At 38.0% G+C, this 72,089-nt stretch overlaps 2 protein-coding genes and 1 long non-coding RNA gene across 5 annotated transcripts; 1 reads left to right on the top strand and 2 right to left on the bottom strand.

The window, feature by feature from the left end:
- Positions 1 to 36,573: 36,573 nt before the first annotated feature.
- On the bottom strand, positions 36,574 to 43,090 carry LOC311094916. Of its 2 annotated transcripts, none has more exons than XR_014608738.1 (3): positions 42,935 to 43,090; positions 37,503 to 39,918; positions 36,574 to 36,746 (listed from the first exon to the last, which is right to left on the bottom strand). It is a non-coding gene; the product is annotated as an uncharacterized lncRNA (long non-coding RNA). The 2 variants fall into 2 exon arrangements; XR_014608739.1 differs by lacking the exon at positions 42,935 to 43,090 and adding an exon at positions 42,256 to 42,387.
- On the top strand, positions 42,194 to 46,986 carry pcgf1 (polycomb group ring finger 1; the record flags this gene model as incomplete). 2 transcript variants are annotated; one of them, XM_084133129.1, is made up of 9 exons in its annotated part: positions 42,194 to 42,382; positions 43,986 to 44,091; positions 44,224 to 44,376; positions 44,468 to 44,539; positions 44,627 to 44,732; positions 45,345 to 45,387; positions 45,517 to 45,600; positions 46,245 to 46,325; positions 46,805 to 46,986. In XM_084133129.1, 9 exons carry the CDS (start codon positions 42,194 to 42,196, stop codon positions 46,853 to 46,855), a joined length of 885 nt encoding a protein of 294 aa, XP_083989255.1. In that variant the 3' UTR covers positions 46,856 to 46,986. The 2 variants fall into 2 exon arrangements, with proteins under 2 accessions (XP_083989255.1, XP_083989256.1); XM_084133130.1 differs by having other exon boundaries at positions 42,271 to 42,382; positions 45,514 to 45,600.
- A 2,800-nt stretch (positions 46,987 to 49,786) lies between these two features.
- Positions 49,787 to 53,003, bottom strand: lbx2 (ladybird homeobox 2). The gene is made up of 2 exons (XM_084133752.1): positions 52,346 to 53,003; positions 49,787 to 50,904 (listed from the first exon to the last, which is right to left on the bottom strand). The coding sequence occupies exons 1-2, from the start codon at positions 52,671 to 52,673 to the stop codon at positions 50,459 to 50,461; spliced, it is 774 nt and encodes a 257-aa protein (XP_083989878.1). The 5' UTR covers positions 52,674 to 53,003; the 3' UTR covers positions 49,787 to 50,458.
- Positions 53,004 to 72,089: the final 19,086 nt, after the last annotated feature.

Below are 72,089 nucleotides of genomic sequence, written 5' to 3'. Positions count from 1 at the left end.
GAATTCGGTGAGTTAATATTATTTACCCAAAAAGTAACGCAATTAAATTAAGGAAAACTTCTCCACACAATTATTTTAGGTTCATACAACAAGACTAGAACAATTTCGTTCAACAACAAATGGTCACCTTGTATCCGATGACTGTTAGCTAGCAATAGTGGGGGTTAGCATGCTAAATAAAACCTAACTTATTCGCTGAGTCTGAAATTGCGTACTTAGTAGGTACTACATTTGAATTTACTTTGCGAACGTTAAAAAAGTATGCTCTATATTATGAATGTGGGTATGAATGTAATCCGTCTGTACTCCGCCATTTTGTTACTGTCATGTGACCTACCGGCATCAGTTGTGTTGCTTTACTTCACCTCCATTCATAAATCCTCTCCCGTAGCCTAATGGGATAGTAAATTGTCCATCGAATGTGTACTTCGAAAGTATCGAAAGTAGTAGGTCATCTGGGGACTTTTCACCTACTGTTTTTCAAATAATATGTATTGGGACATATACTGTTTTTTTTGCATACTATATAAAAGGGAAGTATCTGATTTTGGATGCAGCGGTTGTATTATGTAATATATGACATGAGAAAGAAAAAAAAAAAAAACAGACTGATAGTCAACTTTAGACATTCTACTAACTTACTAACTATAAGTAATTCACAACTACTTATCAACTAACTTTTATTATAGTATAGTAGACTGCTGGGTTTGGGTTAGTAGAATATGTTGACGTAGTTGCAAACTTACATATAGTCAGATGAATGTCTAAAGTGGACTATATCGAAATAAAGTGCTACTTAAAAACTGGTCTCAGATCTGTTATTTAGTGGTGGAGGAAAAATCAATAAAAGAATTTCAACTTTTAAAACACATGTCTTGAGATACATGCTGTAGGTTTTCGGTTTTGCTGGATTTTTTTCCCCAAATGCTTAAATGATGCAAAGCTCATGTAAACACAGTCCATTTCTGTTGTAGAAGATTGTAAACAGATGGGACAAAACATCTAATATGTTAAAATAAAAGTTTTGCAGCATTAATTCGACATGAAGAGATCTGCTTTATTTGCTCTCTATTATTGTATTGATTGAATTGAATTATTGATAGATTTTTGAAAAGCTGAATGCATTAAAAAAAAAAAAATCACAAAACATATTGAGTCGACAGCTAAATATTGAATCAGGAAGTTTATGTCAATTCTCAACCCAAGTAATTTCTCACTGAGTGAAGCAACACAACCACAAAATAGTAACCATAAAAACTCCAAGAAGTCTGAACACTCTTAGAAAAAAAAGGTTCAGTGGGGTTCTATATAGAACTTGACTCAGTTTTAAAGAACACTTTATTCCAAAAAGTTTCTATAAGGAGAATTGTCTTTCATGTTTAATGGGTTATTTCAGTTCCTTTATAATGAAAAAGAATATGTTTATGAACTGCTTGAAACAAAATTAATTCATTAAAAATAAATCCATAAAATGATCCCATGAAAGCTTCTATATGGCCCTGTTTGGTATTAAGATGCGCTTTGGTCAGTCGGATCCCAAGTATAGACAAGGGAGACACATTTCTGTTTACACCTGGTGTTTTATTCCATCTCTTTTGTCCACGTTCAACCACTTCTGTCCTGATTTCTTTAAGGGGAGGGTCTATGGTAGGGTAAATGTATGGGCTTTTTCAGATCTTTCAATCTAATGGATGAAATAAGCTTGCGCGATTTACATATGAATGTGAAAGGAGACGATGGGAAAACATTTGGAGTAGTGGCAGATTTCGTTTCTGCTCTGACAGCCACAAGACCAGCCGAACGCTGTGAGTGTGTGTTAAAAGTCAGGAATGGCGAGAGAATATTGTGCTTGGTACTGTGCATTGTGCATAGTATATATATTCATTCATGTAGTCTCTGTACAAAATGATTAAGTTAACATTCATTTTACAACTTTAAGTGGATTGGACATAAATTGCTGGGTTTTGTACAAGCCCAATTTAAATGAGTGAAATCATGTCTTTATGATGATTTCTGACTTTGAACATGAAGCTCAAATGGAGGTCCAGCAGGTCCTGTGAAGACAGATACTATTCAGGCACTTTGTGCCGCTGAGGGTTTAATCTGTCCATCAGGGAATCACAAGGAAGCTTCACTTGAGCGCTGGTAAAGCTGCCTTAAGCAGATACACACTAATCTCTGTCCTGTAAAAAACTCACATCGTGTGCCATCACTCAAATGCTAGACGTGAAGGTAGAGTATAGCATTCTTGTGTTTTATAGTCTGGGGAAGTACCTACAGGTGTTGCTGTGCAAATATCGTCCTACCACATGTTCTGAAATTATTAGAGCAGAGGTTTGCATGACAGCGCTTGGCCCTGGACCGGGAACAGTCACTTTCAGGATAAATCAGCTAAAAGAATAACAAACAATGGAATTCCGATCTTTATCATTCATACTGCAACATTTCACAATGCCTGTCAGGATCATCAAGGTATCTTGCGTCTTAGTAGTGAAATCTGTGATGGTATTTACAAATAAAGTCCTTCATCAGGAGGTCAGATAATCTTATTCTGAAACATGTCTATTAAAATATGTTGACAATGCCTTTTCTTCAAAAAGTCAGAAAAAAAACCCATATGTATATACATATATATCATTCCACAGAATAAAAAAAAAAAAAAAAGTAAAACAAAATGTAAATTAAATATTGACCAGTTGTAAGACAGATTTACACTCTCCCTGCAAATCTTCTTGTTGATATATAAAAAATTAAATAAAATAAATAATTCCATAGACAAACTACCCAAATGTGAGATTTGTGTTAAGAATGAGAGTAAGCGTGTGTGGGGCATGCTGACAACTTCTGAATGTCAAGAAAAAAAAAAAAAAAAAAAGAAAAAAAAAATATATATATATATATATATATATATATATATATATCATGTAGGCTGTTTTCAGAAAGACTTCTGATTTCTGATGAGTGCTGCATTCGAAACGCCTGCCTACTTCCCGATGCTTGATAGGGACTTTCCACTCTCAGACTCTCATTAATCAAAGCGAACTCATCAAAAAGATGAATGTCACATTTTAGTGATTCATTCCTGGTGGAAAAAAAAATTACGCCCTGCCCTGAAACACTGATTTCACTATTTAGCAATTCAAAGCCAATTTGTAGGTGTTGCTTTGTCGTGTAGCCGCACTGAAAATCGCTGCCAATGATTGATGACAAACCTGTGTTTTCTTTAGTCTATTAAAGGCTGCAGGTTTTCCTGCTCATAAGTTAAACAATAGCAAAGATGTTCAAGACAGGAGTGGTAGAACTGACAAGAAAAACATCTGGGAATATATTTAATTTCAATGGGAGATCAGAGGTATAACATAATTATTAATGAGTTGAATAACAATAGAAGCAGAAGGAGTTGTCTGTGTTTGATGGCTCTTTTCTTGGCACGGAAAAAGACGTTAAATCGCAACAACGAACTCGGGATATTGATGAGTTTTCATTATGATGCACATTCCAAAGCATTCATGTGCACACCGTTCGTTGCAGACTCACTGAAGCTCGGAGCGTGACTCAGGAATGATCTTCTCATTGTTGAGAAATCCGCTGGATAAAGCTGGAAAAGCTGTAGGGTGGAAATCCATTTTCTGCCGTTCTTTGGCTAGGGGTGTCAGTCTAACCATAACAATATAAAAGAGTATCACTTCACAGTGTCAGAGAAGTGTTGCAGATATGTCCTTCCTTCACTTAAGGAGTCTGTGGTTTGGGGCCAGATTCAATTTATGCCTTTGTCTACTATCCCGGGTTAAGCTGTGTCATTTGTAACCAAGACATAACATGAAACTTGAGGCCTTTTGTTCCAAAGTGCTATTCGGTCCTCTCTCCTTCCCACTGAGTTCACAATTTAATAAAGTCTGGAATATATTCACGCACACTCCATAAACAAAACCGCGCCATTTCTCAGCTGCAGTCTGAGAGCCGTATCGCTCTGAACAATCTGTCTCTCTGTTTTGGCCTTACTCTTGCCTTTTGTGAAAAAAAGACACTTTCATCCACTTTTATTGTTAAGGAGACACAATAAGTTCAATTCTGATGGGTTCGGATATCCTAGCGAGTCAAAATAAGGAAATGTTACGTGACAAAGAAACATGGAGAGTGAATCACCTTTCAGTGAGCTCCAATCGGATTAGGTTTGACCCCGTTGCTGTGGGTTTGAGTTAAAAAGTAGTAATTAACAAATGAGAGGCAATAAAATGTACAGTAACATTTCAAAAATCAAGGAATTTAAAAATGCCGTTGAGGCGCAACCAAATACAGAAACGTGCTGCAAATACTCACAACGCATCCAAATACTCACAATGCATCCAAATACAGAAACACACTGCAAATACTCACAACCCAACCTAATGCTGAAACGTGCTGCAAATACTCATAACACAGCCAAATACAGAAACACACTGCAAATACTCAAAACCCAACCAAATACAGAAACGCACTGCAAATACTAACAACCCAACCTAATACAGAAACGTGCTGCAAATACTCACAACGCAACCAAATACAGAAACGCACTGCAAATACTCACAATGCAACCTAATACAGAAATGCGCTGCAAATACTCACAATGCAACCAAATACAGAAACGCACTGCAAATACTCACAACGCAACCAAATACAGAAACGTATACACACAACACAACCAAATATAGAAACACAATGCAAATACTCACAACCAAACCAAATACAGAAAAGTGTTGCAAATACTCACAACCCAACCAAATACAGAAACGCACTGCAAATACTCACAACCCAACCAAATACAGAAACGTGCTGCAAATACTCACAACCCAACCAAATACAGAAACACACTGCAAATACTCACAACCCAACCTAATACAGAAACGTGCTGCAAATACTCACAACGCCACCAAATACAGAAACGCACTGCAAATACTCACAATGAAATCTAATACAGAAATGCGCTGCAGATACTCACAACGCAACCAAATACAGAAACGTATACACACAACACAACCAAATATAGAAACACAATGCAAATACTCACAACCAAACCAAATACAGAAAAGTGTTGCAAATACTCACAACACAGCCCACAACCAAAGCAAATACAGAAACGTGCTGCAAATACTCACAACACAACCAAATACAGAAACACAGTGCAAATACTCACAACCCAACCAAATACAGAAATGCGCTGCAAATACTCACAACACAACCAAATACAGAAACACAGTGCAAATACTCACAACCAAACCAAATACAGAAACGTGCTGCAAATACTCACAATGCAGCCAAATACAGAAACGTGCTGCAAATACTCACAACACAGCCCACAACCAAAGCAAATACAGAAACGTGCTGCAAATACTCACAACACAACCAAATACAGAAACACAGTGCAAATACTCACAACACAGCCAAATACAGAAACACACTGCAAATACTCACAACCCAACCAAATACAGAAATGCGCTGCAAATACTCACAACCCAACCAAATACAGAAATGCGCTGCAAATACTCACAACGCAACCAAATACAGAAACGTATACACACAACGCAACCAAATATAGAAACACAATGCAAATACTCACAACCAAACCAAATACAGAAACATAATGCAAATACTCACAAAACAGCCCACAACCAAAGCAAATACAGAAATGTGCTGCAAATACTCACAACGCATCCAAATACTCACAATGCATCCAAATACAGAAACACACTGCAAATACTCACAACCCAACCTAATGCAGAAACGTGCTGCAAATACTCACAACACAGCCAAATACAGAAACACACTGCAAATACTCACAACCCAACCAAATACAGAAACGCACTGCAAATACTCACAACCCAACCTAATACAGAAACGTGCTGCAAATACTCACAACGCAACCAAATACAGAAACGCACTGCAAATACTCACAATGCAACCTAATACAGAAATGCACTGCAAATACTCACAATGCAACCAAATACAGAAACGCACTGCAAATACTCACAATGCAACCTAATACAGAAATGCACTGCAAATACTCACAATGCAACCAAATACAGAAACGCACTGCAAATACTCACAACACAACCAAATACAGAAACGTATACACACAACACAACCAAATATAGAAACACAATGCAAATACTCACAACCAAACCAAATACAGAAAAGTGTTGCAAATACTCACAACACAGCCCACAACCAAAGCAAATACAGAAACGTGCTGCAAATACTCACAACACAACCAAATACAGAAACACAGTGCAAATACTCACAACCCAACCAAATACAGAAATGCGCTGCAAATACTCACAACACAACCAAATACAGAAACACAGTGCAAATACTCACAACCAAACCAAATACAGAAACGTGCTGCAAATACTCACAATGCAGCCAAATACAGAAACGTGCTGCAAATACTCACAACACAGCCCACAACCAAAGCAAATACAGAAACGTGCTGCAAATACTCACAACACAACCAAATACAGAAACACAGTGCAAATACTCACAACACAGCCAAATACAGAAACACACTGCAAATACTCACAACCCAACCAAATACAGAAATGCGCTGCAAATACTCACAACCCAACCAAATACAGAAATGCGCTGCAAATACTCACAACGCAACCAAATACAGAAACGTATACACACAACGCAACCAAATATAGAAACACAATGCAAATACTCACAACCAAACCAAATACAGAAACATAATGCAAATACTCACAAAACAGCCCACAACCAAAGCAAATACAGAAATGTGCTGCAAATACTCACAACGCATCCAAATACTCACAATGCATCCAAATACAGAAACACACTGCAAATACTCACAACCCAACCTAATGTAGAAACGTGCTGCAAATACTCACAACACAGCCAAATACAGAAACACACTGCAAATACTCACAACCCAACCAAATACAGAAACGCACTGCAAATACTCACAACCCAACCTAATACAGAAACGTGCTGCAAATACTCACAACGCAACCAAATACAGAAACGCACTGCAAATACTCACAATGCAACCTAATACAGAAATGCACTGCAAATACTCACAATGCAACCAAATACAGAAACGCACTGCAAATACTCACAATGCAACCTAATACAGAAATGCACTGCAAATACTCACAATGCAACCAAATACAGAAACGCACTGCAAATACTCACAACACAACCAAATACAGAAACGTATACACACAACACAACCAAATATAGAAACACAATGCAAATACTCACAACCAAACCAAATACAGAAAAGTGTTGCAAATACTCACAACCCAACCAAATACAGAAACGCACTGCAAATATTCACAACCCAACCAAATACAGAAACACAGTGCAAATACTCACAACACAACCAAATACAGAAACACAGTGCAAATACTCACAACACAACCAAATACAGAAACACACTGCAAATACTCACAACCCAACCAAATACAGAAACGCACTGCAAATACTCACAACCTAACCTAATACAGAAACGTGCTGCAAATACTCACAACGCAACCAAATACAGAAACGCACTGCAAATACTCACAATGCAACATAATACAGAAATGCGCTGCAAATACTCACAATGCAACCAAATACAGAAACGCACTGCAAATACTCACAACGCAACCAAATACAGAAACGTATACACACAACACAACCAAATATAGAAACACAATGCAAATACTCACAACCAAACCAAATACAGAAAAGTGTTGCAAATACTCACAACCCAACCAAATACAGAAACGCACTGCAAATACTCACAACCCAACCAAATACAGAAACACACTGCAAATACTCACAACCCAACCAAATACAGAAACACACTGCAAATACTCACAACCCAACCTAATACAGAAATGTGCTGCAAATACTCACAACGCAACCAAATACAGAAACGCACTGCAAATACTCACAATGCAACCTAATACAGAAATGCACTGCAAATACTCACAACGCAACCAAATACAGAAACGTATACACACAACACAAAAAAATATAGAAACACAATGCAAATACTCACAACCAAACCAAATACAGAAAAGTGTTGCAAATACTCACAACACAGCCCACAACCAAAGCAAATACAGAAACGTGCTGCAAATACTCACAACACAACCAAATACAGAAACACAGTGCAAATACTCACAACCCAACCAAATACAGAAATGCGCTGCAAATACTCACAACACAACCAAATACAGAAACACAGTGCAAATACTCACAACCAAACCAAATACAGAAACGTGCTGCAAATACTCACAACGTAGCCAAATACAGAAACGTGCTGCAAATACTCACAACACAGCCCACAACCAAAGCAAATACAGAAACGTGCTGCAAATACTCACAACACAACCAAATACAGAAACACAGTGCAAATACTCACAACACAGCCAAATACAGAAACACACTGCAAATACTCACAACCCAACCAAATACAGAAATGCGCTGCAAATACTCACAACCCAACCAAATACAGAAATGCGCTGCAAATACTCACAACGCAACCAAATACAGAAACGTATACACACAACGCAACTAAATATAGAAACACAATGCAAATACTCACAACCAAACCAAATACAGAAACATGCTGCAAATACTCACAACACAGCCCACAACCAAAGCAAATACAGAAATGTGCTGCAAATACTCACAATGCAACCAAATAGCACAGACCACAACGGAAATGTTTCAAGGGGACTCCAACAAGTGACAAACTTGCTGGGACATTATTGTTCAATATCTACTGATCAGTGGTGTTGTTGATTATCTAAAAGGTGAGATTTTTGTTTATTTTAACATCCTGATCGTAGGATTCCTTAGCCTTTTGAATATTATTAGCCTAAATAATTGAAAGAAATTAAAAATAACAATTAACTGTGAAACATTATATAAACTGGCTAACTTACTTTCACAACTGTAACTAAATAATGTTCACGAAAGTAAATTCTGTAATGTTTAACTAATGGTTAAAACCATAAACAGTAGTTTGGTTGCATTGTGAGTATTTGCAGCACATTTCTGTATTTGGTTGCGTTGTGAGTTCTGTTTGCAGAACATGTGTTGTCAAACGGATGAAGACGTTTTCTTAATGTGCTTGTGTTTTTTTCTATTTGCATATGTTTTCATCAGTTGCAGCACGTTGAGCCACCATACCGCGTAAAGTAACGTTTCACACTTGAAGTTATCACCGCTCTTTGACCTGGGCTTATGAAGCCCTGCTCCAGAGCAGGATTCGCAGCGCAATGCAGTGCCAAACGTGCACTGTGAAATGATGCGGTGTTAAAAGCAACAGACAGCCAATGGCATGCCTCATATTCACGTGCTTTGGACAGTCACGGAAACACAGTTACAGTATTTCAGTTTTTGAGAACAATGTCAAATGGTGACGGAAAACCAGTCAATTGGATTGAAGAAGAGACCATTTCATTCTTATTTTTGGTCTAAAAAAAACTGATAGTACAGTCAGCAAGGTATAATATGAGGCCGTGCAGTGCCCCATCCGATCAATGACACCACAAATATGCAAATTTGAATGTTAACCCATGGTTTAGGAATGTACAGTGTGAAACGTCAGCAGGATTGATATGAAACAAGATAACCCAGGATTCCGTTTACCCAGGCTTTACAATGATCCAGGGTTAACTAAGTGTGACAAGTCCTATTATGAGCAATAGTAATAGTGTGGCTTGTCTAAGCAGCCCTTACCTAAAGATTGCAAATTATGTTTATCTAGTGTTTGTTGTTTGTGGTGGGAAATGGACACCGAGGTATAAAAACGACTTCCCTTTTTCTCAAGCACACTACAGCTAATAAAATGTGGACCACTGCCAGCCCCAACTTATAGAAGCAGTGACGTAATGTTTATACAATATAGGGTTATTTCACTTTGCTGTCATGGTGCAACCTCACCTGTGATTATTCCATCCCTGAGGAATCTTCGCAGGTTGACTAGAAGGGCAGACAGTGACGGCTCTGTGACAGAAGAAGCCTTGCTGGGTATACGGCCCAAACAAACAGGTTTGCACAAAGCTAAACTATGGCTGCGCTGGCTTCCATTCAAGAACTGGGAAATCTCAGTGCACGGATGGGTGGTGGGACGAAAGCATTTGGTTTGTGCTAGATGTGTGGTCATCTTAAATGCCCCAGGAGAGAGACCCTGTGAGAAAATCTCTCTCCTTTAAGAGAGACCAGCTGCTCAAACATCCCAGATACATGCAGACCTACAGAACCTGTGTTTTATACAATTAAATACAGGGAAGCATATATCATCAAATTAGTTTCTGTTCATTCTTCTCATGAATTTTACCCTGGTCAGTAGCATATGAAAACATGAAAGTATAACTATATGAAATGGCACAACCTGTTTTACTGTAATATATATTTAGAGTAAAATAGGATAATTAATGAGAAACAATAAATGGTGTAATTTAACTCTATCCATCCGGGACTTGAGTGCATGATAAAAAGTGGGCTTTGAGAAAAGAGGTTTGTCGCATTATCTGAAAAAGAAAAGCTGTTCAAATGCGGAGCAAGTAACTCCAATTTGAAGGAAGATTAAAGCAGAACATTTTGGAATAAAATGCACAGATATGCACACTTATTTTTAATGTAAATATAAGTAATGTAAATTTAACTTAAATACAAAACTGAATAAAATAAAATACCATGCATGATGAAAACTTAGAATAGATTTACCAGGACAGTGCATGTAATTTTTTTCTATTACTATTGTTTTTTAAGAACAAAAAATATTACGATACAATTTACAGTAAAAATCTATATAGTGGTTATTAGTGTTAAGGCACACAGCAGATTTGATTTTATTGTAAAATATACAGGCACCAAAATTATCATCCAATAACACCATAATAGGGTCAGTTTAGTTGCACACTGACTTCAAAATTAAAATAAATCCTGCAATAGATAAAAAACATGGTGCTCAGACCAAATTACTAATAATATAAATGGTGATGGCAACACTGTAGTTATCTGTTTACATATCTATGGCGTGCTGATGCGTGTGTGAGAGAGACAGGGAGGGAAAGAGGCAGACAGATAGACAGGTCAGAGGTTAAACGTTGCTCAGTCATGTTCCCTCCCAGCCCATTTTGGCTTCGCTACACGCCAAGTCAAAGGCTCCTGCTTTCAGTAATGTCACGGTTCAAGGCGGAGTTCAGCCCGGCTCGACTCACTCAAATACACCTTTGTTTAAAGCACGCAGCCCTTTAATCTGTGAAGAGAATATTTCAGGCAGTGATTTCAGATGGAATCATTTGCCGTCAGGTAAACTCCAAAATACCCAAATGTTTTGACAGATTCCAAGGTTACTGGAGTATTTTGATGGAAGCTGGAACAAAATATTTTGATAAGGAGGCCTGAAAGATGAAATTAATGGCACATTGTAGAGGACCCGTCTTGATCTCAGGCATTATGTGAGCATGTGTAAAAAGATAAGGCTTAGAGCTGGTAATGTACCGCTGGCTTTTAACAGCCCAACGAACGGTTTTGGCCACGGCATGTTGAGTGCAGCCGAAAACGAAGAGCTTTGATTCAAAAATGTAGGGATGAGAGTGTCCGTAAGTGTCTCGGGGAGCTGTAAACAAAGCCACACATTCAACAGGACTAATCTCCTACTATACAACATCAGCTTACACGTGATCTCCTTCTGGCACTGCAAACTTACTCATCTGGGTGAGATTGAAGGGATTTCAATGAACATCTCTGCGTCATTCAGTATGTTTACATACATGTTTAGAAGACAAAGCTATTCCGATGACAGGCTGCTGAAAGTTTGGGTGTTCACAAATTCCACACTAACTTCCTGTAATTATATTCAAACCCAAGTAAATCGCAGCAACATCAGACGGTTTCTCCAGATTTAGATGCATTATAGGATGTTTAAGTACTTAGCTTGTATTGCTCTGTATTTCAGCCATGCCTGTCAGGCTCGTTTCGGTTGCTTCAGTGTAGATTCTTCCTCTTTGGTCATTGTTCTTACACAAGTTGTTGAGACAGAAAGCCAGTGATTACATGCTTACTGAGGAGGAAGATATCAACAATCCTTTAATTTTATTAATGCTGATAATTATTTGTAAATTATTCCAAATTAGTTTCATTTTTCAAATACAGAATTTGATATTTACTGTGCAAGTAAAACAAATAAAAAGCTCAGCTGCATACATTTATTTCTGAGAATCGCTGTTGAAAGTGGATCGGACCGAGCAGCACAACACATTTGTAGCCAATCAGCAGTAGTGGGCGTGTCACACATGATTGGGGGAGGAGAGAGAGTGATCCAATCAGCAGGAGACGGCGTGTCCACTCATGATGGGGTTGGGGAGAGGGTGATCCAATCAGCAGTAGGAGGCGTGTCCACTCATAATGGGGTAGGGGAGAGGGTGATCCAATCAGCAGTAGGATGCGTGTCCACTCATGATGGGGGAGGGGAGAGGGTGATCCAATCAGCAGTAGGAGGCGTGTCCACTCATAATGGGGTAGGGGAGAGGGTGATCCAATCAGCAGTAGGAGGCGTGTCCACTCATAATGGGGTAGGGGAGAGGGTGATCCAATCAGCAGTAGGAGGCGTGTCCACTCATGATGGGGTTGGGGAGAGGGTGATCCAATCAGCAGTAGGCGGCGTGTCCACTCATGATGGGGTAGGGGAGAGGGTGATCCAATCAGCAGTAGGAGGCGTGTCCACTCATGATGGGGGAGGGGAGAGGGTGATCCAATCAGCAGTAGGGGGCGTGTCTACTCATGATGGGGTTGGGGAGAGGTTTATCCAATCAGCAGTTGGGGGGCGTGTCCCCTCATTATGGGGGAGGAGCAAGAGGGAGATTTGAAGAAAGACTGTAGAAAGAGAGATGGCTGAGAGACATTAAAAGAGAAAAGGTCAGAGGAATATCACTGGAAAAAGAAGGGTCATCATCAGGCAAGAGCTTAAGGACCCACGGTAATATTAGAAAAGCTTTCTAGAGCTGGAGAGACCAAAGCGAGAAGATCTGAAAACTGATGCAGGAGTTGCGTTGTTTCTGCTCCATACGTGAATAACATTGGTTTTGCTTTTTCACAGAACCAAGATATGCTGTTGTCGTAATGTTAGCTTTAGTCACAAGACAGTTTTGAGTGTCATTGTTTGTCTGGAGCTGCTGTGCTGCTGGCGACTAACAACAAACTCTCACTTATATATACTCTTGTTTATTATGTTAATTTTTTGTTCTTCCTTTGTTGTTCATTCATCATTTTCGCATTATTTTGTTTAGCTTCAGCTATGATAAAGAGACATCCATTCTGTGTGTTTGTGCATTTTTGGGGCAGAGCAATAAAGGGAGGAGTGTGTTGGTTTGGGTTGATTTCAAATATCAACAGTGTTTCTCAGAAATCGCTTACTACACCTTTAATCTCAATTAAACATGTAACCAATTGACAGCCCTAATATTAATTTTTAATTGCCATAAGTCATTGAGTAAGAAAGCATTTTAAGGCATCATTTATTGTACCAAATCAACCATTTAATTTATGAGGTTCCTTAAAAGGCAGCTGCTGCTCACTAGGTTTTTGGAGCAGAGCAATAGAGTGTCACAGAGTTCATCTAGAGGGTAAACAGGTTTTTGTTTATTGGTGTGCATAGGTTACACATTGAGCTTACACGTTGGTTACGCTCGTCCTCAGAATGCATCTCTTAAATGGTGAACCAGGGTATTTTGGAGAGCTTTACCTTCTGAGTGATGAGAAAATCTTCACCCTTCAAAGAGTGCAGCAAGTTTTGCGTGTCTAGTGTAAACACTGTCTGATTCTAATCTAAGATTACAAGAAAAATGGCTCTCTAAAAGCAACATAAAATCTCCAGTAAAAAATAGTTTCCAGCCCAAATCAAAGGCTCCCGGGATGCACAATTCATCCTTAAACTGCAATTCCAACGACTGTTTTGTTGGTCAGTAGTCATTTAATATTAGGGCTGTCAAATACATATAAATATCAAATATTTATTATGCCTTTAAAGCTGATAGTAATTTGTCAAGATTTGAAATGAGCTTCATTTTGACAAATTTTGAATTTGATGTTTATTGTGCAGTATAAAAAGCACTGTTGCATAAATGTACACATATTCATCTCAATTAAAAATGTAATCGATTCCCACTCCTAATATTACTATTTATTTACTTGCCTTGAGATGCAAAAAAACCTTGTTTCGTAACCTTTCAGATAGCAAATAGCTTACATAACAGCAATCTGATGACGGCTGTTGTTTTATTCTTGAGATCACAAAGCAGCACAAGAGTTTAAAGAGGGAGAAAGAGCAAGAAAGAAAGATGCAGAGAGAATCCATTAGCATAAATTTGATTGTGTTCCTTTGATCTGCACTAAACACTCATGTCTATAAAGGAGGAAAGACATTTCTCATACTCTTTAGAGGTGACTAAGTAGTTAGGTAGTTGCCCTCTGGAGCGTACTGTACAACGGGATGAGCAATGCTCTGTGGCGGGGTTTAAGTGATCGGGTTTACATAACCATTCCTGGAGTGTTCCTCCAATACTAGGTGGATACTTGATCTAATTGGTCATGCAGTTTGCTTTCAAGCTGTAGTTCATTTTAGACAGCCAAGCCTGCTAAAAAGACCAGCTTATAATAGCTTGAATTTCAACTGGTTTGATGCTGTTCACCACCCTTACAAAATAAAGGTTCCAAAAGGGGGTCCACACAGTGATGCCATTCAAGAACCATTTTTGGTTCCCTAGAGAACCTTTCAGTGAACAGTTCTTTAAAGAACCATTTGAACAGTTTGAAGAACATTTAAAAAATCTGAATAACCTTTTTCTACTATAAAGAACCTTTTGTGGAATGGAAAGGTTCTACTGCCGTTAAAGGTTCTTCATGGAACCATAGAGGCTAATGAAGAACCCTTTATTTTTTATAAGTGTTTAATTTTTTAAAAAAGCAAAGTTTAAAGTAAAATAAGTTTTGCTAGTAGATAGTTAACAAGAGGGGGAAAAAAATGCATGGTGTGAAAATTGTTCAGTATCTCATATTTTCCCTCAGAACAATGACTGATATACAGTGAATTCTGGGGAACAGCTATATAATATGAGGAACACACCCTTTTGTTTTGCTTTACACCCTTTACGGCACTATGCGACTACCTATGTACAATCTGTGTGTTTGTACTGTATCTGTGAGAGTGTACAATGTCACTGTCAGTAGAAGAAGCCCTCTGAAACACCTCAAACCAAATGCCCCTGCAGCCTCATCGGTGGGAGTGCACCAGCTGATAGAATTATGATGTCACAATCAGATAATGCAGACATCATAGTACGATGATGTCATATCTTACACACAGATAGGAGTTAGGAGGGGTTCATCATGACTAACTGAGTGTCCAGTGATGTGATCGTTCTGTCACTACTCCGGGGATTTTTACACGGAAAACATATTCACAATATTTGCATGCTATTAATATACTCCTGGAGATAATTATATAACAGAATATAAATCAGTCATATTAAAGCTAGAAAAAATATCTCTTATCTTAGAAATATTCTGTTATGTAACAAGATTCAAAAGTACATTTCTTCTGGCATAATTGACAGAATAAAGTGCCAATAAGAATACTGTACATTTAGTATTTGTAGGAATGGTCACATATATATGCTGGTTAATTTGTCATTTTTAATAGATTTTGTTCTCACATATGAATGAATGAATGAATTTATTTATTTATTTATTTATGTATTTAAAAAACAAAAAAAACCAAAAACAAAGACACAACCAATAAGAATGTTTTAAATCATTATGAAATCAAACTGTCTTGATAAACATTGCTGATCCTACTTTTTACAATTCATAATTATTCCACCACAAAACATTTTAACAATCTTTCATGAAAATATAATAACTTTTTTAGAATATGCAGGCACTCTCATTTTTTTAACAACCATACAGAGAATACTTTTTAAATTCCCAATAGGTAAAATTGTGTGTGTGTGTGTGTGTGTGTGTGTTGAATATCTATACTGTACTAAGAAACATCACATTACGGAAGTAAAATGGGTTGTGAATGCTGTTTCATAAAGATACAATGATTTCGAACAGATCTCACTGTGGGAGGGGCTTCACAGCGCAACACAACAGAGATAAAAAACCAAGAGATAAAGACTGAATAAATGTCTATTAAGGAAAGAAACCTCTTAATCAAAGTACATTTTGAAAGTTCATGTTAAAACAATGCTCATGTCCTCAGAGAATCCTATTTCCTGCTGGGATCCGTTCGATTTGCTCACTGTGATTTTTCTGTGAAAATTTCCGTTCAATTTGCTCACTGTGATTTTACTGTGAAATTTCACTTTCAGCAGTACAGTCTCCAGCTTTCTAATCTTGACACTTGGGCTTTTCGATTGCTCAAGTTGAAAAGGCTAAGGAGTTGTCATACTGCTACTGCAGGCCTGGTGCTAATATCAGTAGCTATCTGCTGTCCGGCCCTCCCTGTCCACTGGTCCAGCCCTGTTCTCAGCTCATAACACTTCACTACAGGCTTCTGATTGATGGCTGGGAAATAGCGGTAATGTAGCAGGGCAGGAATGCCATTACTGCAAGATTCACACACCCCTACGAGATTCCAGTGTGCCGGTGAGACGGAGCGTCAGAGCCGGAGTGAGAAAACGCCTGGAATTTACATTAATTCATGTTTAAAAGCAGAGGGAGGAGAGGCAGATGCACTGCCGATTGAGAGCCATCTTCACTCTTTCTAAACTCTTTTTATTCCATGTCACTCTTCATTCGGTGTGAAATTCAGTCAGAGTGTTCACTAGTCATGGATCCGGCAGGTTGCAGAGACGTTAACATCCAATGTATGATGCGACAAAACTATCCGTCTCATCAAAATCAAATAATCTGTCTACACTGCAAGCTTTTTTGAGTAGCGTTTCCATAGTGTACCAATAATTTGCATATGATCATTAAAAAAAAAAATTCCCATTTCAAAAATTCCCGTAATATTAATTGCACTAGTACCCAATTGTTGTGGAATTGTTGACCTGGGTTTGAGTTTGGGGATATTATCTCTTTTCTGTCAATTCTATTCTTAAGACCAACCCAACATACAGCTTGTACACATAACACTATTTAGCTACACATAATGTGAATATATATATAAAAAAATTAAGTTTTCTTATATTTTTACGATAGTGCAAAATATAGAATTACAGAATTAAAATCATTGCTATTTACAACTCTGAAAATTAAAATATTAAAATACATTAAAAAATTCAATCTAATAATAGAATTTAACTGAACGCATATAGACACACAGACATTGATCATTGATATCAATTGCAGTTGTTTCAATATTGACTTTGAATATCAATCATCAAAAAATCAAGATATTTTCAAACACATATACAAATCATAGCATGCACCTTTTAAAGGAAGGGGATTTACTAAAATTGGCCCTAAATCCAATTACAGAGGTGTTGGGTCCGGCTTGTTCTTGCACAAATGAAGCACTGGCATACTTTCTTATTGCTCTCTGACTCTTGTCTATCGATCTGACCCAGCTCACCTCTCGCTCTCCCTCGCTCTCCTGTTGCCCTCAGAGATCCATTTAGAAGAACAGGGTAAACACTCACTATTCATAAATAAGCTTTTAAGGCCTTTCCCTCTCATAAACTTGATGAAACTTCACGGACCAATGGGCAACATTAGAGAAAGAAGGTTAAGTGTTGACCGCACTGTCGTCACCTGTGGGGACACACCACAGCCTGGGACCATTATAGATGATGTATACTGTTTACTCAGCTACTAAATAAACCCCGTTCCTTCATGTATTAACTGAAATGCAGTTGAATGCTATTTAAAGAGAAAGAGAATCTCTTACAATAGAATTAAAAGTAATTGAATCTGTAGATGTGAACCAATAACATATTACTGTAGCCAAGCTTGTGTTGCTATCCCACGACAGGAATGGAATTTGGTTGTAACTGAGCTTTGTTTGTATGGACACCCATACGGTATCTTCAGTGTCTCTTAAAAGCCCCCATCAAACTTCCAGAACAGTGATTCATCAGCTAGAATCCAGCAATTCATTTTGCGGCTCACCTAAATCTCATATAGACCATTACTGTCAACGAGGTGAGATGTTTTGGCATTTGTTATTAGTTATGAGTGCTGAGTTTATTCCTAATGGTGAGTAACTGTGATGAATCAGTTTGAGAGCAGCTCCGTTGGGAGAAACTTTAACAACGACGACGGGTTTGGTGTTACTCCAGTGATCTCGACTACTTCTATGGTCCTCACACCATTGGCCTATGAAAGTAGTTACAAAAGTGTTTTTTTTCCCTCTAAAACTATCAACTGCTAATTTTCTATGGGGGAATTCACTAAGAAACTTTACATTTTTTATTTATTTTTTACTAATTATAATGCGTAATTACTAGAAAGGAGGCGTATTTTTGCTTGATGAAAGTAACTTCAATTAAAAGCTCATGGTGCAGTGCAGTTTGAATGGATTGCAATTGGTTTGTAAATAAAACACATTCTTATGCACTTAAATAGCAGACCACTAGCATAAGTGGTGCAACTATTTACGGTTCAATTGTTTTGTATCAGCAAGATTTTTTTTTAACTAGAACTTAATCATTTTATTTGGCAAGGATATACAATAAAAGCTATTCTTTTGAACTTTCTATTCAACAACAACAACAAAAAACTTTCTGAAAAATTTAATTTCCACGACAAAAAATAAAATAAAAAATAAAAATAAAGGTACGGTTTTTGACACTCTTGAAACTCTTGTCACTTCCTGATAACAATCAATAATAGAATGCTCTTAATAAAAAAAATATTTAAAAAAATGGTCTCAGGACCATAACATGTTTGTCCAATCATTGCATTCGGTCTGAATGTCCTGCCTGCCTGTCAACCTATATATTTCCAAACATCATACATGGTATCACATGAGTGTCGCAAGGTGGCGTGGAAGGAGACGCTCTGAAGGGAGGGTGGGATCTTATGCTTTCAAAACTAGCTTGCTATTGCTAGCCTCTCAGAAACTGCCTACCCTACCAGCAACACAACTGTTAAGAAATTATTCTTGAGCAGCAAATCAGCATATTAGAAAGATTTCTGAAGTATCTTGTGACACTGAAGACTGGAGTAATGATGCTGAAAATTCAGCTTTGCTGTCCCAGGAATAAAATTAAAAAATTAAAACAGAAGACAGTTATTTTAAATAGTAATAGTATTTCACAATATTAACCTACTGTTTTGAATGTATTTTTGATCAAATAAATGCAGTCTTGGTGCAGCATAAGATTTCTTGCAAAAACATAAAAAAAATGCTAACCCAAACTTTTGAACACTATAATGTATGGTATGCTTTTGCATTTAACAGTGTTATTTCAGGCTGTATATTGAAGTCGATCTGTTTGCAATGAAACTAATAACTATGCTTCAAAAATTCCCAGAATATTAATTGCACTAGTACCCATTAATTGTCTGGGAATTGTTGACCTGGGCTCGAGTTTGGGGATATTTCTCCATGGAAATGGTTCTGTCATAGCATGCACAGCTGAAATCGTAGAGTGTTTGTCCTCTCCCCTCCCAGCTCAATCTGACTCTGATTAACGCCGCGGCCCATGGCGGGGTGGGAACTGACCTTCGAAGTGATGTCATCACGACTGGAGCGCTCCAGGTTGACCATCACGTACGAGGCGGAGTGCTGAGTCATTCGTTGCATGCCCGGAGTGGTGAGTTTTCCGTCAGGAATAGTACGGGTGTTTGTCTCCCAGCACTGGCTGAGGTCATGACGGGATTGAGTGGAACGTGTGCTGTATCTTTGGCTGGCCGAGAGGCATAGAGAGTCCACCCTCATTCTGATCCACTCGCTGCAGGGCCTCCATTTTGCCATGTGTTTGGGCTAACACACATACACACACCTCTCCCCTGGAGAAATCTATTTCACCATATATCCTTAAGACTGACTGGGTTAAGTGATCACCACACACACACACACACACACACACACACATACACTGCTGCTCCTTGACAGACTCTCACTTTTCATGCACTGGGACTGTCTCTTACAATACACGGCCCACCCAGGAGTGCAGCCTACCCGTTTCATAATGTGTGTTACAATGTGTGCGTGTAACTGGGCAGGTGGGTGTGTATTTGCACAACTCATCTGTTTCTATAGGTGATTTGTTTTAAAACGAACGTATGCTTTGGGACGCAGTGTTGCATTCCATGTATGTACACATAGCGAACACAGCTGCTCCCGCTCACCTCGTATCACTGCAAATATCTGGCTCTCCCTTCACATTCTATTAGCGCTCACTCTAGAGCCTCACACAAATATCTGCCCCGGGTCTATTCCTCATACGTCTATATTTCCACAAGGCATCTACGAGCTCACGTCTGCCAGTTTGCCTCTTTTCGGCATGTGTGTCGAACGCCTGACAAATGGTTTGTGGCGATCTAAAGCCGCATCGAGCTGTCATTGGACTCCCAAACCAAACGAATGAGACATATCAGAGCACAGAGGACACGCTTGCAACTCTTCGCTGTTTATTTAGGCCATTCATACATGTCAAAATACTAATGTGCCCGATTCTTTGTGTGTCTTTGAATCTGTGCCAGCCTTGTGGTATCTGAATGCAATGGAAACAAAGTGAATGCAGACTGGGTTAGTGTAAAACAAGAAAGCAAAAATAAAGTACGAATAGAAAAAAAAAAACATGCATTCTAAAATGACATTTCAACATTGGTATTCCACAAATTGAACAGTTGAGAAGGTAAATTAGTGTTATCACGATACTGGAATTTCCAACATCAATACGATACCTTGAAAAATATCGATATTCGATACCATTTTCGATACCACTGGGAAACCTGCCATATACCTCCATACAGATCATATCACGATACTGGAACTTCCAACTTCGATACAATACCTTGAAAAATATTGATATTCGATACCATTTTCGATACCACTGGGAAACCTGCCATATACCTCCATACAGATCATTTATTATCTAATTTGGTTTTATATAATTTGGTTGAAATATCTTACAAACAGAATGTCTAGGTTACGACTGTAACCTCTGTTCCCTGAGAACAGGGAATGAGACACTGTGTCGATTGACACTAAGGGGAACGCCTCAGGCGTGACAGGTGTCTGAAATCACAATCATATCACGGTAATCCTATTGACCGGCGACAGCCCATGAATCATTAACGTGCGACCTGGAAGTATATAAGGGTGCCTTGCAAACATGATAATCACCTTTTCGTCTGAAGGGACTGTTTGGTAGGCAGGCCCCAAAGCATGGCGAAAAGACGCAGTGTCTCGTTCCCTGTTCTCAGGGAACAGAGGTTACAGTCGTAACCTAGACGTTCCCTTTTGAAAGGGAACTCGCACTGCGTCGATTGACGCTAAGGGGAACGATATACCAACGCCACCATGCTAAGGGGAGTGCATACCCATTGGCAGTGACAACTGTCAAAACCAGCAAATTCACATAAAATGCCAGAACCACTCACCCTCAGGTCACACTGGGCTGTCAGTGACAGCATTCTCTACGGTCATAGCCCAAGCTATACGTTCCACAGGAAAACCTCCATAAACATTGTTTAATGAAAGGCCTACCTGGGCCTGCTCAAGGGCCTAGGACCACAGCTTCAAATTTAGAAGGGGTCCCTTCTAAGAAATGTGGCTAGAGAACCCGAAGGAGCCCCAGCCAATCACTATTCAGGGGAACATACTCACCCAAAATGCCACCAGGAAGGCCTGACCTGGTGTCACTTACATTGGACACTTCAGTTTGGCCAACTTCCTGTCTGTCCGAAGACAGAGCCTCTGGACACTTGCCTTTAGGCAAGACCACCCCGAGGGACTACAAAACTGACAGTGAACCACTTGGCCCATATCTCAGAGATGGGGTGTCCCGGAGAACATGACTCAGCATAGTTACAACCCTTGCTAGTGAGGGGAGTTTCTCTGCTCGATCCACGGATCTACCCAGTGTTTCAAAACATTGAGGGGGCCTGAAAAGGCCTAAGGGCTGTCCTACGACCGTCTGACCAGACTCAGGAGGCCGAGTACTCATAGTGACCCTCAATGAGGGGAGCACATGGTCTGCCTGGTAGACAAACCAGGCTGTCGGCTAGATAAAAGAGGTTCCGGGAGGGAACCAGTGGCAGAAAATTATCATAAGTCATGCTAGGGTGCAAGCTTGCCTTCAGAAGCTGCCTGCTAAGGCCAGCTGAACTGATAGCAAGCGGCCACTAGCTGCCAGAACCCAGCGTCGCTGGGAGACAACTTACAAGGAGGCCTGGTGAGGCCTACTACCAGATAACCAGAGGGCTGGCTACCTAGTGCCTGTATTTGGGAACTCGCCTTTAGGGAGGCCTAGTGAGGACTACTACCTGGCAGCCAGTAAAGCTAACTGTGCAGATGCCCATCCTTGGGACTTCGCCTTCAGAGAGGCCTGATGAGGCCTACTACCTGCCTTCAGGGAGGCCTGGAGAGGCCTACTACCTGATAGCTAGCTAAAAACTGGTTGTTGCTATGAACCCTGATTCCGGGTGTCAGTCCCAGGGCGGCCTGCTAAGGCCTGCCAGTCTTGGGGCTCAGTCTCGGAGCGGCCTGTTAAAGCCGGTCGTCTGAAAGTTTTCTTTAGGTAAGAAACTGACTCCAATGGCCAGTAAGGTTGGGGACCGAGCTACATGGTGGCCTGATAAGGCCAACCGCCTGACAGTGGTCAATCCTATTCGGCTGATCATAATCGGAGCTAGCCTCCAGAGAGGCCCACTGAAGCCAATTGTCTGATTGGTCAGCAAATTAACAGTCAAGCAAACCATGATGGGGCTCAGGGTCAGGGAGGCCTTGCTAAGGTCAACGCCTGACCATCAATACCACTATTTGTATACTGACCATCAATACCACTATTTGAGAAAATTGTTCTCATCATGGGCCCAACCTCAGGCCTGATGTGAAAAGAGGGGAGAGGGCTGCAATATAATCACGCCCTCAGGAAAGGTGATCCATCACCTCCCTCTTGTACTGGATCACCTCCCTCACCTCCTTTCGAAAGGGAACAGGGAGGCTTTATTTCAATCATTGAACTAAACTGAACTTAACTCAGTAATAAAATGCTCAAAAACAAATGATAGCACAAATAAATAGAATAAAGAGACAAATTAAATAAACACGGCTTTCATGTAAGAAATACAACAGAAATTAAAGTAATCAAATGTGAAGACTATCCAGTATTATTTTATTTTTCCTCTGCTCTTGAATTTTGTAACTTTAATTGTAAGCATTCATCTGCATTTTATTTTTACAATAAAATAATACTGGATATTAATTAACATGACAGCAAGCAGGTTTATTTGACTGCTGTCACTTTAAGAGCTCATGCACAAATCCAATATACTGTTAAACAACAAGTGTTTTCTGTCAACATTTACATTCCAAAACTGAATGTATTTATCTGAATAATCGACAAGACTGGCATTTTAACATAATTTTGTATGTATTTGACCGTTTAAATGCAATAAGCCATGGAAAAGAAGTCAATTTGGTACTTGCGAGCTGTTTGAGAGGTGGCTTTATGTGGGCGCATCAGTGGCGCGTGCGTTTTTTGTGTGAGCGCAAAACCTGCATAATGACTAAAACTATGCACAATACAAGCACTATTCAACCGGAGTGAATGAGACGAGTGAGTGACAGGAGGCGGGTGTGTGTCGATTCGCCGTCAGAGAGAAGAGAGAGTGAGAAAGTGCAGCTGGTATCGGTGTATCGATACTGTAGCAAAGGAGTATTGGAACCGTTTCACATATTTCAGTATCAATACATATCAAAATATTGATATTTTTGATAACACTAAGGTAAATACACTGAAAAATTTGGTGTAGGATTATGTTTGAAAAAAAAAAAAATTCACTCAGAAATTGCTTCTTGCTTGTTTCTAACCCTGGCCTTGAGCCAATACACCACAACATCCCTCATTTGCCAACATGATTCAAAACTCAAACAGAGCTGAAAAATCCCTGAAAGCATAAACTTACATTAATTAACAGGTTTTTCAATTTGACAAATACAACTATTTGTTGAAAAGGATACACAATAAAAAAGTAAATTCCATCATCTTTTACTCAACTTCATTTCAGTCCAAAACTATATGACTTTCTTTCTTCTGCAAAGATATTTTATGCTTTTTATTTTGTCTATAATAAAAGTCAATGGGGTCCAATGTTGTTTTGGACTGAAACTTTCCTCAAATGATCTTCTCTTGTGTTGCACAGAAGACTTTATTTCGATAGTCCACTTTAGATATTCTACTAACTATAAGTAACTTTGCAGCTACATGTCAACTAACTGTCATTAGAGGATTAGTAGACTGTCTGTGTAATATTTGCAAATACTTTATTTTGTTGGTCCCCCAACAGACATTCTACTGACTATAAGTAACTTGGCAACTAAGTCAACTTATTCTCCTAACCCGAACCCTAAAACCTAACCTAACAGTCCACTGCAGCTTACTAATACTCTAATGATAGTTAGTTGGCATGTAGTTGAAAAGTTACTTATAGTTAGTAGAATGTCTAAAGTGGACTATCGAAATAAAGTGTAACCGAAAAATCATGATTGAAGAGTGAGTAAATGATTACAGAATTTTTATTTTTGCATGAACTCCATTTAATTTGAAAACGGAAACAAGGATGTGTGGGACAGAAGTACAGTAAGTTAAAGTTTCATAGCTCACATTTTACAGATCATTTTATCCACTGGAAAGATGCATTTTCAATGGTTTGTTGGCTGAACAATCACAGAAAAAAAAATACTGAACTGCACTTCCATTCCTCACCACCTAAAATGAACTACGCCATCTTTTCTGCCTTTCTAATTTGGTACACATCACTGGTTTGTGATGTAAAAGCATAACGCAAACTCATCCCATTACCTGCATAACGTCATCCCTTTAGAACACTGAAAGTGAGTCTATCACCATGGCATCCATTGTCTAGCATGGATGTTAATTACACCCTAATGAAGCGGTTTCCCTGACGACGCCCCACCTCTCGGCAGACAGCTGTAACCAGACTTCTCTGGCAGGAAGAGCCACAGATGCTCTCTGCTTTCAGGAAGGTAAAGACTATGTTTAATGTTAGTCTGGGAGGAGGACACTGCCTCTGGGATAAAACAGCTGTTTGCTCCTGTAAAAAAGAAAGAACAGAAAAAGTAGCATTGCGAGAAATATGCTGAAAAATGCAGAGGATCATATGACCATACGAGACTCGTTGTTGGTAATTATAGTCCCAGAGATAATGGCATTATCAACGGCAGAAACATCTGCACTGCTCACACAAAACTGCACAGACATGTTTACGGCATGTGGCTGGAATCAACACATGTTTAAAGCGGTGCTTTGCCCTCTAATGAGTAACTGATTCTTTGTGGTATTTCAAGACCGGTTCTGAATTACGTGTTACATATCTTTTAGTGTAATGGGCAGTGTATAAGAACTCGGTGGGAGTAAAACATGTCCATGTCCAAAAAATGAGTTTTTCCTAACCAATGAGCCTAAAATTTTCATAGCATTTTAAAATATTTTAGGAACAAGCCACCTGGTACAGGTTAGTTCACTCATCTAAGTGTTGTGGTGGTTGTCATCACAGAGGCTGCTTTGGAATGAGGATTCTAGACACCTTGCAATGAACATTCTTTTCTAAATAAACATACCGGAGGAATTCACTAATGAATTGTGCCCACTGATAGCGTTGTTTATTTGCACTCACTGTCTGCTTTGTTTTAGCACGCTGATTTATGCAAATCATGTAACGGCACAAATACACCCTAATAATTTACTGCTGAATGCAATATGCATGATGCAATACCACATCTTGTGAATGCAGCAGACTTACATGAACCGCCATACTTCCCTGGGGTTGTACAGCATCATTAGATAGATGGCTAGATAGATGGATGGTTAGGACATACAGTGAGGACAATAAGTATTTGAACACCCTGCTATTTTGCAAGTTCTCCCACTTAGAAATCATGGAGGGGTCTGAAATTGTCATCGTAGGTGCATGTCCACTGTGAGAGACATAATCAAAAAAAAAAAAAAAATCCAGAAATCACAATGTATGATTTTTTAACTATTTATTTGTATGATACAGCTGCAAATAAGTATTTGAACACCTGAGAAAATCAATGTTACTATTTGGTACAGTAGCCTTTGTTTGCAATTACAGAGGTCAAACGTTTCCTGTAGTTTTTCACCAGGTTTGCACACACTGCAGGAGGGATTTTGGCCCACTCCTCCACACAGATCTTCTCTAGATCACTCAGGTTTTTGGGCTGTCGCTGAGAAACACGGAGTTTGAGCTCCCTCCAAAGATTCTCTATTGGGTTTAGGTCTGGAGACTGGCTAGGCCACGCCAGAACCTTGATATGCTTCTTACAGAGCCACTCCTTGGTTATCCTGGCTGTGTGCTTCGGGTCATTGTCATGTTGGAAGGACCCAGCCTCGACCCATCTTCAATGCTCTAACTGAGGGAAGGAGGTTGTTTCCCAAAATCTCGCAATACATGGCCCCGGTCATCCTCTCCTTAATACAGTGCAGTCGCCCTGTCCCATGTGCAGAAAAACACCCCCAAAGCATGATGCTACCACCCCCATGCTTCACAGTAGGGATGGTGTTCTTGGGATGGTACTCATCATTCTTCTTCCTCCAAACACATTTAGTGGAATTATGACCAAAAAGTTCTATTTTGGTCTCATCTGACCACATGACTTTCTCCCATGACTCCTCTGGATCATCCAAATGGTCATTGGCAAACTTAAGACGGGCCTTGACATGTGCTGGTTTAAGCAGGGGAACCTTCCGTGCCATGCATGATTTCAAACCATGACATCTTAGTGTATTACCAACAGTAACCTTGGAAACGGTGGTCCCAGCTCTTTTCAGGTCATTGACCAGCTCCTCCCGTGTAGTTCTGGGCTGATTTCTGGGCTTTCTTAGGATCATTGAGACCCCACGAGGTGAGATCTTGCATGGAGCCCCAGTCCGAGGGAGATTGACAGTCATGTTTAGCTTCTTCCATTTTCTAATGATTGCTCCAACAGTGGACCTTTTTTCACCAAGCTGCTTGGCAATTTCCCCGTAGCCCTTTCCAGCCTTGTGGAGGTGTACAATTTTGTCTCTAGTGTCTTTGGACAGCTCTTTGGTCTTGACCATGTTAGTAGTTGGATTCTTACTGATTGTATGGGGTGGACAGGTGTCTTTATGCAGCTAACGACCTCAAACAGGTGCATCTAATTTAGGATAATAAATGGAGTGGAGGTGGACATTTTAAAGGCAGACTAACAGGTCTTTGAGGGTCAGAATTCTAGCTGATAGACAGGTGTTCAAATACTTATTTGCAGCTGTATTATACAAATAAATAGTTAAAAAATCATATATTGTGATTTCTGGATTTTTTTTTTTAGATTATGTCTCTCACAGTGGACATGCACCTACGATGACAATTTCAGACCCCTCCATGATTTCCAAGTGGGAGAACTTGCAAAATGGCAGGGTGTTCAAATACTTATTTTCCTCACTGTATTAACATAAAATAAGTCATGGTTGAGCTAAAAATAATGAAAAATAAATACTCACAGCACAGTGAAATTTTAACCAAATTTTGAATCCAAATGTTTAACTCTTGTATGTATTCTGCTACTGTATTTAATGAAATGAGAATAAACTTCTATCATTTCACAATACTTTAATCCTGCTGGAAAAAGCAGAGTTGTTAATAATGACTTAAGTGTCCATTAAAATAAACTTGTAAGACTGTAAATTTTAAGCTGGTTTCAAAGTTTTGAACCATTCTGGCAAGCCTATGGTCTCTCAGACAGGGCAAAGCCAAGAAGAAAGAAACAGACACACTGGGCCTTTTTCATGAAACACGGGCAGAACAAATTTCTCTACATAAAACCATTGAATTAAATGCAACAATTTCCACACAAATATTATGAATGATTTACCTAAAAAAATCATTTTGCTTGTGTTTCATGAATAAGGCCCATAGATTTAGAGTACATTTTGAGTTTTTTCATGTTTGTCAAACCTGGGTCATCAGTCAAATATCTTCTTTCTTTTTTTTTTGACAAAATATTTCTGCCCCTTTTTAAATACCATAGATGATTGCATATCATACAGAAAAGAAAGAAAGAAAGAAATAAAGTTAGTTGATGGTAGACAAGTCTTAAAGTAGGAATTTATCCTAAAAGGAGGGCAATTAGGTGCTCTAACAACACTACATCCCTTATCTATTACCTTTATCAGTGGTTCCTCAAAGATTGAGACTGAACTCCACCACTGAGGAAAGCTATTTTAACAAGACCATTGAAGGAGGAAAAAGATGATCATAAAGTCAGAAGTGTGCGTGGTGTCATGTTAAACTAATCTGTGGAATTTACGAGCTTCTTTCAAGTGCTGACCAGAGAGCAAAGTCTTATGGGATTTGAAAGCCGCACGGTTTCAACCAGGGTCTCGGAAAGGTGAGTTAATATCAGATTCAGCAAATAACCTGTGGTTACTCTGTTTAACCCCTTTTATTTTAAACATTCACAACTCATTATGAATGAACTGAGTTTTGTAAACATGTCAGAGACTTCAGAAGAAAGCAAGGATTACAGCACCGGTCAATTTACATCTGTCTCCACTTGTTATTTTCATGTTTTAGAATTTTCTCTAGTTTTAGAGTTTCAACTATAGTGAGGTCACCTTTATCAGACAAAGAAAAAAACTGTAGCTAATAGTAACAGATGTGAAATATGAGCACCATTATTCAGGGTAACGTATGTTTAAAGTCTTTATTTGGTGGCAGCTGCGGGTCAGTCTGTATTTTAATACCCTACGTTCTTAACTTGGGGAGGTCTTTGTGACTATGTCCCCAACTGTGGGATGCTCAGGCCAGGTCTGGGCAGACTGTGCTGCACATCTGTGCTGCAAAAATGCCAAAATGTGTGTCAGACTCCATTTAAGCTCACATGAACTAAACCCGCCCCTAGCTGAGTCCTACTGCACCTGTAGCATGAATTCTGAATGGTGAAATTATTCTATTCCCCATGCATTCTCTCCAGCCTCTCTCGAGCAAACACTCACCTCTAACAAAAGAAGGTCAGGATTTCACTCGTGTGTGAGCATCTTGGGGCAAGTATTACATCAATACGAGCAATGCACGTTAACCTAAAAATACTCAAGAGTGGAGAGGTGAGAAGAGAGCAAACTGGAAAACTTGGAATATTGCATAAATATGTGCCTATTTGTGAGGTCTGACAGAGATGTGCACGCAAGGAATATCTGAATCTGTGTGTATACATCTGTGTGCATGGGGGTAATCTAACAGATTTATGGGCATATCTCCAAAATCAGTCCTCAGCTATGTCACGGGCCATGTGGAGGGTGCATTATCTGAACTGATGTACTGTGATACCTACAACATCCTGATGAATGGGCAACTTTGGTCATTTAGTGTAAGAGAGAACACACGCACATCCCCCCCCCCCCGAAAAAAAAAAATCCATTGGAGAGACAAAAAATTAAGCATGTGAGTAAAAGAAAGATATCTGATATACTCGGCTGATTCCTCTAACTTTGGAAAGTATCCAATTTCCAGTGATAACATCATTGTTTGATATGGGCGATGAAAGCGTGATGTTCCATATTACTGACCTTTAGTGAGCAGTGAATAATACACTCCCTGCTCCCACTGCCACACTACACACACACACTTTGTTAGATTTAGTTTTGTCTCCAATGTATAATCAAGTAAACATACACAGCAGCTGCAAGCCGCCAATCTTCATTCTATCACCTTTTTTCTATTTTCTTTCAATGCTTTAGGGGAATTATTTTTTTTAACGCACCCATCACTTTAGACTATCAAATTCTAGCCCCTCTCTGCATTTAACAGTGCCACATTCCAATTAATCATAGTACTGGTCTCAGAGGTGAAAATCTATTTTCACTCATTTGAGCACCTTACGATGGATGGAAAGATAACCAGTGCGACTAGGTGAAAGGTACCTGCTCTGCACTGCCCTCTGTTGGTCAAGATAATTACTAACATGTCATTTTCTGTCCACAGTCCTTACCATGAGACATCCTTAAAATGAGCTTTATCACTCTTTAGAACAAATACTCAAAAAAATCATGTTGTTTCTGTTTTGTTTTTCTATCTGTACTAACTACAACTATAGAAATCTTAATTAAAATTAACTTAAATCCAGTCCACTCATTTTATTTAGAGGAACATTCAAGGTCAAGAGTTGCGTAACATGGAGACAATTTGAAAAAATGCATCAGTAACATGGGATTATAAAACAATGGCATTGGCTATTAGATCACAGACGTTTAGTATCATCCTGGTGGCCTGAATGATTTCGAGGAACCCACTATAAGATCATTTCACATCTTAGAGGTGATTAACACTTACAGTAGAGGTAAAATATTGACACATAGATCAGGTGTTATCAAAGCTGAAGAACATCCAAATCTATTGGCAAGCACAGCAGTTTTATCCCAGACAGTTTGGCTGCCCCCACTGGAGTAATTCAAAATTAAATTGCTGCTCAGACAATGATGTGTCCAGGAGGGTCTTTCCCCAGCTTCTCTCTAAAGACAATACTGTAACCCAAAGCAGACAAGAAGCAAAATGGAAGCAACCTCGATGTTCCAAACTCCCCTCTCTCTTTTAAAACAATTCAAGAAAGTTTGAGCACTTTTATGAATACAGAGTCCAGGAGTCAGAGGTCTAACAAAGCTTGGAACATTACCGATCCCACATTTCATTTGCTCTCCATTTACTTTGTCAGCTTTTAACTTAATGGGGTTACCTCGATAAAATCCACCTCGCAATCTTGTGTTCCTCTGCAAGCGTTTGAACTGCGGAGTATATCTTGACCTGGCTGAGCTCTTCACACATACCTGTAACTGATTGAACCAAACACACCAGCCAAATGGGAAATCAATGTCCTGTCAAACACAGCTCAGAGACTGCGGTCCCCCCGCTGTTATCAAAATCCCGTCTCTCCCATTGACGCCATAAAGCACACTTTATCACTCATCTGTGAAGACCATGAGGCACTTCTTATCCGAAAAAATTCTATTTTTTTTTTTTAAATGTTGTTCTTACATTAAACGAACTGACTGAACATCAGCTTTTATAGCATGGAAAAAAGCTGGCCGCAGTATGGGGAATACAATACTACGCAATTCAGTCTTAGTGAGAAATCTTTGAGTCATTCATTACAACAGAAAACTTTTCTTGTTTTTTTCTTTTTAAATGCGTTTTCATCTTCAGATGACGTCTGAAACTGTTGGATGACTTATTTCCAACACCCTATTCACAGTACAAGAACCTGTCAACACACGTCAAAGTTGCATAAACACTTGAGAAAATATAGATATTCAAATAAAGTCAGTAGACAGATAAGTGAGATAAAGTGTTTTTGTAATACGTGTCAGGTTTAGCAGCCACTGCCTCACGCCTGATTCAAAGTCACCCACCGTCAGATAGAAGGAAGCCAGCAGCGCATCTGCTTTGCAATCAAAGCACGCAGTGACGTCCAAAGAAGCGCCCAGGCCCTGATGGGAGATAGCGGCCCTGGCTAACTATGTGGTCTTTGTTTTTTTGCCCTGCGGTCATTTTTCTGCTCTGTTGATGAGCAAATCAGAGTTAATTGTTGCAAGAAAAGACGAGGTCATCAGCCAGGGTAATTTAAAGGAAAATGAGGTTCCGCTAAAGATGACCTCATCGCTGCGGTCAGAATCCCCTTTCCCTTACTCCTCAGGCGGGGATGAGGGTTCTTCTCTGGCCAAATCCTGCACATGTGGCTATATGGGAGGTAGACACTGAGATTAAAATAGGGGTCAATGACCAGGATAGACTGTTCAAAGTGCTTCATCAGTTCTATCCTGTTCAACTGACTGGCCAAGTTACATTCGTCGATAGCTCAAGGGGCTCATAGATCATTCAGCGGCCGTCTGTGTATATCTAGCTGTGCCGTTCATCACATGACTAAGAAATCTACTGGATTTCTAATGTGACCTTTAAACTCTCGTTCCCATCTCGGTGGGGCTCCCCCGTTTCCCATGTGGTCCAGGGCTCTGCTGATTGCTGCCTGGATTAGAGCGATGCAGGGAAAGAGTTTTGTGTGCTGTTCGGTGCTCCGCTCTCAGGCCAATGTCCTTTAATCTCACTTTAACTTTGATCCACCCCCTGATCAGGACCTGCAGGAAAATTAAAGCCCTTCCACCCACTCATAAATCTTCAGTTGGCTCACAAGTTTGCCAGGACACCGGTGCATGTCATGAAGGAGTGACTCTTTGGTCACCACAGTTAACAGACAAAGATTTAAACCGCCTGTGCACAAGTCTCTTTTGGTTCATCATTGAGCATGAAGAGATTAACTTCCTTGACCCGGCTCTGAATTTAAACAACGCTGGGTTTTGAGTTGAGGGGTTGGCAGTGTTTGGGGTGAGGGAGGGACACACTGTTGCACAATTTCATCCACTTTTTATAAGAATACGTTTCGACACACAAAAGTAAACTGTCCGATCTCTCAGAGTCCACAGCTAATCTCATCCTCACTCCCCCAGTGTAGAAACACACACATGCGAACACACTACTAACTCCTGGAACAAGCAGACAAACATGCTAAAGCAAACACAGACATCAAGCTAAACAGACTGATCGTGTGAACGTCCATACAAACACAAAGAAAAACGGGGGTGATCCATAAACAGGGTGATCCACAAATCAAACAGCACTCAGGTTTAACAAAAGTAAACAACTGCACAGCAAAGCAGTAATTAATGGCACCCTTCCCTTTTCTACAGTAAAGGCATGTCAAACAGTGGGGACCTGGCAAGGTAGATTACCGAAGATTTGCAACACTTGAGGATTACTCAAGAATGCCTGACTTTGATCTCTCTGCACTTAGCCTTTGATTCAGAGTAATTATTTAAAAGAGTGAAGTTTTTTCCCCACCAACACAATGATGAATGGTTCTAATGATTTCTTAATTTTCAGGCAGTGAGACAACCTTATCTGTGTCTGTGTGTGCGCCTCAGCGTGTGATTTTTGAGTGCTTTGTCTGCCACATATCCTACTGAGGTGAAGATATCTATGGACATGACTATATTATTTATGTCTTCATTTTTAAATTCAATTTCACGGAGCAGACATAATTCCTAAGGTTGATCTACGTCCTCCCTGTCTCAAGTATTCTCACCTGCATCTTCTCTCTGGTGTACTTGAGGAGAGAGCACATAAGTTATGGTTAATTACAGAATGGATTCATGCACCGCTATGTGATTATCTTCTGGTTAAAAATAATTCTGCTTGCTGTGCCCATGTTCTTTTGCGTCTCCCAGTACTTTTAAAATTATAACTTTGTCCCTTATTTTGGGGAATAAAAACTCTAGGATTCAAAATTCAGAATTGAAGAACTGACTTCCTTTCAATTCATGAGTAGGAATTGAATTGAATTGAGCACACCCCACAGGAAATGGAATAGGAATGACAGGAAGAGGAATTTACTGAAATGCAATTCGAAGAAATTCAACGCCGGTAATGCATTCTGTAATATATATATATATAATTAAATAAATACATTTTTGTTAATAAATAAAATATTTTAAAGGTGGCGTTTAAACACATTTATCTGTCTGTAAGACCTATAAACCTTCAAGGGTTTTCAAACTTGAACAACAAACAAACATTTTTAAATAAGGCTTTATCAAACATTCAAAGATTGTCTTTCTTGACAAGTAAAATACTAAAAATGAATTTCTTTGAATTTTAATTCACTTTATTCCCATTTCCTTAAATTCAAATTTGAATTGCAACTCAGCATCCTGTTTACTACCTCAGTTCAAATTCAATTCAAATTCTCAACAATTCTGATTGGTGCACAGCACAAACCTATCCCAAACATACACAATTTTCAGATTGTTCCTATTCCCCTGCTATGAAGAAGTATTATATGCAAACCAAAAAGGATGTAGGAGACATGTAATGTGACCAATGCAAGAAGGGGAGTGTCATTAATTGAGTGGGGTTAAGACACCTGTTGTGTGTATGTGTTAGCTGCAAGCTTCAAGCTTCAAGATGCAAGCTTTAAGGATTGGCGTGTCACAGAAGTTATTCCTGCACTCAGCTCCTTAGCGGTTTTGGATGGTTTTATTGTGCCACTACAAAGGACTTTCAAATCTTCTTTGATCTAAATGATGAGGGCCAGCATCCTGTTTGGAACAGAACTACTCAGAAATGCAATACAAAATTGAATGAATGAATTCTCCTTGTCTGTCTCCCTCTTACTCTTTCTAGCATAGTCAAGAACAGCACAGTAACATTGCATGCTACCAACAAAAAGATGTAACCCAAAGATGAAAGTATGCCTGCATGTTGGTTGTAAGAAGACCAGATAGAAGAATACAGTCTCCAAAACAATCCTCTCCTTAATGTAGCACGGGTATAAGGGTTTCCCTGCCTTTTTTGTAACTCTATCAAAGCTTTTCCCAAGAGCCAAAAGCATAACTCAGAAAGAACTGAATCTTCAAAGACGGCCACTATCTGCCTCTGCCAGCTTGCTACGTCTCACGGGCGGTCAAGGTTTCTGATTAGCGGTTATCGGGTGCTGGCGTCTCTCGCGTCATTGTGAGCTGTTAGGTGAGCCCTTCTGACTGCTTAGGCATGGCCTAGTGGGGCTAGATTTGCACATGGCCATCTTAAAGCATGATCTCAAACAGCCATGGCAGATAACAATGGCGGAACATCCAGCCATTCCGTAATTACAGCAGAAACTGGTGTGTCACGTTACAATCTTTGGTTAAGCCTAAACCTGATTTATCAAAGGCTCCAAAACATGCAATTTCTTTTGAACTGTTATCAGAACATTGAAAATTTCTTAATCCATCACCTATCAAGCAACTGTCATTTATCATTTGCAAGAATAAAATCGATTAATTGCCAAGTCCAATCTCAACTCTGACTAAATGAATTGCTTGATATCTAACCAAGGATTCAAGCTATGGCACGGAAGGGACATGACATAACTATTAAAAAAGTAATATTTGTATGGAGCAAAGTCCATCCACAGGATTTACAGTGGTAAAACATAGCCAGATATTTATCCACCAAGAAATGCAGATCCACATCAAAATGAAGGTTTAGATGACTTTGCAACTCAAAATACACAAGCTTTCAATCTGCTTCGAAATGGATTGGATTCCATTGTAAGTGCAAACCAAAAGCATTGTTTTCTGTGGGAATTGACAGTAGTTTGGTTTGATCCAATAAAAGATTAACTATTTTCCAATAGCAGGGCGGGGCCAAGAGACGTGGGAGCAAAGTGAGGCCGGTAGCATGAGTGCTAATGAACATCACCTGTGCGCCACACTGATCTTGAGTCCTACGGAGGAGCTCCAGAAGGATAAAAGGAAAAGTGACGACAGTGCAAGACGAGAGAGGACCAGGCCTGGGATTTTATGTTGTTGTTTTAGTTTATGCGGCAGTGGTCCATGAGGGCCTCCCGCTTTACATTCTTTTTTTGTTTGTTTTGTGGTTATTTTGTGATTAAAGTTTACTTTGATTGTTTGCTGGTTCCCGCCTCCTCCTTCCATGAACATCGGTACCAAAACCCGGGAGGAAGGAGGGACATGCTGTCAGAAAGCCCTACTGAGGGGGATCGCGGTGCTAAGGGGGTATGGCAGCACGAAGTAGCGGTTACCGCCAGTGGCTACCCGAGGTGGTGGTGCTGGAGTGACTTGCCGGGGGGATGGATAAACTTGGAGGGATATATGCCATCCATGAGGGGATGGAGGAGTTACCCCTGTTCACCTAAGGCCAGAGCCTGGTGCCTTCCGCTATGCTGGGGAGAAGCAGGCGAGCGAGTGAATGGCAGGCTCGTGGCCAGGAGCTATTTTCTATTTAACTATTTTCGTTTAGGCGGCAGTCGTCCGTGAGGGGCTGCTGCTTTACTTTTGTTTTGTTTATATTATTAAAGTTGTGTTCATCGTGTGCCGGTTCCTACCTCCATCCCTGAACCCTGAACTTCGTTATAAACATCTCTAAGAGTCTTCCACAATGTTGTTTTGGAGTCTTTACCACTCAAAACAATGCAGGTCAAACCCACTGACCCCTGATAACTCCAGCATGGGATTTCTGAGAGGTTTACATTTAGTTGATTCCTTTCAGGAGAACCCATCTGAACTGGCTGCTGTATCAGTCTTAACACCTGTGAAAAGGTACTTCTATGTTAAAATTTACTTTATATTGGGCCCAGTCCAGAATGAGCCAGTTATGAAGGAATGTAAAGCCGTGCCAGGCAAGCACGGCTGCTGCTCCTCTGAACAAACAGGAGTTTCGGGCGTGAATACCATGCCAGTTCATCTGAGACCAAAAAGCTCAGTCTTTTGCCATCAGCGGCCCCATACCTGTCATTGATTTAACTGAATGATTTATTGGAAACCAGAGTTTTTAATAATTTGGAATTACAGGGTTTAGTTTTAATTAAATTGACAAAAACGTTATCCTGCCAGTATCTCTGCATGCAAAGGTCATTTTGGTTTGTGCTATTGAAGGTGTCAAAGCCTGAACCAGTCAGAGATGGGTCCAAAATGGTTTCCTGAATGCTTGCTGTAATCTCTCCCTCGGTCTACCTGTGGAAAAATAAGAATAAGCATAAAAAAATGAGTCTGGTCTGCTTGCAATCAACCACACTTAGTGAATGACAGCATTGTGACATTTTAAAAGAAAACCCTAAAAGCCTTCAACCCCCTCACTCTGGGCATGGTTCCAGCTTGTCTTGACAAATCCCCTGTCTTTGCAGCAGTTAGTTTCACACCTGATAGGACCACCTGAGTACATTCTCCAGAGGGTGAAATCAGAGAGGGCCATCGTGTGTACATCGTGTGTACCCTGCCCCAATCCACTCTGCTTTGAAACGTTACCATGAAAACAGAATGCACACATATACACTAGTCTGTAACCGAGTCCTGTGGGGTCACATGGGGCATTGAGAAGTCCATTTAAAGAATTCTCCTCATATGTGAGTCTTTGACATCGTACATTATCCAGTATGTGTTGGACCGCCAAACTTATGGTAGTTCATTTCAAATGTTCATATAAAGATGTATTCCTAAGCAAAAGTTATTGCACCAGATTTATTACATATTCCAAAATAAATAAGTAAATATACATACAAATACTGATCAATTCCTACTTAATGACATATTGTGGAATTTAATTATTAGTATTAAACTTTTAACACAAAAATAATAAAATGAACACAAAAATAATTCTATTTTTAACACACACACACACACAAAAGCGTTCATAATTCATGATATTCTAATAATACACACATGATGGTGGTGTTTCTAGACATTTACCATAAAACAGTGTCAAGAACTTACCAGCCTTAGTAGTTTGGTATTGTTTTCTATGTCTCTAGCACTGCACCTGTACAGTTTCTGTGAAGTACTGCATAGACTGCTGGAATAGAACACAACTTTTTAAATTGTATTGTTAAGATAGTGTCTGCTTAAAATATATATTTGAATGTAAACATAGCCTACCTTTCAGAGCTAGTTCGGCCACAATCTCTGATCCCACAGGGTTGGAAAGCTTCAGACTCTACCAGTATGCTGACACACCCAAATTACGGGCATATTGCCAGTCATTATAGAATAGACATACAGACATGGGCAGTTTGTCTAGGTTAACTGCAGTTACCTAATGATGGACTATCAGCTGCCCAGAAGGCCTACACTCTCCGCACTAGCGCCCCTTGGTGGGAAAAAAAAACCTGTCTGCTAATTATACTAAAAAAAATCCAAATCTTTATGTATCGCCTTGTTTTGAGTGAACATACTTTAACCAGCAGACATGTACATATTTAAATAAAGGATCAAAACATTAGATGTAGAACATCACGGAAGGATGGTGAAACGTGTGTTGTCAAGTCTGTTCTTCTTAGTGCACACATTGTCAGTTCAGTTATCCAGGTCACATAAATATAACTCAGTTCCTCATTCACTATTCAACAGCATGTAAGCCAATTAACTCATCAGGTTATAGGAGCTGATGGAGTTCAGTGCCTCTGACTTCAGATTCAAAGAGGCTGATGATACTCACATTTCTAATTTAGAAAATTGAAGCAATGTCAACTACGTACCAAAAAACTTGTAAGGAATCATAGTATCAGCTAGTATTTACTGCAAATGTCAACAATGAATTGTAAGTAAGAATACCATCTAGCCTACCTCAGAATTACTATGACTAATATTAATAAAAGCAATAAGCTATATCAATGTCTCACAGCCTTGAGAGGCCTTTATCAAATAATAAAAGCTATAAAAACAGTATTTCAGTAAATTGTTGGATTTCTTAACAATAATATTAATAAAAATAAATCTTCCACCAAGTAATATAGTTAATAGGTAACGTGTTTTGATGCATCACTGTAGAATTCAAATGATGTGCAGTCACAGGTATGTGCAAGTTGTATTATGTTACAGCGCTTTAAACACAGCTTGACTGATCAGAATTTTAACAATCTGTTTTATAAAAAGAAATGACAATAAAATTATCCTGAACTACCCCCTCTTCTTCCCGTAAGAGTCTTTGTGTTTTGAGCTGTCGTCAGCGTCCTGGCAGCTGATCAGGGCTCTTGGAGGGGGTTATCTTCATTAGCTTGCCACTTGGCAGCTAATTGCTGGAGCAGGCGAAAACAAAAAGCTCGGTGTCCGTCCCTACATGCTCTGATTGCTCTGGGACAGGGGGAGGCAAAAGTCTGTGCGCCCCAAACAGAGAGCCTCACTTTGGCATGACTTGGCAGGCGAGGCTCCTCCCCTGTATGGATGTTTGTTTGATTGTTTTTGGAGCTTTAGGTGAACAGGTCTAGGCCGGGGGAACTGAATTCAGCATGCAGTCTTTCCCTTTTCTTTTATCTAGGGTTTTTTTTTGGGGGGGGCGGGGAGGGTTTGCCTACAGGAGACATACTCAATCCCTTCATTCAAGGAGGAAATAGCATCTCAGAAAAGTGTTGTGGAATCCCTTCGAAATAGACAATAAATTAATTTCGGGCTAAGACCATTTGTTCTAATTCTAATCAAATGAAAATAACAAATACAGAACCAATTTGTTTTTATAAAGCTCCACTAGTTACATATCTTCAGTCATGCTGCATGAGTTTTTACACATCTCAGCAGTGAAGAAAATAAAGCAGCTTTTTAATGAATCAATGAGATGGATTGTTTCCACTTATCAAGATATGGCTTCAATTCAGGGTAAAGGCGGTCGGCAATTGTAATTGCTTTAGTAAAACATGTTCTTGTTCTTCTCCCTCACATGAATGAATCTCAACAAGAAACAGATTGTATCACCCTGTGATTTTAGTGACATGTTTTCATTAAAACTTCTGTAACATCCCTCTCGTATCTCTCTCTGCACTGAACTCTATCCAATGGAAATTACTCCAGTTATTGGACATTAGTTTACCTTATCTTCTTCACTTTGATAGCCTTTGGCTGACAGGTGAAACAATCAGATTGTTATTTTATTTTAGATACTAGGGAGAGAAGCTGGAAGGATTTGATATGTGTCTAGACAAAAGGCAACAAGAGAAGGTCTTACTGTCCACAAACCGTCTGAGATAAGGCGAAGAAATAAATGCCACTGTGCGCCAAAGGTTTCAGCATTTCTTTCTCTTCTCTTTGATGCGTTCAGCTATCGTCAGAGCTTGTGGTTGTGTTCTGTCCGCCCCAAAGGCGTGATTTGTATGTGGAGTCAGGTGCTGTCACTCAGATGTGCGGTGACCCCATCAGATGTCTATGTTAAAACAAAACACAGCTTCACAGTTCAGACTTGCAGTGTCTGATATCAAATTCATATGGATATCTACAGTTACTGCTGAGTTAAACACTGCTTCATTCAGGTTCGCAATGACAGTCAATATTAGACTTGTGTAAAGTACACATCGAGTCCAAACAGGTGAAAACAGGATTAATTGTAATGGGTTTTGACAGGTAAGACAAAATAGACCACCTATGAGACAGTATTAGTTAAAATGAAGAAAACCAATGCACATAAATACACTTTGTTCTAAGCCATTCTTTAATTATAATAAGAAGAAATAAGAAATGCTGTACTTTTTCACCAATTGTAAAATGAATATTTCTGTGTGCAGTCCAACTATCTACAAATTTATTTTCTCAAGCAAATATTGTACTTGGATATCTCCAATTTACAAAGCCATGATTATCAGACATTATAATATCAGTGTGGTAGAAATTAACTCTTTCTGAAGATTTTTAAGACACACTGCTGCAACACATTTAGAGATAAATTTGAATTGGAACCAGTAACGATGAATTTGCATTTGCTAAATTCCAGAAGTCATGAAAAAAGAGCAGAAACCAGACTTTAGACTGCAGAACAAGTGCGGGCTCTTCACTTGTTTCTGAAGCATTAAAAGGAATCCCTGATCACTACATTCAAGTAAGTATAGGGACATCTAGCGGTCACGCTGCAACATTACACTTTTTGAGTGTATACATTTACATTTAGTCATTTAGCAGACGCTTTTATCCAAAGCGACTTAATTAGGACTAAATTAAGCGAGTCATCATGAAGAGGCAAAAACAATGCAAGAAGTGCTCAAAATACGAAGTTCAGGCATTATTCAGAGTAGCATAAGCCCGATAAGTGAGGTTTTAAAGGAAAAGGGAAGGTTTTTTTTTTTTTTTTTTTTAATGAGGTTAAGTGCTCACGGAAGAGATGGGTTTTCAGCTGTCTTTTGAATGTTGTCAGGAACCTATTGAGTGTATTCAATACGTTCTTGGTTAAACAATGTACAAATTAATCCCTATAGACAGTATCTGTGGCATCCTGTCGATTAAAATCGACATAATTTTAACCGTCCTACAGTTTGTAAGAACAACAACAACAACAAAAAAATTCCATGCAAAAAACTAAAGTCATTGGCAAACGTAACGGTTTAATTGTTCACAAATAAATAAAAAAAATATGCTGTGAGGGTTATGGTCCGTTCAAGAGGTCAGTATATAACAGTTAACTGTCACAAAACATGTTTTCCAGAGTTCTTGTCACCAAAAAGTGTTTTGGAAAGACAAAATTTTAATGTCAACTGAATGATCAATCAACTGAATGATCAACCAGGTAGCCTATACAAAAGTAGGCCTACAACCAAATTGAACTGACTGTAGGCCTACATGATGTACAGTATATGTCTATACCTCACAGCTTTGTTTTCATTCTCGAACCATTAAATATGGCAAGCTAAACATTTAGTACATATGTAGGAAAATTCCTTTAAATGTGAATCTACTCCAATGAATTGTTCACATAAAATGGAAATTAGACATACACAATTCGAATAAAATAATTATTCTCATTCAAAAAGTAAAGGTAAAAAAAATATTAGGTTTAAATAGGCTGCTATGTTTCTGAGAGTATGATGGCTGGTTTACATTTCAGCCTTAGTGAGAGAAAAATAAAAGCAAATTATGTCTGAAGGTCTCAGGATGGAGATATAAGCAGGTTTGAGTTAGTATTCTATTCTATTCTGTTCTATTCTATTCGTAACCACCATAGATATTGACACATGTCAAAAAGTTGTTGATCAATATGGGGTCGACAGATTCTTAAATTTATACAGTTTGGCCCCTCTAATCTTAAACATTTTATCCATGTTCTATTCTATTTTATTTTATTCTGTTCTATTCTATTCCATTTGAGTTTGTAAGTAATGGCCTTATGAAAATTAACAATGGTTTTACTAAAAATAAAACCAAAACAAACATTGTTACAAGTTAAACCAAAACCAAAACTAGTTTAACCATGGTTTTGCAATACTAAGCATAGTTTAGTAGTGTTTTTTGTAGTAAAACTGTTTTACAAATGGCAATCAATCCACTTCTACTTTAATCAAATTAAATGGTTATTTTTTATAAGGGATGATCCTGTCATATGATCTCTCTCATAGATAAATAGAGTTAAAGAGTCAAACGCATATGATGTGAATACTCTGACGGGCTGCTTTAGAATGCTGTTTGAACACACCCAATGATAATATCAATGTGGGATGGAAATGAGTGTGTGTGTAAAAACCAGCATGTCCCCCCGCCTCTCAGTAACCGAACTCACCCACTCTCCCGTTACCCGGAAGTATGCAGAATTCCCAAAGATGGCGGAACAAGGTCCGATGGCGATAGCTATGCGGCTAAGAAATCAGCTGCAGAACGTCTACAAGCTCGACCCTTTAAGGAACGAGGTGAGTGAAAGGGGCGATAAACGTTTCTGCGTCCGTCTTTCGCCGCGTGCTTCCCGCGCTTACTATAAACGCGCGTGAGAGGGGCGTTCTGTGTGGCGCGAAAGCCGAGAGATGGAGCGCGAGACTGTGCTGCGTGTCTGCGCAGGCGTGAGTGTTGCGAAGAATCAATCCACTGTGTCTAGCCGCGGTTGTGTTTTTGTTCTCCGTGGCGTTGGTTTTCTTGTCAAATCCGTCCCAGTCGAATCCCCTGCTTTTTAGTTTTTTCCCCATCTCCAAAATTCAATACACGAATAAAAAGGGTTGTTTGTGCGCTCCTAACGAATATAGCGGTGGTGGTTGACGTCGCGTGCTGAGCTGTGATATCCCACATGATTATTGATGCGCGATGGCCCAGACGAGTGAACAAGTGCATCGTTATGATCTGCTTCAGCATGCATTTTCGGCAGCACATGTCAGTGTTGAACATAAGTGACAGAAAATGTATTTGTACTTTTGAATTAATGGGACGTGACACCTAAGGTGCATATGTGGGACATGCCGTTTTTTTCTTACCTCAACATCGAGTCCTTGTTGAATTCAGTGGCTTGAAGTCCTGGCAATGATTGATATTAAACTAGTAGTACTCGCTTAGACTATACTCTGGTTTATTTAGCCGGTCGCAGGCTCGCTTGCTTACAAATGAGTCTGACACCTGACTCGCTGAAAAGTGAAAAGTGCGCGCTTTGCCGCACTACATAAAGGAGCGCGCATGCAAATAGTTGTACACAACACATTTTACTTCATTTCAGAAAAGCACGTGATGTAAAAATACATAAATCTATTCTCTTTTTTAACATCGACTAGAAATTTGAAATGTTCTCAATTTTTAATCACGTTTGGCATCTCTAGTTGCCTTCGTTTTAAATAATAATTGATAATAATTAATAAGAGGTCCTAAAAACGGCATAATTATAGATTAAAATTTTGATTCAAGTAGTTTCAATTAAATTTCAGCATGTCAAAATGTAGGACACTGGTGACACTTGATTCAATGTCAGCTATCTATATGTGTAAATAGAAAGCATAGAATAGATATGTTTTTTCCCCCTAGTCACCTAATTTATTGAAACTGACCATAGGCATATATGAAGTTGACAGATGGGAACGCCATGGATAAAATGTGTTATGTATATGTTTTAATGTGAGACACTCTTTGATTTCAATATTGTACTGTAGTTATGCATTCAAGGACTGCCCTAAAACCCACCTTAAATGGATAGTTCACCCAAAAATGAAAATCTTGTCATCATTTGCTCACCCCTCATGTTGTTCCAAACCTGTAATGAGTTTCTTCTGTTGAACACAAAAGAAGGTATTTTAAAGAATGTTGGTAACCAGACAGTTGAAGGCACCCATTGGCAACCATAGTATTTTTTTTTTCCTACTATGGAAGTCAATGGGTGCCATCAACTGTCTGGTAAGTAATTGACAGAATTTTTGGGTGACATTTTTGGGTGAACTATCCCTTTTAATGTCAAAGGCTGGTGTTTTTATGTAAATTCAGAATGTCACGTATCTCAAATACGTCCCTGCATGACATGTTTTCCCTTGTTTGGTACCACAGGAAGAAGTTAAAATAAAGATAAAGGACCTAAATGAACACATCGTTTGCTACCTCTGCGCAGGATACTTTATCGACGCAACCACCATCACAGAATGTCTCCATACGTGTAAGTGTTGTGTACTTCATCTCTCTCCTAATAACACTCTCAAATGACTTAAAACAGACAACTTCACAATTATTATATGCTGATGAAATCCACAAGCTACTTTGTTGTACTGAATACTTACTCTCTCCACAGTCTGTAAGAGTTGCATTGTGAAGTATCTCCAGACCAGCAAATATTGTCCGATGTGTAACATCAAAATCCACGAAACGCAGCCCCTGCTGAATCTAAAGCTGGACAGAGTCATGCAAGACATTGTCTACAAACTAGTCCCGGGTCTACAAGAGAGTAAGTACAGTGCACAGGATCATTTGAACTTGAGTGTCAGTTTTTGTGACTCCAGGTCAGTCGTGGTTAAATGTCCATCTGATCTTCTCAGGCGAAGACAAGCGAATTAAAGAATTCTATCAGTCGCGGGGTCTTGAACGCATCATACAGCCATCTGGAGAAGGTACGGGATTGATACGGGAAGGTAGATACTGCTGTTAATGTGTTTTTATTAAGATTGTTATTAAGTGTGTTTGTGTTTTCCTTGTAGATTCAGTTCCAGATAACACAGGATTACCGTACACAAGCTTTGACCACTCCAAAGCTCACTTTTACAGATACGATGAGCAGGTTTCTCTATGTCTGGAAAGGCAAAGGTAAGACAGCAGTAAAGGTTTTTTTATTTTTTTATTTTTAACAGTACTGTTTAAAAGTTTCAGGTTTCCATAAGCTTATTTTTTTAGGAAATATGTTTATTCTGCATGGATGCATTAAATTGATTTAAATTTACAGTAAAGACATTTATAATGTTACAAAAATCAATCAAACAGATGCTGTTTTTTTGAACTTTCTATTCATCAACGACTCCTGAAAGAAATGTATCACCTTTTCCACAAAAAATATGAAGCAGCATAACTGTTTTCAACTTTGATGATAATAATCAGAAATGTTTCTCTTGAGCATCAAATCATCATATTAGAATGATTTCTGAAGGATCATGTGACACTGAAGACTGGAGCAATGATGCTGAAAATTCAGCTTTGATCACAGGAATAAATTACATTTTAAAACATATTCAAATAGCAAACAGCTATTTTAAATTGTAATAATATTTCACAATATTTCTGATTTTACTGTATATTTGATTAAATGATTTCAGCCTCAGTGAGCATAGACTTCTTGCAAAAACATTAAAAAAACAAAGAAACTAACTTTTGAACGGTGGTTCTGAGTTCTAAAGCATCCTATCATAATTTCGTTTTTTACAGCTCGTCATTTTCCGGGAAGGACAAAAATAAATTAACTCTACAGGTAAGACGACAGCCACAGAAGGAATATGATGTACCATGATTCACTCTCAAGAAAACCTTAACACTGGTCGTTTGTTACTATTAGAAGCGATGACAAATTAACTTATTTTAAGTTATGTTCCTGCAGCAGAAATTTGTACGTTGTTCAGTCAGGGCTGAAGTACGGCATCTGAGGAAAGTCTTATGTCATCGACTTAACGTGGAGAAACATCAGGTCTGACTCGCTTTTCTCTTTCTTCCCATGCTTTAAAGAGCCATTGCTTTTATATTTAGGACCAGAAAGTCATATTTTGTGGAATATTTTGCATCACCACCAGTTCTATTTATATGCTATGAATTTATAATTTATTTACTTTTAAAGAAATAATGACTGTAATTTCAAAGCCAACTCTTTTGTTTTTGTCACATCTGGTCTACTAATTTAATTCATCTTTTGTGTCTAACTATATGCAGTTGATCCCAGGTATAAAATTGTTTCAGTGTACTAAAATTAAACATGATTCACCCATGTTGTGTTGATGGAGTCTAGCCTTAAGCTTACAGCTGATTGGTCTGTTGTTAGCGAACGTGAATGTGACGTGCAGCTTCGATGCTTGCAGACACTGTATTAGACAAACAGACAGCATTTGATTAATTATATAAATGGCATGTATGATTTGCATAGCCCAGTTAGGAGAATTTGATATTCAATCCCATAATAGATAGAATCAATCAATGTTCGAATTGAACGACCAAAAAATCTATCTTTCTAACTTGAAGTAGAGATAGATTTTTATCTAAACCTCTCATTGTTTTTCTTTTCCACCCTCCTGCCCTGTTTTCTTCTCTCCTCATCGTGTGCTCTTTGTTGCGCTACAGGTCCAGATGTTATTTAATAACGAATCTCTCCCAGATCACATGACCATGAAGCGTCTCTGGCTGTCTCACTGGTTTGGAAAGGTATTGTAGTCTCAAGCGTCTCCAGCTAATTTCATACCGCATTCTTTCACACCATCAGCCTGTTTGCTTTCCCTTTAGAAGGGATCTTCATTTCTCTAGCACACTAGCGATTTACTGTGCTCCGGTTTACATCTTCTGAGGGGAATAGCAGCACAGGCAGAGATTTATAGGACTAGGAAAAGCCATATGCCTGATGTCGCCTTGTGGTCTGAAAAATGCAATAGAAGTGCTATACTCCATATTGCTTCATAATGGGTCTTGCTGCGGTTTGTCGGGCGTCAAAGTGTTGTGAGAATTTAGCACAAGTAATTCCATGCCTCATATGCTTTAAAGTGCAGCGGATGATGCTCTGTCAGCAATATCTGTTTAGTGTCAAAGTCGTTAGCCTGTCAACAAGATGATACTTAGCCTTTTTAATTTCATTCCTTTATTTCATGTTCTAACGCTTTCCCCTTTTTCTCTTGTCTCTCTCGTTTTAGGCACAACCGCTGGTACTCCATTATACTATAAAAGACAAAAGGACGAGATAGGATTATGTTAAAATATCAATTGGTGTAAATATTTTGTATTTCACATATTCTATTTTAATAGCTTTCTGTGCATATATACTTATTTTTTTGTTTTGTATTTTTGAAAATAAATTTTAAGTGGTAAAAAAAAATACTGAGTGCATTTTGTATTGTATTGTGTCCTTTTCTTTTTTTAAATGAAATTATTTAAGTGCAATTAAAAAAATTATATATATATATATATATATATATATATATATATATATATATATATATATATATATGAGCACAAATGATGTCTAGCCTTGTTAAAGTCGAAATGAATGTTTGTATTTGTATGGCCAGTGTGTTTAGAAGTCAGCCACTAGGGTGCAGTGTTGGTCTTCAAGAGAGCTCCACTAACACCAATCCCCTTCAGTCACCTCACAGTGACTCTATTAGGATCATCTTCATCTCAACAGTATGTTACATTATATGTAGTGCTCTGAAGATGCAATGAAAACCTCAGGCAGAATGTCTATTAGAAACGCAGGGAAAGCAATGCTGATGTAACAGTTGTGATAAGAAACGCTTTAAATGCTTCGTGAAACAAGGAAAACCTATATATAGGCTTATAAACACACACACACTATTTGGAAATACATGGTTGTTGTAACAGGCAAACGTAGGCTACAATTAGGTAAAATTATTATTTACCAAATTACTATGTTGCCTCTGTGTCCACCAGTCTTAGCCTATACAATGTCAGTGTGCTTTTATTTCTTTTTTTTTTCTTTTTCTTTTTTTTTAAAATCTGTTGGCTATTTTTTTTTTTTGTTGAACATATGTTATAATATTTTTTCCTGCATGTATTTTCCTTAAGACCAAATAGCCCTACATTTTACCATTATAAATGCATACAGATTTACAGTTAAAACAATAAAAAATACAAACTTAATTTTGAGGGTCAATGAATACTAATGTTACTTTGTATCAGTTTTTGTTTACTAATTGTAGTAGCCTATTTTAGTAAGACAATTTGTTTGTTTGTTTTTCTCCCTCATGTAGAGTAGTCTATTAAATCATCTAGAATACAATAATTTTAGGCTTTAAAACAACTGTGAATTTTCAATTAAAGAAAACGAAATGTTTTTCGCAATTATTTTATTTTACATTAAATATTTACATAGGCTATATGTACGCATATATGACTTTAAAATTAAATCAATTAAATCAATGGACTACGTCACAGGTATAGGCCTCTAATGTAATTTCGACTATTTTTCGCGATTCGGTAAAATAGCCTATTAAAAAAAGACTCAAGGCTAAAAAAATTTGGTTTTATTTCGTTTTTTTTTTTTTTTTCTTCTGTAGGCTAATAACAAATAATCTTAAGTAGCCTAGCCGATATTTTTAAAGAATCTAAAATATAGCATAATAATAATAATAATAATAATAGGCTAATAATAGGCTAATAATATTAAATAGGCCTAACATTCAATAGGCTACGGTAATATTGAAGTAGGCCTATTCTGTAAGCAAACAGCAACATTGTTGCTACTTAGGCTACATGGGTAAAGCGTTATTTTAATTGGTTTATTTATTTTATATCTTTTAGACTTTAAATGAAAATAGAGTAAGAGTAATGATTTTACAATGTCTGTAACATATAGCCTGTAAAAAAAAAAAAAAAAAAAAAAAACACACATGCGTTTCCATATCTGTCTGTGTAAATAACAACTAGGTTACTTTTACCGCCTTTTAATGAAACGTTTCACTATGTATAGCCAACAGATTTGCTTATATTTTAAAAACATATATTTCTTTAAAGTGAAACATGCTGCTCTATCATCCGAGGGTCCTTTCAGAGTGTTTAAAGCGCTTGTTTTCTCGAATATTTTCACACTGTGAAATCATGGCTTTCAATAGTAAAAGTCCAAAGACATTTATATTCATATACCTTCGAATTCCAATCATCGCGATTCTCAGTTGGAAACCCGATGCATTTAGAGCTCTGAGAATGCGGCTCTCCAGCGAGTCTCTCCACAATGCGCTCAGAAAAAAATCTGCTTGACTTTTCAACCCCAACTATTCCAAGCGATTAGGCCAATTGTACTTCCATCTTCTCGCTGCCCCAAAACTGCTGCCGTGATCTGCTCACAAACGGACACAAATGGGCCGAAAGAAATTCGCCAGACCAGGATGCATCAATCCTCCCCATTTCCACCGGCTTCCTATTGAGATTTATTCATTAGGAACCGCATGCAAATCATCTGCTATTCATGGGCGTTTTTAACACACGGGCACAGATGTGGAGCATTATTCGGGCTCGACCGACTGAAACTGTTAATGCGCACTCGAAGGCGGGTTAACCTAATCAATCATGTTGACTAGTTTGTGTTAGAGAAGATTCATAAACCATATGGCGCGAGGAGGAAAGCAAGCTTTATGTTGTCCTCGTGACAATGTGAGAGGGGGGAACCTTGTCCAAGTGTCCTAATTAAGCTGCAGGCACTTAACACACACAAACATCACACAATGAACCGATGTGTAAAAGTGCTCTGCCTCTCTCAGCTGTTTAACTCCAGAGAGTGTGCCATTATAGTATTTGATGCATGACACTTTGCCTTATTACTCTGTAAAAATAAATAAATAATAATGCCACTAAAATGTTAAACTTCAAATGAATTGCTGTCTTAAATTTGTAGATGGTGATAAACTTTTTCAACCACTGTGAATTTAATTACAGATTAATAAAATTGATTTAAAAAAGAGAGAGACTTATTTGTGATGAATGAAATGGATGAAGCTGTTGTTGTGGCATTATAATGAAAAATGTTTTTACAGTAAAAAAAAAAAAAAAAAAAAAAAGTGGATTTCCTATATCCACAAATTTATGCCAATTGTTATTTTATAATTCAGCTCAGCATACAATGCATGATTAAATTCTCACTCAAGGTAAGGAAACATTGTGAAATTACATATACCCTTTATTTACATAAATGAGGATTAAATAGAATGTTACAATAAATTTAACGAGTTAGATGCATCATAACTTGTTATATATATACACAACCTTGCCCTTGCATTGTTTTGGACATACATTTTTATTTTTATTTTTTTTGTTAAATAATGCCTGTAGGAATTGTGCCAGGGACTGATATATAATGTAAAACTTTGGGAAATGAGTCTTGACAATTACAACGTAGAATGAAGATTGAATAAATTTGCTTTGTGATTACTTTTTTTTTTTTATGTTCTAAAATTATTTATAAATATATAATTCTATTCAGCTGAGAATTTAATTGAAAATCACTTTTGGCATAGAGGTTCCACAGCGGTCATAAATGTGTGTTGAACGGTGTAAACAATTGCACACGTTTCCTTCGAAAATCGAGCTGAGAAATAAAGCTTAAAATGTACATACACATGTTGCAGTCTTGATACTGTACCATTTATCTCTAAGCATTTCTCAGATCTTTATGAAAGCGTATTCCTTAAACCATGTCTTCGATCTGCACGTCAGAACGTAGAGGTCCTTTCAATAAATTAAAAACAAGGGAGACAGAAACCTTTTCAAGTTCTTCCGCAGAGTCCGTGCAAAAGTTGTGAAAAATGCCCTTCTCTGAAAACAAGGGCCTGCTTTTAATCGTCCACCTCGATTTCCTCGTCCTCCTCGGAGAACTCGTCTGTGGTTTGGCCTCTGGACGAGGACGGGGACTGTGGAAAGGCCCTCGGGGAGAGACTGGGAGAAATGGGCCCCGAGCCACCGTGAGGGTCTTCTATGTCCTCCATGGACACCAGTTTCTGCAATGCCTGCGGAGGGATTTTCTTGAGAGACTCCACGTCCGCCTTCATCTCCTCCAGGTCTCTCTTGAGCTTGGCCCGTCGGTTCTGGAACCAGGTGATGACCTGCGCGTTGGTCAGACCCAGCTGCTGCGCGATCTGGTCTCTGTCGGCCGGTGACAGGTATTTCTGGTACAAAAAGCGCTTTTCCAGCTCGTAGATCTGGTGGTTTGTGAAGGCTGTGCGGGACTTCCGTCGTTTTTTGGAGGCCTGTCTTTGGCCGAAGCCGTTGAGATGTTCGCGACCTTTAAATGGAAAGAAAGGAGAGTTGATTTCCAGGAATAACGCAGGCGACCAGGTGTGAGGACTACAATTCAGAATAACTTTCTTTAGTAAATCATTCACAAACATTATAAAGCTAATGCTTATTCAGTAATGCATGTATATTGAAATAGACAAATACATGAAGTTTCATTTCCCATTTTTAACTAGTGAAAGCATTATTTGGAAGTACTTCAATGGTCCTATTTTTGGCTGTATATTGTTCTTGTCTTGCTTCTCAGGAGATTAAAAAGTATTTATTGCAACATTAGAGGTTCACTTTAGATCAGTGTTTTGGTTTCTAGGATCTTTAAAGCACCAGAACAGACTGTAGATTATTTTTCCCCCCCTGTAAAACTTAAAAAGGTTCTTCTGTGGAATTAAGCTGAAAAATCCTGTTTGGTTCAAATTAGAACCTTTATTTTTAAGAGTGTACACATGTTGTGTTATGTGATAGGCCGCAGTTGTTCATTCCAGCTGCATAACAGCTGTTCTTGAAAAGAGTGGGAGAAACTTTCCAAAACATCTGAACTTTTGATTGCCAAGTAAATTCGAAATATTTGATGTGTTAATCAAGCAGCCTATCACGCCACAGAACTGGCCTCAGTCCTATTACAGATGACCTTAACCATTAGTGTGACCCACCAAGACAGTTCTGCAATGTCAACACGAACGTCATTTTCTGTAAATATGTCAACTGAACATTAGCATTCTTGTAAATTTAGCTTGTTTTCCATCATGTTAGGCTACATTTCTGAAAACAAAGGTTTTGGAACATTTTAAGAGCTACAAAAACCTAGGCTATAGGGTAGAAAACCTTAATTTACTGGAATTTTAAACAATCGTGAAACCAGTCTAATGATCAGACAAACCATTTTAATCGCCAAAGAAACAGAGAGAAACTCTATATAATGAAAATTATTCTTGATAAGAATAGTTTTGTTTTTGTTTTTTTGCTTGACTATCGAAGAACCTTTTCAGTTTTAGGGGGGTATAGATGAAATTCCTGAAATACTGACAGTTACACTCGAGGAATCGCTATTGACATTTAGCTCAGAAAAATAAATAAAATGTATTATCTGAAAATGTGTTTAAAAAAAAAAAAAATATGCGGGAGAAAACAAGTTGAAATCACTGAACCTAAAAAAAAAAAAAAAAAAAATCAATCATTTTGACTAAAAAAGTTTATTAATATTATTGATTTTGTATATGCTTATAAAAATAAGCATTGGATATCAGTTGTAAAATGCACATATAATAGCTTACTGCTAAACAATAACACTTCCAAAAGTACACCTCCATTTGCGCATTTGAAACTCGTGCATTCATTCGTAAACACAATCTGAATGCACAAGTATAAATCTCGCTCTCTCTCTCTCTCTCTCCAAAAAAAAAAAAAAAAAAAAAAAAGACAAAACATTTTACCTTCTGCGGCTTGTATAACGTTGACTTCCAGACCCTTAAATGTTTTGCTCGCCAGCTCCTCCAGAGCGCATAACGGCGAGGACGGAGCGCTGATCCCGTTCCGAGACGCACTCGAGCCGGTCACTTTCTCCAGCACCCGCGGAGGGCACAGACTACCGACGGACTTCTTGACGGACGGTTTATTTAAGATATCCTCAATGCTGAAAGGGGTGAGAGGCTTGTTGGAGTTGGCCGGAGGTGGGAGTTGGTCCAAGGGACCCCGTCGCCTCTCCTCGCCGCTGGACTGCAAAACGGAGCCTGCCTTCATGTCTTTAGAGCTGGAGGTCATCTCAGTCCCAAGAAACTTTTTCGAATAGAAGTCACCTAGCTCGTTCAAACTTGTTTATGCATACAAAAACCTTGTCTATTCCTCTCTTTAAACGTTCTTCCTCACTCTGAAGTGGCTCTCCAAAAGCACCATGCTTCAGGAGTCACGGACACCCGAACTTTAGTCCTCATATGCGGCTCCAGTGTTCTCTGAGCTGCTCCATGAGGATCTTCACCATAGCCGTGTCTGAAGGAGGCTCAAAACAGCAAGCAACCGCTAACTAGTTCTTGTTGATTGCTTTTGTGAAGTTCAATTAGAGAAACACTACACTACTTGCTGACCCGCTGCTCTGTCTTAAAGGGCCAGACCACAATAATGAATTGGACCGAGAATAGGAGGAGTTTCCCCCTGAAGTTTAAAGAGAGGGGAGATGGCTCGGTATGTTTATGCATCTGTTGATGCATCCCACTCCCACTTAGGGCAAACCACGTGCTCCACGCGTATACCTGCCTGAAAAGGGAGAGTGTGTGTGCTCATTAACACCAACACTAGCATTCCGTTTTTATGTGAACGTGCATTCGAATCCATATTCAGTTTAATAATAATAACGTATAGTGCAAAATAAAAAAAAACCACATAAAACAAAATAAACATTCAACAAGACATTGATGAACATTAAGAATTAATAGGCCTGTTTAAGACATTCAAGAGTTGTCCATGTGGGAACAACTCGCTAATTACTGAGATATTGTAGGATGTGATTATTGCTGTTTTGGAGGCTATTATGACAGCATAATTCCCTCACACCTCGTGTATAGCTGTCATTAGAACACATGAGATCAGAATGCAAAGCATGTGATCGTTTCAGTCCAATAAAAATGATTTCTATAGATTTTACCCTAAAACAAACTACATGTTATATATATATACTATGTTATGTCATGCCAATTTGAACGGTGCTGATCTTTCCAAAGCACCGACATTTTTATACGCAGTTAAGCCTTTAAAACAGGCTACATGCATTTTGCTGGTGGACATTTTATATTTATTTTTAATGTAGCACAAGTAGCAAAGGCATACTATCATGCGTAAGCAGGATATTGACCAAGTGGTTTGTTGTAAAGGTTGTTTTTATAGGATTTCCTATACACAAAATATTTCAGTAATATCTCATTCAGCACGGCAGTCCCATTCTATGAATCTGTGAAAATGCACGTGGGTGAAGGGGAGAAAGCAGCAGTGTTGTTCTGACACGCGCAGCTTCGGACAGGGTTTCAGATGATGCTCGTGGGACACTGGAGAAACGCAGCGCGCCTGCTGTGAAGATGCAGGTAAGAAGAAATCGACTACTTGATTCAACACACTAGATTTAAGACAACAATAAAATTGAAGAGAGAAATGACTGATGTAATGATACTTGAACTGAAGAAACGGATCAACAGAATAAAACCTATTTCCCCCCCACTTATTCTTCCACCGCACTTCGTGTTTTCTTTGTGCTATAGGCTACATTGCATTTATTATGCGAGATGTATTTTTAAATCTCGTTTCAGCTTGCTTTTTAACAAAATACAGATATTTCCTTATACACATAGCCTACACACAATTTTATCTTATACACATGTAATAAATGTTTATAAAAAGCCTATACAAAGGCTAATATTAATTCATAAAGTTTTTATTTTTATGATCTACTCAAAAAAATATTATTAAAAAGCATGCACTGAACTCTTCAGTTTTATTGCTTTTGATTTATTTTATTTTTGTTTATTGTTTAAAATTAACATTATCATTAACTGTGTTGTGTATGTGTGTTTATTGTTTAAAATTAGCATTAGCATTAACTGTGTTGTATATATATATATATATATATATATATATATATATATATATATATATATATATATATATATATATATATATATATATTCTCTTAAACCTTGCTGAGGCCTGTAGACTAGTGAATATTTTGGTGGTCTCCCCATAAATGTAAAACATTGGGCAATAAAACAAGTGGCGATGTTGACATCTGGTAATATTTAACAGGGATTCAATAATCGATTAGGGTGATAGATGTCCTTCTTACACGAGTCATTGGCGATGTATGGCCAGTTCGCGGGAATATCTCATTGTCCGTGCCAAGAGAACCATATGGTGACATCCGTACAGGGACTGGGACGAGCCAAACTCCTCACGAGCCGTAAAACAGCACGACATTCTATTAGTGCGGGGACAGACCGGTCGACGTGGGCGACACGCAGCCAAACTCAATACAATATTTTATGGTAAATGAGCAACAATGCATTGAACAAATGTATCCATACGGTAATGTCACACCCTCACAGTTTCAGCACAATGCATTGTTTTGTTTCATTTTAAATCTTTTTTTTTTTTTTTTAAGAAACAAACAGAATTTTCGAATAGCCTACACCAAAAGCTATTTTAAATTCCATTTAAGTGACATTTTATGTCTATACAGATAACAATATGAGTTCAAATATCAACAGAAATGTAATGAAAGAGAAATTAAGGAGGTCTTTAAGGAACCATATGCCATTACTGTCAAAAATTACAAATCATAATATAATAAGCAAAATGTTGTCTGGGTTAAAATTAGCAAGTGATTGGATAAATAATAGCACTAATAATAATAATAATTATTATTATTATTATTATTAATATTATTAGTCCTTGTCGGGTTCAGATGTCCTAAACGAATTGGTCACCTCAGAATGCCAGGTCAGAGGAAAGCTGCTAAACCTACTAAACGATACATGGGTATTAATGTAATGTGGATGGATAGGATTTCTGATAGGGAGAATGATGCCCTTCAGCGCCAACAATAGCACATTCGCATTACAGAGAAACCGAAGCTGAACATGGTGTTACATTTCTCTCAAATGCGCGAGCATTATTAGTTCTAAAGATAATCCCGCCATCTCTCTTCTGCAAGCGGCGAGAGAGAGAGAGGATCCTGACGGTCTCAAGCGGAGCAGCGCTAATTCGAAAGGGTTTCTTCGGCCTAATTTAAACGTTAATTAGAAACAGAACACCTGACATCATCAATCATCAAGACTAAAGGGGGAGCAGGGTTTTATTTTCGCACAGCCCGTCCCTGCGTCACTTCCCTCAGCATTGATACGCTCATGGAAGTGGCAGAGCTCTGGCTGCTGGAAACATTTATGGGGATAATGCTACTGTGCATGAGATTGCGTTGAACACATTTTCTGCAATGTAATATTATGCAACGACAGAACAAATGCACTGTAAAAAAAATGTTTTCGTGATTTATCACAACTTTTTTTCTTTTGTCAAATCAACTTAGATAATTAATATGGTATATGAATGTCAGATAACATACTATTTTGAGTTTTTGTTGGTTAAACCAATCTCCTTTATCGTATTAGCTCAAATTTATAATTTCAATGAACTACAAAATTTTAAGGCAACCGCAGGTAACTTACGTTTTTAAATTAAAACCAACAATATTTTTTTACAGTGTAGAATAAAATTTAATAGAATAGAATTATATAATGGAAACATGATTCCATTTTAAAATAAAATGCAACTAGAAGAAAATTAAATAATTCTATAATTCTATAGAAAATAAAATATTTTTTAGATTATTTTTCGATTATTTCGTGCAAAAAAAAGCAATATTATGCAATTCAATAAAAACAGTGATATGCAAATAATTGATTATTGTATACACTATTACAGATATAACACATCTAATATTAAAATAAGATTTATTTAATCTTGTAGAAAACTAGTTTCTTTTTTGTTTTTTCTCCTTATTTTCTCTTGTTCAAGCTGCCTAAACGGACCCAAAACAAGTGAAGAATTTCAGAAACACGGAAATGTGTGATTCCTTATTTGATGTAATGTAAACATTCAGATTTCATTTGAACAGCATAAAAGATGTGATCTGAGCTGTTGACTGAGATATTAATTAGGCATTTCTCGTAAAATATCTCGCAATATCTCTCTCTCTCTCTACCTCAAATATCTGTATTGCACTTTAAGATAGTCTCGTTTCTGCACCCTCTCTCTCTCTCTCTCTCTCTCTCTCTCTCTCTCTCTCTCTCTCTCTCTCTCTCTCTCTCTCTCTCTCTCACCCAAACAGCTGTACTAACTACTATATAAACATGATACGGGGGCATACGCATTAACGTGGAGCCAAGCGGTGACATTTGACTGTGATGAACCTATCGGGTGTTTTGTGAAATGAGGTGTTACTTTATTTCTAAGATACCCTCTTGGCACAGTTTGACCCCACGTAGGTACATAAATATGAAGAGATACGCTTTTTTTAAGGGATAGGGTAATTTAATAAAGGGGATTAATAAATAAAAAATGCAGATTTATGTAAAACAAATCCTAAAATTGTTCTCGTTTGAAATTAAAACGTATAGAGGTTAATGGGCTCGTGTCTATGAAGCTGTAAATCCACGCAGATTGGCATGCACGTTCCTTCATTATGGGTATTTGAGCTGTAAACCAATCATGTGGACGTTTGGTTGCTCTCAGAAACGGCCAGTACAAACTCACATGAGCTATTAGGCCTCCAACCAGAATTTATGTAGCATGGGCTATTTTAACTAACATATTATTTATATAATATATATACACATTCAAATGAAATCATAATAATATGTGCTGCTGCTTGTTGTTATCACAACTTTTTTTTTTCTTTTGTCAAATCATCTTAGATAGCTAATCAATGTGGTTCAGATAGCATAGCCTATTTTGAGTTTCTGTTGATTAAACCAATCTCCATTTTAAGGCAACCAATTATTATTATTATTATATATTTTTTTTAGTTAAAGCAGCATTTTAGTGTGTTATTGTAGTTTACAAAATAAATATTAGCCTATAATTATAAAACAATTTAATTGAATTAAACATTTTAGCCTGCATAAATTTCACTTACACGTCCTTAATTGGAAATCGGTAACTTAAGTGATGTGCCATAAAAACATTTCTGTTGCATTATTTAATTTATCATTCATCTTGGATTACTTAGGCTAATTTAAACTGAGGTTAAAATGTGTTGCAGAAACGCAGGACTATTGGTGGATGTAATGAGCTAATCGATGTAGTCATGAGTGTTAATTGTGTTTAATAATGTCATATCGATGAGTGTTTCTTGCGATTTGACAAGCTCAAGTCAATTAAGGAACAGTACAATCGAAAATCCATTATGGTGAGGCGCATGCACATTTGATGGTCACAGGTTAATTGCGCGCGCGCGCAGTGAAGGTGTCCAAACAGCCCTCATTATTATTGATGCACCGCTCGCTCTAAAAACAATATAATCAAAGCGTCAGAGTCGCCTGCTGTTTTACATCCCATGTTGCTTTTGATGGTGTCATGTTCAGCAGTGTTTAGTACCTGTTGATGTTTTCTCTTTCTGTGGATGACAAATGCCTCGGCTCCCCAAAGCGCACGCACCCTCCCCAACAGCCCCAAAGCCCGGACAAACGGACGCGCGGATCAAAGGCTCTGACCCCAGCCGAGCAGTGTTGCTCCCCTCCAGCGCGCCACTGGGGTCGGCTCGAGATCATAAAACGGGCCGTGAGGGGCACGACTCCTGGAGAGGATTATGGTGCTTTTCGCCACGAGTTCCGAAAAAGAGCAGCAAAGGTGTGAACAAGAGGAAATGGATTCGTCCGAACTGATAAACGCAGTTATTTGGATAGATCAGCAAGGCGTGGGAATTCGATGTAGGTCACTGCTCTACACAAAACAAAGGTGCAATAAATCAGTAACTTGTTTAAAACACACGCACGGAGGCTTTTGTCAGCACGCATGCATTTGGACAAAACAAATATGTTAAATTATATATGCTACAATCTATAGATATCCAAAATAATTTGATCGAATATACATCGAGACAGAGAACCGCGTCCATTAAAGCTATTTGTGCATGTCACATCCATTTTAACATAAGGACATTCTCATTCCCTCTGCACTGAACCCTTCCACCCCCTCTCTCCTCACCTGAATGAACGGTTGACACCCCAACACACTTCACTGATGGACACGCGCAATTACGCACATCTGCGTCTGAGCGTCCAATGAGCAGAAGCCAAAACAGAGCCGCTGTGTGTTCCAGTCCATGGCACTGCCACTGTGCCACGCTGCCAGAGCCTCCGTGTGTGAAGACTCATTTGAGCTCGTTAAATTTACATCCCAGATTTGTTTTTATTCACGGAATAGATAAAACCATTGAGGATTACACGTTTTGTAATTTAATTAAATCACGATAACACTAACAGTGTGTAAGTGCAAGCTGTTCTACAACATGATTACATAGAATGCATTCGTTGTTCATTATTATTAGTAAAGTTGTAGAGAGAACGTATGGTTGTGGTTTAGTAAAATGTATGTACAAATAGGAAAGAGAAATTCTTGGACAAAAACGACGTGAATTCAGTTATTCAAATGCAAACCTCATAAAAAATACACTAATAATAATAATAATAATATGATTTTATTATTATTATTAGATGGATACTAGTGATTCCAAATATATACAGTAAACTGTAAAAGAGCCATTCAACTTTAAAATTGTTATAGTAATACTATTGTTCATAATTTTTAAAAAAGGAAGAACATATTGTTAAAGAAAATCTACATTTGACTATCACGTGTCTGTTTTCTGTTTTTTATTTAATCTGAAGCATGCAGACAAACATAATCGCCCCGTTTCTTTCTTTCTCTCATCCACACACACACGCACACGCACACACACATGCACACACACGCGCAGATATACCTGTCTCGTGGATGTGATGGATTCTGGCCTTTGAGCGCAGCGTCATGTGAGCTGAAGCAAACCCACGGAGCGAGATGATCAAAGAGATGCGAGCTGATGTTCCAACACTGATGACACCACAATCACACACACACACACACACACACACACACACACACACACACACACACACACACACACACACACACACACACACACACACACACACACACAGCCTACTATAATCTAATACATATATATTCATTGAATTAACGTTGTATTTTATACTAAATGTTGTACACGTTATAAATTAATAAATGTAAACGAATGTGGGCCAATGACAAATTCTCGGTATGGACAGAAATATGAATGGATTTGCTAAGTAATATTTAGTATTAAAGTTCTTATAAATTAATAAATGTAAACGAATGTGGGCCAATGACAAATTCTTGGTATGGATAGAAATATGAATGGATTTGCTAAGTAATATTTAGTATTAAAGTTCGTTTCATATTTCTGCAAAAAAGAAGGCAAAAGGTTTAACGAATCAAGAAAAAAAAAAAAACTAATTATATTATATTATATTATATTATATTATATTTTTGTTACCTTAATATATGTGGATGTAAACAATGTAACCATTATTTATTATTAATAATAAAAAGTAAAACAAGTTTTAAAAAATGGTTAAAACGTGTGTTTTAATAAATACAATGACTTTGATAGTCCTTGTTTTATGGGTTTCTTGTCGAATGACAATGAAATGGTTTCATGCATGCTGGTTTTTACCACACTCACATTGATTTTGTGGAGGGGAAAAAAAGAGAAAACAATAATCTCAAATTAATATTTTACTTTGTGAGGTATACTTCATTGTAATATTTTAATAGGCCTAAACGTAATAATCCACCAACTAGACATTTTTCTTAGAAACAAATATAAAAGTGTTAAAAATGTAATCGTGGTCGTCATATAAGTGTCCTTTCCTGTATGAATGGCATTTTAAATGTACATTTAATTAACTTAATAGATAAATATACAAATGCATCTGCAGTTGAGATGAAGAGATGTGTTCATGACTCTATGTCGTGCAGAATGCTCTCAGGAATGGAAATAACTGATCATCATCAGCTGATTATGGCGCATGTAACCGGAGGAGCAACATCAGACACGATTTATGTAGTTCCCTGAGAAGCACCATGCGCTTTTAAAAGAGGGATTTAATTTGGAGTGCACTCCGGGTGCATATCAGCGCTTATGAAGATAAATGCTATCACAAGAGCACGCTGTTCCGTGGGAACTCCAGCCGAATCCATCACCGCAGTTCTGGACGCGACCACTGGGGCGGAGGACTGAATCATCTCATCACAAATCCCCAGAGGACCAAAGGTCAAGGTTTCACGTAGGATTTGTCACATGCACAACATGCACAGCATATACAAAACAGCTTATTGGCAATGAATTGTGTCATCCTGAAGCTGGCAAAATTATACATCAACACAAATAAGTTATATATTCACAAATAAGTTATATTCTCAAATGAATAAATAGCCTATACTGAAGGGAACCCTAAAACTGCTTCATATTGTGACACCTATATTCTCGAGAACATTTCATTAAACTTTATTTAACTGCGTTTGTTTTTGACAATGATAGTCATGACAGTAATATATAACCATTATCTGTTGGCAGACAATCAGTAATTTAAATATGAATCAAAATGAAGGTAATTCAAGTCAGCATGTGAATGAATGGAATTAGACTTTTTAGTTTTTTTGTGGCCTGGATGTATGAAGTTATTCAAAATACAAAAATGTATAATACATTATTATTATTAATAAACAATTTTGTATATATATACACACTATATACTATATATATACACACTATATACTATATATATATATATTTTTTTTTTTTCATTATTATTTTACATTTATTATTATTTATTAAACAAGCAATGAAGCTACACTGTTTTAAAATATTATTAATATTTAAAAAATGTTTGTCCACAAAATCAAAGCCATTTTGTTGTCATGTGTACCTCCACGCCTGTATCAAGATCATTAGTTTTCTTTTATTCTTTTTTTTTTAATTTTTTTTATTTTTTTATTTTACAAATGTATATTTTTAGCTTTTTATGAGAATAAAAAATTACATTCTCGACTTTTTTTGTGTGAAAATTTTCTTGAATAAAGGTGTGTACATTCAACGTGTATTCAAAGGACATAGGAGGTATTAATTAACCCTTTGTAGAAAAATATATAAACGTTTTGTAAATTTGTAAAATGAAACAAATATTACTATACGCAAAAAAAAAAAAACAATTCTAAGACCTTGCCACTTTTTAAAAATATTTTTCCTTTTTATTATCTTGGGACATCCTCATTTGTCCTTAACCCATATTTATATCCAACTTGTATAATACAATGCAAAAATGTCACCTAGGCCTACATGACATGGGCTACATGTAATAAATTGCAGAGCAGAAACATGCATTGAAGATCGGTGTTTTCTAAAGTGTGTGTAGAGATGGGAGAGTAATGAATGTGCATCCGTGTTGCATTTTACGAGGAGAGTGTCTGTGCGTCCACAAATAAGCAGTGTATGACGTGTGTGGTGAAGCAGCTCTCCGGAGAGGTGTAGTTTCTCACATAAGGGTTTGATTAAGCTGTGATCAGCTCCTGCCCTCTCCAGCTCCGCTCCACAATGAGGAAATAGCTCGTCTGCTCGCTGACAGAGCCCCGCTTTTTCTGTAAAGATAAATGACCCAAAGTATTAAAGTTTAACACTTTGACAAAACCCACCTGATCTGGAGGATTAATGCAATGAAAAATCCATCTGTGCGCGACTCCGTGGAGAGTAATGGCCTCGCGCTGGGAAGGTCAAACAATATTTAGGATAAGTACATATCCAGTATATAGAGCTGAACTTTCCCAAGGCTCGCACACTTAAATGACACCTACACACATGCTCACATGGAGAAAGGGAGAGTGGAATAGTGGGTACATTATTCTTTGTCAGCGTGCATTGACAATTTTGCCTTAAAAGTAATGCACACTTATTAATGCATCCAAATGAATAAGTTTGTGTTCAATTAACCCTCATTATAGGTTGAAAATGACTGTACTGTTTCCCAGAGATCCTAGGGAGGTAAGTAAGTGCATGTGTAATAATAGCTCTTATTTGAAATTAACCTCCTATACCTTTAAATGATTTGTATGTTTCTCTGCCTCAGTCACAACCAGTAGGCAGATCATATTAAAGACTTTTCAATATTAAAACATTGTTTTGGGTCAATTTGAGCTCATTTCTCAGAAAATTGGGACAATAAGATTCTGGTTGTTTTTAAGATGTTAAAATGATCTTGAGTCTGACATGAAGGCAGACTAGTTAAATAACAAAACAGCACAACCAGCGCAGACCTGATTACGCACAAGGAATCAGGAAGTCCAGGGCTGCGTATATCCCAGATGGATCCCATAAATAGAGTCCAATTGGAAATGGCAGATAAACGGCGCTGTCAGAGAGGACAAAAAGATAATTTTTCAAAACATCCCAGAGAAACAGACCCAACCAAACCTTCATTACCCCTCTGGTATTGGACGAAACAGAAACTATTCACTCCCTGGAAGTAAGTCATCTTACTGAGGAAAAAGAGCCTGTCCCCCGTGAAACATTCCTCATGGAACGCAGGAGGGGATTGCTGAAAAAAAAAAAAAAAAAAAAAAAAAGAGTAAAGAAAGAAATAAAGTGTGTCAGAAAAGATGATCTCAGATTAGAAAAAAAAATCTCTATCTATCTATCTATCTATCTATCTATCTATCTATCTATCTATCTATCTCTGTCTGTCTGACCGTCTGTCTGTCCGTCAGTCCGTCCGTCCGTCCGTATCCATCCGTCCGTCTGTCCATCCATCCGTCTGTCTGTCCATCCATCCGTCTGTCTGTCCATCCATCCGTCCGTCTGTCCATCCATCCGTCCGTCTGTCCATCCATCCGTCTGTCTGTCCATCCATCCGTCCGTCTGTCCATCCATCCGTCCGTCTGTCCATCCATCCGTCCGTCTGTCTGTCATACCATTGTTTTCATTCAAAACTTCTCATCACGTGACAATAATAAACATTTATGTAATAAAATGCTTGCTTAATTTTGTGCTTGCTTAATTTTTCCAAGGTTCAGAATCCCCTCCCCACCCCCAAAAAAGAATAACAAACCAGGGAAGCTGAGACAGAGATGTGTAATCGGAAAAAATGCAGAGCGAAAAAACTGGGAAAGGTCCAGGCCCTCAGTCCTGCTATAACTTACAGTGTCCCCGTCGCCCATAAATATCAGAAATAGGCTCACACTCAAACTCATTCACAAGCAGCAGTCCCTGTGTGTGTGTCTCCCAGGGGCCTGGGGTCACCATACACACACAGAATTAGCCTTCAGCTGTATGCCGTCCGCTCTCAGGTAGTGGAAAGGGAGGTAACGTACAACGAGAAACACAAATTCACCCAATCATTCTGCTGACGGCAGCTGCTAACTTACCACTGTATTTATTGCTGCACGTTTTGAAGCATGTGTGTTTTGGTGCACTCGCTTCATCCTTTTAAGCTTTCTGGATTTGTTTTTGGTGGAGAAAAAGATAAATAATTGGAGATGACAGTGGTTAAGGAGGAACTAAACCTCTACAGTAAATTTGTCAGAATACAAGGCTTTCAACTCAAGGCTACGGGCTCCTCGGGTGGGTAAGCAGAGGAGAACCACTGATCTCTTTAAAATCATAGTCTAGAGAGAAGTCAGTTCTACTGTGAACAAAGCAATTCATATGCTATTACATTAATTAAACTACATTTTTACGGGAAATGGGGCGTTTTGTTTAGAAGTACTTGAACACCTCTCCTCAGCAAGATTTGAGGTTCTCTTAATCTCTGTAGAACAAACACAAGAGCAAGAACAATTGTGATTTATAAAGTCACCATGAAATCAAAATTCTTTTATGGAATATTGCAGTATTTATTATAAATCATTAATATCCAATAAACCACAACCATCCAATCAATTCCCCATGGACAAAATCAAGTCCCGGACTATTTTTTTTTATTTTTATATATATATATATATATATATATTTTAAAAGACAATCACAACTTCTGTTTCATGCTGACTTTAATAATATTTTGGGGTTTCTGGAGAAGGAAAATATGTTTCCTATGTAGTTTTTTGGGATAGAAATGAATACAATTGATCAAAAGTGACAATGGAAGATGTTCTGGACAATGTTCTAGAAAAACAAAACAAAACAAAACAAAACGAAAAACACACAATGTTCTATTTCAAATAAATGCTGCTCATATAACTTTCCATTCATCAAAAAAAAAAAAACTTTTGAACGGTAGTGTATATCATTGCTTTTGACAGTGCATGGTCAGCATTCCATAATTGCAAAAAATAAAAAATAATTGTCAGTAGTCTCGAACATTTATTCAAAACTGCCTTTTCTTCTTTATACTGAAGAACATTAGCAACAGCTGTTACAACAAGGACAAATTATCAGGGTGTATTCGATAAAAATAGCATCTGGTTTTAGCAAAGTCTTAAGTAACAAGATTATATTAAATCACATACAGCCTGTAGAATATGAACTACTAGAAAAGAAAAAGGACCACATCAGCTCAGCTTTTGAAAAGGTGATGGCCCTTTTGTTTTCCTCCTATAAACAATGATTCTTCATGGTCTTTGCAGGAAAACCCCCACACAGAAACTACAGTCTGTTTGGCAACAACAGCAAGAGGGAAAAGTCTTTTACCTCCACCTAAATCTCAACTACAGGTCGGCTGTGTGTTAATAAACTCTTTGCTCACCCGACGAGAAAAGGCCAGGTCTGATCTCCAGCGACACCCTCAATACGGTGGTCGAGATTAAACGGTATGGAAACGAACGGGGACAAAAGCCCATCAGCGTGTCCCGGAGGCAGCCGGCATTGTGTCTATATGTATCGAACAGCAGAGCCGTCAGGACTGCTGGCACAGTCATTCATCACAAACAAAGCGGGTTCTGTCAGTAACACAATACTGAATACATCAGCAGCGCTGCTCTCTGACAACCAGGACACCAGCAGAGGAACATGAAACATCAGCCTCTCACAGTCTCTCATCTGCTTGTTCTTTTCTTCTTCTCACATGCAGGACCTTAAGTATCTCCCTGCATCCCTAAAAAAAGGGTTGTTTAGTTATATAGGTGACCCTGGATCACGAAACCGGGAGTAGCACCGGGATATTTGTGGAAATAGCCAACAATACATTGTATGGGTCAAAACATTTATTTTTGTGAGTGAATGCAACACAATCGCGAACATTATTGGAGAACTTTAAAGACGATTTTCTCAATGTTTCGATTTGTTTGCACCCTCAGATTTCAGATATTCAAATAGTCGTATCTCTGTCAAGTATTGTCCTATCCTAACAAACCATACATCAATGGAAAGTGTATTTATTCAGCTTTCATGTCAAAATATTGACACATGTGACTGGTTTTGTGGTCCAGGGTCACAGTTAGCACCACTTTTACCTAAAGAACTGGATTATTAGGAATTCTGTACTCATGCACTAGACTCCTGCTCTTTGAGAAAATCTAAAAAGATTCAAAGCCAAAGAACTTAAATCTGATGCTATTTAGATCCATTTTTAAATAACAGATGTAGATTTAAAACATCAATGTAAATGTACAAGTTTTACGTAAAATTTGTCAAATCTTTTCTTACAATTTGAATAGGATTGCAAAATTGTATCCAATGATATTAATTCAATCCAGGTTTTTGTTCTAGATTATTCACACTAGCATACTATAATCATTTCTCCAATATCAATAATAATCTGCAAGTTATAATCAGGTTTGATAAGAACGGATTCAAGATGAAAATTTAATTCAACACAAAAGAAGATATTTTGAAGAATGTCAGTAACCAAACTGTTGATGTGCACCACTGACTTCCATAGAATTGGAAGTAGTTTTGGGGTCCATGGTTACTGGCATTCTTCAAAATAACTTCTTTTGTGTTCAGCAGAAGAAAGACACTCTCATAAAATATGAACACCTAACAAGTGTGTGTGTGTACTGGTTCGACATTGTGAGGAACCAAAAGATCCTTAAATTATAGTGTGTATTCATGTTTCAGGCCATGCCCCCTACATTATGAGGACATGCTGATGTTCTTGTAATAATAAACGCTAAATAAACATACTAAATGATTTTTTTATTTTTTTATTACATTTTATTAAAAAGTTTTCTTTGAGGTTTAGGGGCTAAAAAATGGCATTACCTCAGTATAAAAACCATTATGTGAATGGAATGTCCTCATAATGATAGGAGTATCAATGTGTGTGTGTGTGTGTGTGTGTGTGTGTGTGTGTGTGTGTGTGTGTGTGTGTGTGTGAAATATGACCTGAAGATGTTAACTAATGCTATCTTAACATCATGCTCTGTAAGTGAACTTTCCACCTTAAATTCTCATCTCCACTTCAGTCGCTGGCCTCTTGTGTGCTTCTCTCCGAGTGGCTGAGTCAGCGATGGTGGTTAATTACAGATCTGCTCGGTGGGACTGACGGACCACACACACACACACACACACACACACACACACACACACACACACACACACACACACACACAAAGTCTCCACTCTCACCTGGGACAGAAACTCTACAAGGAGAAAAGCAATAACATGTTCAATAGACAGCAATAAACTTGAAGTGTGTCCTCTTCCCCTGCGCTGCGGCAACATTATCTGTTTATCCAGCACAAAAAGGAGAGGAACTCATATTGTACGTCATTACAGAGTGTTACAGTAATCAAATTCAGAGCTACATTGCGAAGTGCGTTTCTACAGAGCTTTATATTAAGGCTTAGAATTTCAAAATGTCATTATTTGAGGCATAATTTTAGTTTTTCAATAAGAAATTCATTAAAAATTTATAATAATCAGAGATTTGAGTCATGCACGGAATGAATTGGCCGCTGTAGATTGAATTGTCTTTGTTTAACGCTTTTCTAGTGTTGACAGGATTCATAAATGTGCCTCTTCAATTGAATTACAATGATACTCTAATCAGTTACCAGAAGGAACTGCAACAATGCCATTCCTCCAAAACTTTTTAATAATTTACTCCTCAACAGTAATTGGTTTGATTTGACTTAAATATTCAATTGTAAATCCATTTTACTGAAAAAAAAAGCAAAAGGTAAAAAAAAAGATAAGTATTTTGATTGAAAGCCACAAACGTCAGGTACATTCCATAATTTTAAACACAATGTGCTTTATTATAGTTTAAAAAGAAAACTAACCACTGAAAACCTACTGCATCATATCATTTATTCTTCTCTTTGCTTCTTATCAGTTTAAATGTATCATTTTTTTCTTACTTTTATTGTTAATTTATTGACTTCTTATACATCTGTTTTGATTATTTAATAATGATTTTTAAATCCTTTTTATGTAAAGTACTTTACCATTGTGTATGAAATGTACTAGCTAAATAAACTTGCCTTGACTCTGAAACAACACAATCTAAATCTATGTGCTCGACCAGAATCCCCACCAGTAAGCTATTAATAACTCAATAACAAGTCCTTCGCTGAGATATGGGGGTCATAATTTACCAGGCAACAGCCAAGGACTATATTAATCTTTGGGAAAAGACCCCAAGGAATATTAGTGTCTGTGTCCCATAACAGGGGGACAATGACGACATTGTGTGTCAAAGCGACACAGCCTTCTGTGAGCTCATTTAGAAGTCTGGGTGACTCTCCCCTGAGATCGGCCACCTCTCCAAACCCCTTCCCAGCGTTTAGTTTTAATTAACCTCCGTTAGATACTGGGCCGTAGCTTTAGCGTGTCTGTGGCAGAAAGGTTAATGATTTTTATGGGGTCTGGGACAGAGGAGGGGACAGATCAATGCGACTCAATTCCCCACACGGCTCACTCTCACCACCTCATCTCCGCTTACTGTCTCACTGTCAGTCTCTGAGAGAGAGAGAGAGAGAGGGAGAGAGAGAGAGAGAGAGAGGGGGGGGATGAGCATGACTTCTGCCTGACACACACACACACGCAAAAAGATACTGGTAATTTCTTCCAGGACATTATCTGTTGAGTTTACGGACACAATCCCAAAAACACAATACAATGCAATTCAAACAATAGATAAAACACCATTGAACAATCTATTTTTCAAAACTCCTGCATATTAACACAGTACATTGTGTGTGAACAAAGACATTATTTGGCATCTTTATAAATCACTTCTTCTTTCAAAGACAGCGTGTAAAGGTGCTTTTTTTTTTAGTACAGTATGTCCCCAAAAGATGCATTTTAAATTAATAAATGAAAATGAATTTCCATTATACAGACTGTAAGAAAAAACATACAGATAACGTCCTGGCAGAAGAACCAGAGAATGTTTACGGACATTTCATTCAACCCTAAAACAAACCTCAATGCAATGCGTAATTCAAAACACAGGTAAAACACCTGTGAAAAACCAATCAAGAAAATTCTGATATATTAATTATGGTTACACTTTATTTTAAGGTGTCATTGTTACAGTGTAATTATATATGTAAGTACTGAGTAATATTAATTAACTACATGTACTTACTATAGGGTTAGGGTCAGATTAGGATTTGGTTGAGGGCTATTTGCATGTAATTATGCATAATTTACTGTTATTACTATGGTAAGTACATGTAACATACACTGTAAAAAAAATCTGTAGAAATTACAGTATTACTTGCAGCTGCTTGCCAGTAACTTATTGTAGATTTAAATTGATGTTATTTACTGGCAACAGTTTGTTCAAAGTTAAATGAACATTAAACATTAACAAGTCTTTATCTTTACAGAATAAAACTAAAATAACAGCCTCATGCAAAGCATTCTGGGAACCAAAATCTGAAGGAAAAAAAAGATTTCTGGTTCCCAGAATGCTTTGCATTAGATTGTTATTTTATAGTTTTATTCTGTAAAGACAAAGACGTGTTAATGTTTAATGTTCATTTAACTTTGAACAAACTGTTGCCAGTAAATAACATCAATTTAAATCTACAGTAAGTTACTGGCAAACAGCTGCAAAACTACAGCAATTTTTTTTACAGTGTATATAACAAAGACACTGTAAAATAAAGTGTTATCTTAATTATTTGTGTATATTAGTACAATGGTCCATATTTTAAAGGACTTCTATTATGCTTTTTCGGATATTACCTTTCGTGCAGTGTAAAAGCTGTTTGTGAATGTAAAAGGTCTGCAAAGTTTTAAATAAAATTAAATAAAATGATTGACAAATAAAATGATTGACTCCTAAAAGAAAATATCAATATCAATATCAATATCAATATCAAAAACTGTTGAAACGAGTCGTCTGTAATTTCACTTCGTGTTACATTCCTGCATAACAATGTACCAAATTTGCACAATGCCAGTCTATGGTCTTGATTGGCTGCCTGTGAACAATGTCTACTTTGACCCTCAAACACGGTAGTTGTAGCTGAGACCGGAAGAGTTTGGTTCATATTTTCAACATGTCGAGAAGACGCTGTTTTCAGTGCAGCGAATCCACTTTGCTTCGCTTCAAAAGTATGAGGACTCACGCTGGAATTGATATGGAAAAAACTGACGCCATCGTCACTGTTCATATCACTGTGTATCAAGCGCTGATGAAGCCACCGAGCTGAATTTCAGATATGGTAATGGGAATTTGTTTTCTGACACACACTGTAAGTGGTCGACCAATCACAACAGACTGGACCATCTGACCAATCAGAGTAGAGGAAGCTCTCGGAAAGGAGGGGTTTAGAGAGACCGAATCCTTTATTGAACCGTTTCAGATACTTTGAGAAAAGAGCTGCAATATATATATTAAAATAAAATCAATGCAAAACTATTGTATGAGACCTCCGGAAGAAAATTAGGAACCTTTAAAATAGCAAAATAGGGGCACTTTAATGACTTTTCTTAGAGTGTAACAGTTAGTTTTGGCCCTTGAATTTGGCAACTCATTTTGACGAGCAACGAATTTGGCTATTTAAAAATTTTTTTTTTTTTTTTTTTTTGCTCATTTGTATACTGATTAAGTCCCAGATGTTTCATTGATAGCTTCACACATCTTGTACCTCCAGTGTTAAAGACATCTGAAGCAGAGTCTTATTCACACGTACAGCAAAGGGTAAAAGCGCAAATGAATGAGCTAAACACCCTGGAGGCAAACTGAACGCAAAATCCAACAAAAATAAAGTCCAACAAAAATAAGCTTTTAACTTCATGACAGCTAGAGATAAAATCCCTGTCAGATCATTTGTCATTCACTGACAACAAAAACAAGCTTTTTAGCAAGAGATAAATGACATACTTCTAACTTGACCAAACAGAAGACCGATTCCAATGACAGTGTGTGCATGTATGAAATGCTCTTTGGTAAAATTTGGAAAGTTTTTATGCGTTTGGTAAAAAGAGTGAATGGGTTCTTACAAAGTACACAAACAGAAATCAATGCTTTTCCAATTCACTGCCAGCACAGAGCCCTATTTTATTAACATGCATCATTGCATTACTGTGACGGTAACAAACCTCAGTACTCGAGGGGGTGATAGAGTTTCCTTCAAAAGTCAGTTATGCTATTATTGAGGTACAGACGTTGACAGATTAACAGGTAGCTAGCTATAAATGTTAGTTTAACTTTCTTGCTCAGCAAAAAAAAAATGTCAATAGTTGACCTGAGAGAGAAAACTGAATAAGTTTATGCTTCTTCTCAATATAGCCCCCAAAGATATTATATCTAAAGAAGGCTATCCGTTAGCAATCCCGATAGCTGCTATCTTTTCTCAAGGGATCAGATAACTTTTTGAATCAATTATCTGAGCAATAACTTCAATTTATTCCTGAGCATGCAGAAAAATGACATCATGACGATGTTTGGTTGATGGCACCACAAGAAGGCTCACAGACCCAAACCCTTCACTAGTGAGTGACACTCCTGAGCTGAGACATCAAAGACTCATTTCATCAATTTAAGATTTAAAACAGTATAAAAAAAATGAAAAATAAATAAAATAACATGGAATAAAATAAAATAAACATGTATTCAGGCACTGATCAAATATAATATAAAATAATAAATCAAATCAAATATATTCATGCACGGCAAAATAAATGAATGAATGAATGAATGAATAAACACGCAAGCCAGTGCTTTATTTAGCAGTGTTTGGCCACTTTTTCACATATTGCTCTATGATGTCTGTAGTGAAGTTCAGTCACGGGGACTGACAGATAACAATCAATAGTTGCGCCATTTTGGATGCATAAAGTTCATAAACAATCTAGGTAGAGCATGCAAACACAGACACGTGCATTTTAATTTTACTAAATGCAGCCTGCATTCTGTCCATCATGCACTGCTCTTATCTCATTGCAGCACTCTCAAAAAATGAGAAGCACGTCACCCATCTGTGAAACGAGGGAAATATCTTACAACTGAGGAGCTACTTTTATTTCTCTCTCTTAGGGAGACACATCTGGTTTACCTCTGCTCCCTCCCTCCGGATCCTCCTCTGCCAATCGCATTTCAGCAGCCGTAGGAGTGACAGCCTGGTCTGCGTTTGAACTTCAGATGTCTTTTGCACATACCAAGAGTCCAGTGT

Source organism: Abramis brama (assembly GCF_963993115.1).
Source record: "Abramis brama genome assembly, chromosome: 13".
Classification (NCBI taxonomy): Eukaryota; Metazoa; Chordata; class Actinopteri; order Cypriniformes; family Leuciscidae; genus Abramis; species Abramis brama.
This window is presented reverse-complemented; position numbering and strand designations above follow the sequence as displayed.

Excerpts from the sequence above, each read along its gene's own strand:
- lbx2 (XM_084133752.1), bottom strand. The coding sequence starts at position 52,673 with ATGACCTCCAGCTCTAAAGACATGAAGGCAGGCTCCGTTTTGCAGTCC. Across the intron at positions 50,905-52,345 it reads CGTTATACAAGCCGCAGAAG|GTCGCGAACATCTCAACGGC; the intron begins GTAAAATGTTTT and ends TTCCATTTAAAG.